The 72,089-nt window shown below is 33.9% G+C and overlaps 4 protein-coding genes and 1 long non-coding RNA gene across 5 annotated transcripts; 4 read left to right on the top strand and 1 right to left on the bottom strand.

The window, feature by feature from the left end:
• The first annotated feature begins 6,221 nt into the window (after nt 1-6,221).
• On the top strand, nt 6,222-6,773 carry LOC105762173 (pectinesterase inhibitor). Its single transcript, XM_012580072.1, has one exon. The coding sequence runs from the start codon at nt 6,222-6,224 to the stop codon at nt 6,771-6,773; it is 552 nt and encodes a 183-aa protein (XP_012435526.1).
• A 1,353-nt stretch (nt 6,774-8,126) lies between these two features.
• Nucleotides 8,127-10,151, bottom strand: LOC105764101 (probable pectinesterase/pectinesterase inhibitor 7). The gene is made up of 2 exons (XM_012582571.2): nt 9,098-10,151; nt 8,127-9,007 (listed from the first exon to the last, which is right to left on the bottom strand). The coding sequence occupies exons 1-2, from the start codon at nt 10,101-10,103 to the stop codon at nt 8,313-8,315; spliced, it is 1,701 nt and encodes a 566-aa protein (XP_012438025.1). The 5' UTR covers nt 10,104-10,151; the 3' UTR covers nt 8,127-8,312.
• A 40,636-nt stretch (nt 10,152-50,787) lies between these two features.
• LOC105762172 (probable pectinesterase/pectinesterase inhibitor 40) lies at nt 50,788-51,967 on the top strand. The gene is made up of 3 exons (XM_052625267.1): nt 50,788-51,608; nt 51,699-51,859; nt 51,954-51,967. The coding sequence occupies exons 1-3, from the start codon at nt 50,788-50,790 to the stop codon at nt 51,965-51,967; spliced, it is 996 nt and encodes a 331-aa protein (XP_052481227.1).
• Nucleotides 51,968-52,080: 113 nt separating this feature from the next.
• LOC128035405 (pectinesterase-like) lies at nt 52,081-52,997 on the top strand. Its single transcript, XM_052625010.1, has one exon. It carries the CDS (start codon nt 52,214-52,216, stop codon nt 52,901-52,903), a length of 690 nt encoding a protein of 229 aa, XP_052480970.1. The 5' UTR covers nt 52,081-52,213; the 3' UTR covers nt 52,904-52,997.
• Nucleotides 52,998-55,567: 2,570 nt separating this feature from the next.
• On the top strand, nt 55,568-59,348 carry LOC105764100 (uncharacterized). Its single transcript, XR_008191836.1, has 5 exons — nt 55,568-57,000; nt 58,290-58,359; nt 58,667-58,768; nt 58,981-59,054; nt 59,299-59,348. It is a non-coding gene; the product is annotated as an uncharacterized LOC105764100 (long non-coding RNA).
• The last annotated feature ends 12,741 nt before the right edge of the window (nt 59,349-72,089 follow it).

The following is a 72,089-nucleotide window of genomic DNA, read 5'->3' as shown; positions in this document are numbered from 1 at the left end:
CGTTCACCCACAACCAGTCCCTTCTGGCCACCGACACTCTTCGCCCATCTCACCTCGTCGCTTCCCCCTGGCCCTTCTCCTTCTCCTTCCCCTTACTCGGCTTTTTCCATCATCATGACCACACCCAGTGTACACCTCCCCCTCATAGCCACCACCCCTACCCCTACACCTTCTCCCTCTTTTCTCCTTTCTTCTTCTCCCTTCCCTCGTCGACCAACATTTGACCAAAACCCCACTCCCCTCGCACGCCTTTCTCACCCCCCTCGTCAAGCCTTCTTCCTTTCTCTTCCCCTATCGACAGCCCACTACAACCACAACCCCAACCCACCTCCGTGCCATGAGCCTCGCCCCAGCTCCTTCCTCGCGCCTCACCTAGCATCAACCGCCAACCCTCAACTCCAACCACCACCCATTGTCGGTCCTCCGTATTTCTTCATTTTTAGTTTATTATTATTATTATTATTATTATTATTTTCTTTAGTTTCTTTCTTAACTTATTTTCTTTTATTATTCTGCTTCTTTTTTTGTAACTTATTTATTCCATTCAGTATTTTTGTTTTTATAGTTTGCTTATGTTTTTCTTAACTGCTCCCTTCAATTTTTGTTTATAATATTGTTTATTGCTTTTATTTCTAATGTGGTCGATCTGTTTAAGTTACTATATATTTTATTATTTTATTACTTTTCATATTATTCTTATTATTATTCTTATTTTAAGTATGTCATTATTTTTCATTTGGTTCTAATTCGATTATTTTTATTTATTATTCCTTCCTGATTGTTTTCATTACTTTGATTCATAATAGCTTAAATTTATGGGTTTTTACATGATTGGGTATTCGAACATATTGTTTTAGGAGTAAATTTCTATTTTGACTACTTGGATCTTGCCTTCTTAGCCTTTGCTTGCATATTTGGTGATGCTTTATTTATTAATGAATTTTTTCTAGGCACACAATGACGAACACTCGCAGCAAGTCTAAGGTCGCCGTCCCTGCTTCGAAAAAGTGGAAGACCCCTGACGCGACCTCCTCCTCGAGCACTTCTGCTGAGGCTCGCCACCCCTATATCTGATTTTCTATGGGTCCCAGTAGGACTTATTCAGCTACTTCAATTGTGACCACTCTGTTTAGGCTGCTGTATTGGTTGGGCAGCTTTGGAGCAGGTCTAGTTAGCTGATCATGTTTGAGTATTTATTGTTACAGCCCCGTGAGACCGATTTTTCTCCATCATCGAGCCCATATACATGAAGATGACTTTAGAGTTCTACTTTACATTTACACTACAGCATGAGATGACGACTCATGACGAGTCGAACACCACCACTTTCAGACTCGGTGGTCTGGCGCGTCATATGAGTGTCCCTGAGTTCGGCATTGCTTTAGGACTGTACACTGAAGAGTTTATGAGTGCTGAGAACTTTCTACGCCTACATCGGCACGTCCACTACTCGCCATCTCTTTGTTGGGTAAATCTTATGACGAGTACAACACTTTATGACGCGAGTGTCTCGAAGGTGATTTCTTTTCCTTCGACCTTACGGTATATTCATGCCCTATTGGCTCACACTTTGACCGGTAGGAAAGAGAGCACCGAAGTCATCAGTACCATCGATGCATATTTTTTATGGAGCATGACCACAGGGCATATTTTTGATTTAGCCTACTTCATCGCCCTCGCTTTCCGCCATCAGACAGATCGCAACAGGAAGGGACCTATCTGTTTAGGCCCTTATGTGACTCGCCTCGCTCGACACTTCGACCTCCTTGACACATCGGAGCAGTCCTCCTTGCTTACACTCACCGGCCAGATGTCCCTACAGAGAATATCGAGCATGACAGGATGATCAAGTGACTTCGTGGAGTGGATCCTCCTCAGTACCGATTATCTCGTTCTGATCCTCAAGATGAGTCCAAGGACTTCACTGATGATGTCCCTTTCCATCACGAGGACCCACCTCATCCTCCACTTTTGAGTCACCGTCCTGTTTCTTCTGCTGCCACTTTAGAGGACCTCTCCGAGCGATTCACTCGCTTCGAGCAGTACTACTTTTAGAGGTTTGATAGTATTGACACGACATTGTAGTAGATCTGTCAGCATCTCCATATCTCCTCGTCAGCACCAACGACTCATGACACTGACGCCTCTGACGATGAAGACCATTAAGTTTATTTGTTTTATTTTTCTTTTTATTTTATGTTTATGCTTATTGTTATGTTTAGTTCTTGTTATTATTTTCTTAGACTTATTTTGTTTCTTATATTTTGAACTATATTTTTATCTTTATGGTTAGTTTTAATCGAGTTAGTAACCTTTTAATCTTCTTCACTATTTGTCTTTATTTTCTTATTAGTTTGCTCGGAATCATGCACTACATCTAGATTTGTCTACAATTCCACTTTTCACCATTCTGGCAATTTCATCCAATATTCAGAGCAGTTTCAGTTTTCTCCCTCTCTTATGATATTATACTTATCATGTGATTATATTTGTTTGTACATTGAGGACAATGTACATCTTAAGTGTGGGAGGTTATTTATATAATTATTAGAAAATCCTGAATTATGTATTGTATTTAAGTAATTTTCTCATAATTCCATTAGAATGAATTTTTGTCGATTTGGAATTTTTGTTGATATGTTTTAGATTAATTTGTCGATAATTATGTATTGGTTGATTTAAACTTGAAGACATATTGATTATTATTTAGTTCTATGATTAAGCTTAAACAGTTAAATTCATATTTTGAGAAGAAGCTCGTTTTCTTATTCTTGAATAGTTCTTGATTTATGCACTTGGTTTTAATTCAACATTTGTTATTTTTCTAGTTTGGTAATTTATCAATTCAATCTTGATTTTAACCATCTTTTTCGGCCTTTCTCCACACCCTTAACCTAAGCCCCATTACAACCTCTTAAAGACTTTTGATTTGTGTATCATCTCATTTTATAGTGGTGGAGATTTGATTTTCATTCAAGCTTATAGTAATAACCTTTCTTGTTTGACTATTGAGTGCTTATTATTGAACCTTAAACACTTTAAGTGCTTGAGTGAATCTTTAGTCAGGATGTCAATTCTTATTAATTTTGAATTAAAGGTAACTACTTAAATAAGGGGAGACACCTATGTTTTCGTGTTTAAAAATGTTAGCTTGGATTGTTTGAGACTTTAGTGCTCTTTTAGTTGAATTGTCAATGCATGATTATTTGTAAATTATTTTGAGACATTATTTATGGGAATTACAAGTCGAGAAAGATTAATTCTTAATAAGAGTTGAGGATTTTACTTGAGGACAAACAAATGCTTAAGTGTGGGGATATTTGATAAGCTATAAAATAACATATTTTAATCCTATTCTTAATGCATTTTTGGATCATTAATTATGCAAATTAGTGAATTTGATGCTCCTAATCCTTTAAATTCATGTTTCTATACTTAGAAGAGCATTTGGGAGTGAAATGAGTGAAAAACGAGCCAAAATCAGACAAAAAGAGTTATTTTCAGGATCCACATGGCCTGAGAATTTCCACACGGTCTGGGCACACGCCTATGTGAGCCACATGGGCTGGCCATACACCCATGTGCCAACCTGTGTTGATATTGTACCCTGCTTCCCAAATATGTAGGAAAACCCAAATTTTAGGCTTTCTGAGCATTCTAAAGTCTATAAATACCAATTAGAAGAAGACATAATGGGGCAATCAGAGAAGATCGAAGAAAACACTCAAAGAACGCCATCAAAATCAACTCAGAAGCAGATCTCCCTCAAGATCAAATATCTCAATTTAATTTCTTTCGAAGTTTTATTGAGTTTCTTTATGTCTTGTAGTTATCCTAACTTTGAAATGTTTGTATTCAGGATTATGAACTAAATTCCCTAGATACCTAGGGAGGATGAAACCTATGATGAATCTTATTATTTGATTTCTGATTTACATGATAAATACTTGATTCTTGTTCTCAATTATGTATGTTTATTTCTTGTTTTAATATTTTCGGGATATTAACTCATGCTTAATGTGCTTATTTCATTGGAGCAAAAGTCCCTGTTTAAGAGCAGATCTAGCATAATTGAGTAGAGTTGCATGCAATCCTAGAAATAGGATGACATAAATCTACTGGATTAGAGTCAAATCTAATAGGGGAATCCATATATTAATTTAATGCGAAAATGGGGGTTTTAAGTAGAAAGAGATTTCAATTAATCGACCTAGAGTCAGTTGTTCTTACTCTCGAAAGAGATACTAACATAATTTAAGGATTTCTATGGATCAAGACACAAGTGAATAAGTCATTTAATTTAGATTCATAATAAAAGGTAAAGTCTAGGTGGATTCTTTCTTGGGTATTATCTATCTCACTGGTTATTATTCGATTATTTCCTTGATTTATTCTTTGTTGCATTCTTAGATAAATTAGTTTAGTAATTTTAGATTAAACACAATCACTCTAATTTGTCAGCTAAATAATATAAAAACGATAATTACTAGTAATTTTAATCCTCGTGGATATGATATTCCTTACTCACCATAGCTATACTATTGTTCGATAGGTGTGCTTGCCTTTGTCGTATTTATAGTTAGTTTAGTGACCATTAAAATCTTACAAAGTAGTATTTATAGTCTTTACAAACTTAACCTATAACACCCATTTACCTAACCTACTCGCCGAGTCTGAGTAACAGGATGTCACATTTGTTGCTGGAGCAACTACCAATGCAAAACATTTAAATCATAGCATAATTCAAGCAAACATAAATATATCAATTCATAAGCATGATATACAACCTTTCCTGAGACTTATACGAGCCTACGTACACTCTAAAATTAACTCGTTGTGACGTGACATACTATTTTGGCTAAAAATGCACCAAATGGCACCTAATGCTAAGCCACGACATATTTCCATCACTTATGCTTAAATTAACTATCTTTTTATGTACCAAACATACCCAAAACATATTCAAAGGATCATATTCATCCTTACTACCAATTTCAACATTCAACCATTCATCAACATATCATTTTCACTTACCAAAATCACCAATCAAGCATAAATTATCTACTACCATGATTCATACTATTCCACATCTCAAATACAATTTCATATGTTTTGTAAGCATTCCACCACTATCAAATCATGCCATTATCAACAAAACACTAACCATTTGTATGACACTTTCATGCAAACTATTATATATACCTGATAAGTATATATACATTTATCAACTTCCAAAATCAACATCCTAAACATAGCTAAATATAAAAATGAGTCTACTAGGTCCATGTCATTTAACTAACAAAAGAAATTCACCAACTTTGTTGAGTTCGGGATTCTGTTTGGATGTTAAAGTTGATACTCGAAATTCACCAATTAAATTCTAAATGCACGAAGTGTATAGAGACTTAGAGTCGTGATTGTTTGAACCGGATCGACTGGATTGAGAACTGAACGGGGTACTAATCCAGAGGGAAGCATCAGAGCCGTTGACCAGAGGCGAATCCGGGGGGTTGGCAGGAATAGAAAATTGTTGTTTTGGCCCTTTAGAAAATTTTAAAATTTTAAATTAGTAAAGGTAAAATTACACTTTGGCTCCCTAAAATTATGAAAATTTAATTTAATCCTTTAAAAATTATAAGGATATATACTATTAAAAATTAAAATTTCATTTTGACCCTCCTAATTTTTTTTTTGGCTTCGCCCCTGCTGTTGACCCAAGAATTAGTACGAACAAATTGAACCAAACTAAAAAATTGATTGAATCATGTTTATTTTTTTAATTTTTAAAAATTTATTTAATTGAATCCTACGCATCAATCCAAATATGAAAACAAAAACTAGTTATTGTTTTTTAAGACCACATACTTCCTAAAAGATCGGAGTGGAATTGGATGGCTCGGGTTTGGAGGGGCCTATGGCATTGGAATTATGATAAACTTCAACCTAACAACAAGCAATGTCACTCAAGAGGGAGCCCAAAAGTAATGGCTGTGAATTAAAAAGGTATGATTGGGGACTGGGTTAGCTCTCAAAATCTTCCACTATTTTTAGCGGTCATTGTGAATGGCTAAGCGCATTTATCTATGGATTCTTCAAAAGCAGTCGTTAAAAAAATTCTTCTTTGAATAACGAGTTTCATGCAAAAGGTATAAGATCACAAATTCCTTTAGCTTTTGAATCCAGAAGGAGAAATTTTTTTCAAGAAACTAAAGGAGAAAACAATGAAGCCTATCGCAAAGAACGTTGCATTGGCTTTATCTTTCTTCATTTCCCTCTCTTTCTTCCCCATTATAAATACTGCTGTTACCAATCCCTTACTCACCGAAACCTGTCAAAAGGTAAAGAACAAGGATCTTTGCACCTCAAGCCTTGGGGCCGAACATGCCACCCAAGACGCAAAAGATGTAGCCGCCCTCGCATTGATAGCTATCAACGTTGCTTCCAACCATGGCGTCAACGCTTCCGTCTACATCAAGAAGCAGCTCCTTGACGGTAAAATTTTGGAACCTACAACGGAGCAGAACTTTGAAGATTGCTCGGAAAATTTCGACGACGCAATGCAGGAGCTTGACGATGCGCTGGCAGTCACACTGTCGAGGGATTTCAAACAAGTGAAAATCGAGTTGGAAAGCGCCATAGACGATGCCGACACCTGCATCTCCGTGCTGAATCAAAAAGCAGGAAAAGACAAGGAACTGTATGAAAAGACTAATCACTTTCGCCAACTAGTCAGCAATGCCTACGACATTGCCAATATTTTGGCTCCAAAATAATCATGTGCCCCGCTTAGCTTCATTACCTACTATAATTTAATTATTCCTAATTATAGAACAAGCTGTTGTGCTATGTAATTGTTGGAAATGAGAGGCGGACTTGTCCAAGAACAAGAACCCGATAGTTTGGATCGATTTGAACCGATCATTTAATTTTTCATATAAAATCACTACTTTTTATTTAAATTTAATTCTAAAACATCAAAATATAAAATTTTATTTTATTCTATTCAATTCGATCCTATTCAAACTCAACTCGAATGATTTTTAAATATGAAATGTGATTTTTTTTTTGAAAATGATGTTTAATATTAATCTATTATTTTTGGATACCAAAAAAGGTTATGATTATGTACAATTTCTTTTTGGGTAAACTGCAATTATGTTCACTTTTGTTTCTCCCAGGTTATTTTTTAATTACTTATATTTGAAATGTTACGTTTTAATCATTTACGTTATCGTGTTGTAACATTTTAGTCATTGAGTTGTTAATTGCAGTTAACGATGTAATGGTAAGCTGACGTGACACGTTAAATCATTATTTCAAACAAAATTTTTAGGTTAAATTATACAATTGGTCCCCATATTCTTTTTTCGTTTTGACCAATTTAATTTTTTCCTTTTATAATATTTTAACTTTCCTTTTTTTTTTCTTTATTTTCCATTCTCTTTTGCTTCTCCTTCTATTTTTCTACCTTCTCAATTTCTTTTAACATATCAAGAAGTCGAATTGGCAGTGAAGAAAGAAGCATGGTATGGGTTTTGGTTATAGGCAATGATAGCTTTCGACTTCCTGCTTTTTTCTTCACTGCCAATTCGACTTCCTGATATGATAAAATAAATAGAGAAGGTAGAAAAACAGAGGGAGAAACAGAAGAGAATGAAAAAAAAAGGGGAAAGTTTAAAGAACATAAAAAAAAATTAAATTGCTCAAAACAAAAAAAATATAGGGACCGATTGTATAATTTAAATTAAAATTATTGTTTGAAATGATGATTTAACGTGCCACGTCAGCTTATCATTACATCGTTAATGACAATTAACGGCTCAGTGGACTAAAACGTTACAACACGATAACGTAAGTAACTAAAATATAATATTTTAAACAAAAATGACTAAAATGTAACCTGAGGTAAACAAAAGTGACCATTAGTGTCCTCTCTTTTTTAATTGACTTCAAATAGAAAAAGTTGTTTCGTAATGATATTTGTCCCTTTCAAAGTAAGATAACCAATTATTTATTGTTACGAAGTTTAGTTCAAGATGTCCTATAAAAAGTTTAGTCCACCAACTGACCAAGATGACAGTTATAACTAACTTATACATGATTGAATTGGATAAAGAACCAATAGGTGATCGAAATAGACTTATAGCAGTCTTGTTCTCTTTTAAAATTTGAAATTATTGGTATCAGTTAACGTAAGCTGTAAACATTACACTTACGAGGATATTGCATGCTTAAGTTTACATTTATTATATAATCTAAAAATCAATTTAAAAAAAAAAAAAGAACGAATTTTTCATTTGCCAATTAGTTGCTCATGCTAGTAAGCTTGCGGTGTAAGGCACTCCCGTATTCGGTAACCAATCGTTTCCCAACAAGAATCCCGACACTGTAAAATTAGCAGCATCAGTAGCATTAATCGTATGATAACCAGACCATGTGACCCGACTCGAAGTGTTCGAACCCGGTCCACTATTGTCGTACTCGGCATAGTACAATGTACTAAGTGCAAAATCCCCGTTCCATTCTCTCCAACCAGCAGGATCTATCAAACTGCCCATGAAATTCTGCATGTATACAGTCCTCGAATACTCCTTCCATGGTCTCCCCAAATACGTTTTGAATGTGGTATTGCTAGAGGCTAGATCATCAGCGGGCATGATATTGCAGTCATGAATCGATATGCCTGTGTTTTGGTTAGGATCAGTACGGCCTTGTGCTGTGATGGCATTGAATTGACCGCTCATTGGTTGTCGAGGGTATATGTTGCAGTTCTGAAGAACTACCGCGGCATTTCCAAATATGAAATCAACGGTGCCGTAGATATCACAATCTCTGTAGAACTGCCTTAAGGAATGAGTGTATAGCGTATCTTGATATCCTTCAAAACTACAGCTATAAAATGCTGATAAATCGGCTCCATTTCTAAGTGCGACTGCTTGGTGCTTGATTGCCCCAGCTGTGTTCTGAAATGTCATGTTTATCGCAACAAAGTTTGGAGCCACCACAGCTGTAATAATGAATAAAATATGTCAGGTTAAGCTCATTTTTATTTATACAGGTTCACATGTAGTTAATCTAATTGAAAATTGAAACTTACCAAAAGTTGCAGAATTAAATGTTGTCCATCCGTCGACAACACTACGGTTTCCAGTGATGATTGTCTGATTGATACCATCACCAATCATCATCAAGTACTTTTTGTTCTTAGCAATTGAAACGTACTCTTGATAGACACCAGCAGTGATGTAAATTACAAAGTAACCATTTGCACCATTGGTGTTATTTGGAGCCGCAGATATAGCATCATTGATGGTAGTGAAATTCCCACTACCATCCTGACTCACCGTCACAATATCACTCACCAAGACCTCTTCATCAGTGTTGTTCGTTTGAAGAAGCTTTCTTCGGCTTACAGTCTCATAAATCGAGCGTGCTCGGCTCGACATTCTCATAAGCAAACGCCCATGTTTAAAGCCTAGTTGCTTGCTGCTACTAGGCTGCCACGTAGCCTTCTTCTTCCTCTTAGGAACCCATCCTCTAGTAAAAAGAGCCAACGAAACACTGTAAAGCTTTGTGTCATTTGTGAGAGGAACCGAGATGCCATTCCTTATGCTCCAAGCTGAAGAAGTTGATTGTAAGCCGTCCAAACAGGTCTGCTGATTAGTTAAAATAGCACTCAAAAAAGTTTGTACGTCGTCAGCTTCGACATTGGACAGAGTTGAACTAGTGGCATTCACGGTCTTAAAAGAGCTCAACAAGAAATCCATGTTGAGGTCAGCTAGAAACCGGCAATCCTCCAAAGCACGAATGGCGGACACGGATACCGATTGGCGGTACTTCCGTAAGTACTTCTCGACCAAGTTAACGAATTTCCTGGATTGCGACAGAGACTTACGAACAGAGAAACGCCCATAGTTGTACACATTGGTGGTTTGATTTGGTAACACGGATCTGCAATAAGAAGGGTCTGGGGTGGACTTGCAAACGGATCCGGGGGAGACCGGATCCGATGGGAGACTATCTGCAAAGGAAGGATATATGAACAAAGGAAGAAGAACAAGGTGACATATCATTAAAATAGAGCATGTCAGCTTCGAAGCCATTGCTTGTAACAAAAGAAGATTATGCTAAGCTGATTTGGAAGATATGTATTGGAGCATTAGGTCTATATATAGAGAGTGAAGAAAAAGTATACAAAGTCGTATTTGTCTTTTACTTTTAGAGAATTGCAGAGGTAGACCATACATTTATTAATAAATTGGAGTCAAGTCAACTGCAAATATTTGATTAAAAACGCGTCATTCATCTCGATGAATTGCAAATTATATAATATCCCACATGAACTGGGAAACCAACTAGCCGAGCTAGCTGTTCAGAAAATTTTTCAACATATATACGGCTTACCTACTACCAAAATAGTTTTAATTATCATGAAATCTCCTAATTTTGCCTAATTTCCCATTGGAATCTTTTATAGGTGGCGCATATACAAGGTCGTGTGAAATGTTTATGGCTTGATAATTATCTTTTATAATTTTATTTATATATTTTCCTTTAAAATAAAAAAAATTAAATATACATAAATTATACAAAATGAAACAACTCCACCTAATTATTAACCTAACGGCACTTTGTAACATTTGTAGATGTAGATTCTTAGGTTTTTCGCTGCCGAACCCTTTTGCTGTGTATCCAAGCAAATTAAACTTACTATTACTACTAAAGTTTTATTTTTTACATAAATTTGTATATAATTTAAATAATAAATATTATTTTTGAAGACTTTTTTATATTTTCATAATTTATATCGTATATACATAAATTAATTAAATCAACCTATGATGAATAATTTTCAAAGTATCGAATTATTTATGAGTTAAAACCAAATATCATGATTTTAAAACTAACAGGCTTTAGATGTCGAGTCACCTATCACATTTTATTACCTAATAAATACTTCTTTGTTAATGAAAGAAAAATTGAAAATTAATTTCAGTTATTTGGTAAACTCATTGATAACTTTTTTTTCGGTATTATCCAAAATTTAAAGGCTTCACGTCCAAGTCCAACATAATTCACAACCAAAGATTCCAACTGGCCTAAGACGCAACCTCCATAGGCGAAAGTGACATTCGCCCAAAAATGATTTTTTTTTTTAGTTTAATCCCGGATTTTTAAGTTAATATATAGTAAATATTATTTAATCCATTTAAAAATAATTAAATCATAAATTAATTAATAATAAAATTATATTTTAATCTTTTAAAAATTTATTATTCAATTTTACCTTATTAAAAAATTTCTGAAAATTTGCCCCATACCCATATTTTGGAAAAACTTTCTTGAACCCAAGAAAATTATATTGAGACTTGGGAATAGATATGGCAAAACCCGAACCATCCAATGGATTCCGAAACGATTCGTTCCAAATGGAGCAGATTTTTTCTTTTAAAAAGTGGATGCGAGACAGGGCGTGGTGGGTTTTTTTTTCTTTTGGATAGTGAGTATGGAACGGTTATAGTAATCGTTTGTTCTACCCCCACCTGCACTACTATATGAAATTACAATTTTATCTTTGTATATATAAACTATTAAAAGGGTAAAAATGTAATAATGTAATATAGAAAAAAATCGATATATTTTATGTTTAAATATAATTTTGAAAAATTATGCTTAAATATTTATTTAACTTTAAAAAGATTGAAAATATTAAAAATAAGTAACAAAATTTAAATTGAAATGGAGTGAAGTGTGGCAGGGATGGATGTATCCAACATCGATGGAGATGATAGTGATTTCTCTAGATTATACATTTATAATGGAACAGGGCGGATTGTAACACCCCTTACCCGAGACCGTTTCCGGAGTCGAGCACGAGGCATTACTTAGCTTATCTTACCAATTCGGAGCATAAAAACTAGGTTTGAAAATTTATTTCACTATTTACAGCAAATCTGTCCAATCGCGCAGCAGTTACTAAATTAATTATAAATTGAGCTACAGAACTCGAAATTTAATTCCGTAAATTTTTCCTGAAACTAGACTCATATATCTACTCACCATAAAATTTTTAGAATTTTTGGTTTAGCCAATTAGTACAGTTTATTAGTTAAAGTCTCCCCTGTTTCACCACCTGACTGCCCTGACCTCTAGTCACTAAAAATAAGTTTTCTCACTGTAGGATTTTCATATGAAGTTCTTACTTGTTTCTACAGAAAATAAACTCAATGAGAAATCTATACATATAAACTATAACTCATAACCATTTTGTACAATTTTAATAATTTTCTAAACTCAAAACAGGGGACACCAAAAACTGTTCTGACCCTGTCTCACGAAAATTCACATATCTTAAAATATAAAATTCCTTTCGCTACACCGTTATTTTTCCATGAAAATAGACTCAACAAGCTTTAATTCCATATATCATTCACCCTCTAATTCATTTTATACTATCTTGGGTGATTTTTCAAAGTCACGTCACTGTTGCTGCCTGAATTCTGTTTCTTTGCAAAATTTCATCCTTTCATGATTTCCATACATAATTTATCACCTAGACTCTTATAACAACAAATACCTTCATACTTAACCATTTTAATAACCATACATCATCAAATACTTACACACCATTCTTTAGCAAAATCATAATCACAAACATACAAAATAACTAAATCCCTATACATGCCATAACTCAAACGTGATTCGATATAAAATACCGAAGCGATTGTGGTTGATAGTGTGGACGATCTCCGACTTCTTTAGGATCCTTGAAGTAGCTTTGCAATACTATAAGAGAAAGAGAAATAAAAGAAGTAAGCATAAAGCTTAGTAAGTTTACTAGCAAATAAATAACAATATTTAACTTAAATAATTAAACTCAAATGTCTATATCTCTAGTTTACTCTTTAGTTAATCTCATACTAGTTCTCTTGCTTGTTTACTTAGAATACTTGTGTACATAACTTCCTCAACTCTTGCTGCATCGTTGAACATCAATTGATAGTATAATAAGTTCTTAACTCTTATAACTTACAGAGCTTGCCATTTATGCTTTAAACTGAACTTTCATGAACATAATTCGTTTACAAGCCCGTTGAGCTACATTGGAATAATAAGGATACTCGGGTCTCTTCTGATAATAACATGCCAAAGCCATGTCCCAGACATGGTCTTGCATGGGATGTTCTCATATCGGTGCCCATGCCATGTCCCAGACATGGTCTTACGGGGGACCTCTCATCTCGGTGCCAACGCCATGTCCCAGACATGGTCTTACATGGGACCTCTCATCTCGGTGCCAATGCCATGTCCCAGACATGGTCTTACATGGGACCTCTTTACCCAAATGTCATGACATTCGTATCCAGTACCATCCTTATGTATCAACGGGACTTTTTAATTTTAATTCTCTATCATTTCATGCTTAGATCATCATCAAATAAATTCATAAAATAAATTCATAGTTGCTGGAAAATAACAGCATTGGCAATAAATATTGAAATATTGCATTTATTTACCGTAAACTTACCTCGGTATCAAATATAGTCCAATTCAACAACTTAGTCTTCAACTTTATTCTTCCCTTTGTCTAACCTCGAGTTTCGTTCTTCTTGATCTAAAATAGCAAATTTAACTTATTTAATACTCACATTCAACAAAACAGCCCTTGACTCTAACTTTTTCAAAATTACAATTTTGCCCTAAACTTTACATAATTACATTTTTGACCCAAGGCTCGGAAATTAAACTTCATCCCTTATTCTTATGTTTTATGACATGATGAACATTTTTCTCTTCTATGCCAACATCAAATTCCCACTCTAACATGTACTTATGAACATTAGGTATTTTTACCGATTATGTCGTTTTACTCGTTTTTGCTTAAAATCGGCTAACAAAAGTTGTTTAACATAATTTATAGCTTCATATTCTATCATAAAACATCAAAATAAACACTTTTCACCTACGGTTATTTTTCCAAATATAAACCCTAGGTTAAATTATTGCTAGAATAAGCTAAATTAAGCTACCGGACTCCAAAAGCGTAAAAACATTAAAAGCGGGACTTGGGATCACTTACTATGGAGCTTGGAAGCTTGAAAACCCTAACTATGGCTTCCCCTTGCTGATTTCGTCCTAATGAAGAAGATGATGATTTTGCCATCTTTTCCCTTTTAATTCATTTTAATTACTAGATTACCAAATTGCCCCTAACTTAAAAATTTTCTATTTCACTTATCTCATGTCCATTTTGTCTACCAAGTTACCAATGGTATAATTACCATATAAGGACCTCCAATTTAAAGTTTCATAACAATTGGACACCTCTAACATGTAGAACTCAACTTTTGCACTTTTTACAATTTAGTCCTTTTGACTAAATTGAGTGCCCAAACGTCGAAATTTTCGAACGAAATTTTCACAAAATCATTCCGTGAAATCATAGACCATAAAAATATAAGAAAAATAAATTTTTCCTCATCGGATTTGTGGTCCCGAAACCACTGTTCCGATAACCTTGAATTTAGGCCATTACACGGATGGTAAAACAATTCGTACCAATTATAGAACGATGATGAATTTAACAATATTAGTTCCTGCCTCACTTTATTACCATCCCTACTTCAAAAACTCTGACTATGGTTACAAGAGAGATATAAAATCATATATAAAGACAGATAAACGAGATAAAAGAGAGAACAAGAATAAAAATGATAAAAGAGATTTCTTAAAATAATATATAATCAAAATGATTATATTTTCTAATCATTGATATTTTATGATTCACTAATCATGTATAAATTAATTATATAATATTAATACATCAAATATAATTCTTTGGTGAAAACTAGTGGCGGTGTCAGTGCGAGCAGGTCTGGCTCCCTCTATAAAATTTTAAATTAATAACGGTAAAATTACAGTTTGACCCCCAAAAATGATAAAAATTTGATTTAATCCTTTAAAAATTATAAAGAGTACATTTTTACTATCATAAAAATATACAATTTAATTCCGTCCCTCCCAAATAATTTTCTTACTCCGTCACTGGTGAAAACTATGGTTGTTTTATTCTTTACTCATGGGATATATACTCTGCAATTTTAATATATTTGAAATTTTTTTATTTTTATATTTTAGAATTTAGTCTCTTTACTTATTAAATTTAAAATTTTAGTTCTAATTTGTTAAAATTTTAATTTTACATCTTGAAATTACAAAAATACTTACTTGATAATATATAAAATTGACATCTTAAAAAATGTGAATTAACAAAAATAATAATTTTAACAATTTAATTTGTATTTTAAATTTAAAAAATAATAACTTCTTAAAATAAAATAATTAAATTTCAAATACACGAAAGGTAGGAAACTTTGAAGCATATTTGAACTTAATTTTTAATTTCGGTGCTTTGGCTTCTTTCTTTTTTTTTTCTATTTCTTTTCTTACGTTATGATAATTCAACACGAATGTGATATCTAGCTACTAGTCACAATGAGGAGCTTGTGTTTCAGCCATAAAACAAGCACCTGCCTTCCTGGTGTGGTCTGGACCATGTTTTATGAATGATTTAAAAGTGTTTCATTGAGTTGTAAAATTAATAAAAATAATTATTCATTTTATAAATAAGTATTATTTTGAGAATATCAATATCATTTTACATGTAAATAAATCTAAAATAATAAACTCAAGATGAAAATAATAAAATTTGAATATATAACTACAATTTCAAGTTATAATTTATAAATTTGCTATACAGGTTTTTGCACGCAAATCATGATTGTGACGTAACCTAATGTAAGCTAAAATGTGTTCACTTTCAGGTGAAGGTAATATCTAGCCAGTAATGCATGAAAAGTCTACAAAGTACGTAGGACGTGAACCCAAAATCCATTTTTTAATTTTTTGTCACTACACTTTTTCCCCCCGAATGGGGTTAGGTTATTGACGGTGGATTTTGGATCGGATTTGCCAGCTATCACTTATTATTTTGACACCAAAAGGAAGGTTATAATAGCCCAGTCAATACGCGCAAACATGCTTCTTCTTTGCATGTATTAAATCAGTGCTGATTGGCTCATTGATTCATGATTTGACCGACAAGTAGAATAAAATCACTATTCGGTTAATAAAATGGTATAATTTCACCTGACATCCTCAAATTATAGTTTAAAATTTAAATTAGTTATGCATCTTAAAATGTTTCAATTTATTAATATCATATAGGTCATTTCGCTAGCCTAATTATTAATTTAGGTGTTAATCACTATCTCAAATTTGACGCATAGTATGTAAATCAAATTTTAAACCCATATTATTTACCTCATAAACTGAAGAAGGTATTGCTTTAGTAATATGGGAAAGTTCGATATTTTGCGTAAATCAAAGCCAGTAAATTTAGAAAATAGTAAGTGTAATGGTAAATATATTCTACTATTTTTATAAAAATATTATATTTAAACTTTAAAACCGAAGTTGTTAACAAAAATAATCACAAATCTTGAAAATTTTACACTCAAATATTTTAGATCCCAACTAACATATAATATTGCAAACCCTCGGAGTTGTGTGCGGAAACCTGTGGTAGCTTGCTGGTGCTGAAACGGTTAATGAAGCTTCCCAATACTATACTTTTGGATTTAATCAATATTTCCACTTATTTTTAAATAAAGTTAATTATAGGCTTGATGTATAATATGATACTTGAATTTAACATATATTTTTCAATTTGGTACATGTGTTAATTTTGATCCAATATGATGTCTTTATTTGACAAAAGTTATACACTTTGGTAGTTGAAGATAATAATGTTAATTTATTAGTATTTAATTCAGGTTTTAAAGTTGATTTGATGAAAATTCATAATTAGCTAATAATATTAAATCAAAAGTAAATTGTATCCATATGATTGTATTTGGCAAATTAAACACAAAATTAAACAAATTTACATTTAACACTAAATTTATTCTATTAACAAAATCATGAAATATTTAAATCTTATAATATTAGCAATTAACATTCATAAAATCAATCTTAAAAATCGAATAAGTTAACACCATTACCTCTAAGTATCAAAATATATATTTTTATCAAATACATATATGATAATAGAGAAAATATCAAACTCAAGTAATTATAAACGTATTAGCAATAGTTAAGGAAACACATTTTCCACATATAAGACCCGAAAATATCTTAAGTTTGGAATAATTAAATAACAAATTAATAATTAATTATAGTTAAGAGGGAACATGGATCAGTATTACTTCAAAAGTCAAAATCTTAATTCTTAAAAAAAAAAAAAGTCAAAATCTTAAACAATAACCTTATTATGCTTGAATTCAAACATTAATATTCTAATAATTGTAGGAAAAGTTCGAAGGTTTGAAAACTCGAATGCTTAAACAGGTTAAGGGCTGGCGATGCCTAAACAGGTTAACGTCCTGCTCAGGATTTCTGCATTCTTATAATTATTACTTCTTTGATTGCTTAATCGTTTAATTAAATAGACACCTTTGTGCAACTTGGGACTTAATCAAATAGCTTTATCAATTGATTGATTCCTTGTTTTTCAAATGTTTTGGATAAAATTCTTAATTACTTCGGCAAATGAACTCAATTTTTATGAAATAAATCTAACTTTTAATATTTATTCACTTTTCACTCTAACCTTTTTTTATTTAAAATCATTTTAGCTTTCAATTTTAACAATTTTTGGATGAAAAACTGATTAAATTATTAAAATTTTAATGTCATTAACATGGATAATTTTTTTTAAAATTGAAATTTTTGAAATTTATCGAATTTTTAAATTTTTATAAATTATCGTAAATTGTCATGCAAGTGATCATACCAATACTATTAAAATTTTAATAGTTCAATAAATATTTTCATCCAAAAGAAATCAATTTAACTAAATTTTGAGATTGAAGACTAAAATATTTAAAAATAAAATAAATATCAAAATCACAAAATAAATAAACTTGGAAATTAAATTTATCATTATAACTGTTTATTATATATATGGTATATGGCTTAATATTCAATATACTTGTAAATATAATTCTAATTTAATGAATTAGATGATAACACAATTTTAAAACTAAATTTTCTTTTAACTTCATTTTTGTTAATAGGTTTCCATTTGCGAATTTCACATTATTAATATAAGATATTACTATTAGATAATTTCAAATAACTCTTTGCGAAGCTTGTATGCTTCATAAATATGATTGGAAAGAATGCCATATTTTTTATTTTAGTATGAAAAGAAATAAGGTAAGCCTTAGTATTTAAATTTGGTAATTTTTAATTTTAGTCTCTATGATGGTGTAGTATTTTGAGGTTGTATCATGTCATTGTTTATATTTTTGTTAAAATAATAATAATTTTTAAGTAATGACGTGACACAATGTTAAAGTACCACGATATCACATAAACCAAAACTAATAAAGTTTTTAAGTTAAAGGACTGATAAGGGCAAAAAAAATTAAGAATCAAATTAAAAAAGTTGCAATTAAAAGAAAAGGAATTTTATTCACCTAAAAATTCGATAAAGATAAGTACACCTATCAATTAATAGTATAGCTATGGTGAGCAAAGATATCGTTCCCACGAAGACTAAAAGTATTAGTAATTATCATCTTTCTATTATTTAACTGGCAAATTGAAGTGATTGATTAAAACTAAAATTAACCAATTTAATTAACTAAAGAACATGACAAATAACAAATCAGTAAAATAATCGATTAACAACCAAAAAGCAAGACAATACCCAGGAAAGAATCCACGTAAATTTCATCTGTCATTATCAATTTAAATTACGCAATTTTTCACATAGTATCTTGATCCGTAGAAATCCCTAAATTATGCTAATATATCTTCCGAGAGTAAGAGCAACTGACTCTAGCTTTATTAATTGAAATTTCTTTCTAATTAAAACTCTTATTATCGCATTAACTCGATATATAGACCCCACTATTAGATTTGACTCTAATCTACTGGATTTATGTCATCCTATTTCTAGGATTGCATGCAACTCCACTCAATTATGCTAAATCTACTCTTAAACAAGGTCTATTCCTCCTCTAATTCAAGCACATCAAACATGAATTAATAGTCTAGAAACATTAAACCAAGAATTAAGCACACATAATTGAGAACAAGATCCAAGTATTTATTGCGTAAAAATAGAAATCAAATAACAGAATTAATCCTACGGTTCATCTTCCTAGGTATTTAGAAAATTAGTTCATAATCGTAAATAAAAACATCTCAAAGACAATATAACCACAAGAAACAAGAAAACTCATAATAAATGTCAAAGAAATCAAAAGGAGATCTTCAATCTTAATGGAAATTTGCTTTAGAGTCAGCTTCAATGGAGTTTTTTTTAGTTTTTTCTTCAATATTCTGTGATGATTTACTCACCTCTTCTTATATTTGGTACATATAGATCTTAAAATACCCGAAAAACCTAAAAATTGTGTTTTTCCTTGTTTTCAGATTGTAGTTCGTGATTTTCATATGGTTTGGCACATGGCCATGTGGCAGCCTGTGTGGGAGGGTCCAGCCCGTGTGGCCCTTGTACTTTGCTCCGATTTTTTGATTTTCGCTCGTTTTTCGCTCCTTTTGCTTCAAAATGCTTTTCCAAGTATAGAAACATGAATTGAAAGTATTAGGAGCACAAAATTCACCATTTTACATCAAATAATCATCCAAAAGCGAATTAAGAATGAGGCTAAAACATGTTACTTTTGGTATTCATCAAATATCCCCACACTTAAGCGTTTTCTTATCCTCAAACAAAATCCTCATCCCATATTCAAGTTAATTTTTCTCAATTTTTCATTTTCATCAATAATTCTTTAAGGTAATTCACAAACAATCATGCATTGGAAATTCAATCAAAAGGACACTAAAGATTCAACCAGTTCAAACCGAATTTTTTAAAGCACCAAAAATGTATGTGTCTCCCCTTTATCTAAATAGTTACCTTCAATTAAAAATCAATAAGAATTGACATCCTCACTAAAGATCACTCAAAGTATTCAAAGTGTTTAAGGTTCAAATATTAGGCACTCAACAGTCGAATGACAAATGCTATTACCATAAGCTTGTTTGAAAATCAAATCTCTACCACTATAAAATGAGATGACACACCAATCAAAGGTTTTTAAAATGTTGTAATGGGGCTTAGGTTAAGGGTGTGGACAAGGCCAGAAAAGTTGGTTATAATCAAGATCGAGTTGATAAGTTACCAAACTAGAAAAAATAATCAATTGCTGAATTAAAAGAAACTTCATCAACAAGAATACTCACAAATAGAAATGAGCTTTTCAACAGAATATGAAACTAACTTTTCAAGCTCAATCAATTTTTTTATATATTTTTTGAATTTTTTTTAAATAAGAATAAAATTCAGCAATACAATTGATGAAACATAGTTAGGCAACTAACAAAATCAAATCTCAACAAAAAGGTAGTCAATAAAAAGGATACATTTACAACATAGTTTTGGGTTAAGGGTTAACATTAACGGGTTAATAAAAAAACATGTTAAGATCAATGGGGTTTACTAGGGGCTAACACAACAATTAAGGTGGTTAAAGGTTAAATAGGGTAAATCCTAAGTACCTCTATCATCTCAGTATATCAAATCAATAATGTGGTCTCGACATATATAATCGAAGCAAATTCTAGAATAACAAATCAAATCGACATACTCTCAATCAAAAATAAGATGAGCACGAATAAATATATGCTTTATAGACTCAAAGCTCACAAAAGTTATGGTTTTTATGTCAAACTTGCAAATTTTAAATTTTAAGATAAAACTTTAATTTAGGGAGACAACCTAAAATATTTATTTTTGAAAAACAACTTATCATGCTTGACTCTCTCGTGTCTTAAATTATAAATCAACCAATACATAAAATTTACAAATTAATCCAAAACAACATCAATAAAAATTCCACATAAAAAAATTCACTCTAATGGACGGTATAAGAAAATTACTTAAACACAACAAATAATTCAATAATTTTACCACAAATATACAAACAATCTTCCCACATAAGATGTACATTATCCTCAATGTACAAACAAATATAATCATAGAAGAAGCATAATATCATAAGAGAGGGAGAGAATTGAAACTGCCTTGAATTTGGATGAAATCTCCAAAATAGTGAAATGATAAAAATAACCATCAAAATTACAAAAATAATAGCAAGGTTCAAAATAAAAATAAAAATTAAGAAGTCTCACAAATCAAAATAAAACAACTAAAAATAAAAGTACAACCGAAAATAGTATAAATAAAGCAAATAAAACAAAACAGATCAGTGATCGTCGTCGTGAAAAGTGTCAGGATCATGAGGCACATGATCAGCATGAAAGATATGGAGATGCTGACAAATCTGATCCAAATACGCCTCAATGCTATCGAATCGATCAAAGCATCGCTGCTCAAAATGGTCAAATCGCTTAGAGAGGTTCTTGAATGTAACAATAAGAGCAGCGGTAGGGTGACTCAAAAGCAGAGGGGAATGAGGTGGGTTCGCATGATGAGGAGGATCATCATTTGGAAACTCCTCGTGCTCATCCTAAGGATTGGAATGAGACAGTATATATCGACAGGGACGCACTCTATGCTACCGCTCAATCATCCTCATGTGACTCATAATCGATAATCCCTGCAGGATCTTCTATCCAACCATCATAAATGAGGATGTCTACTTTGGAGTATTAATGAGGCCAAAATACCTCGCTAGGCAAGTCACGTAAGGGCTCAAACAGATATGACCATTCCTACTACGGTCAGTCTGATGGCAACAAGCGAGGGCGATGAAGTATGCAAGATCGATGAGGCGTGCTACATCATACACCAAAAAAAATAAGCATCAATCGTGCTCACAACCCCAGTATTCTCTCTATGTCTCGTCAATGTGTGTGTAAGAAGAGCGCGGATGTAACAGAAGGTAGGAGGTAGGCATGTGGGCTCGACTGGCTCGGATTATAAGGTGTCGTTATCTTTGCTATATCAGACCAACAAAGACCCACCAAGGTAGATACCAAGGGCCACTCTAAAACCCGAGATGCTCAAATAATACATCGTACCACCTAATCAAAATGAGACAGTACATGGCTCATCAGCTTTCGACATCGCATGCTGCAGAATAATGTCGAGTAGAACTCTAATGTAAGCTCTGGTAGGTAGGCCTAACGATGGAGAAAAGTCTATCCCATGGAGCTGTCTCAATCAGTGCGCGCACTCCATCGACCAAATGTATCTCCTGTAGGGTCGCTTAATCGATACAACAGCCTAATCCTAAGGTTCTCTACCGTAACTGCTGATATAGGTCCTCTTGAGGTCTCGAAGGGAACTAGAGACTTGGGTGTCTCGCGAATGGAGAAGGAATAGGGACGAGGTCACCCCCGGTGTCTTTCGCTTTTTGGAAGTGGGGACAATGACCTTAGATTTACCGCGAGTATTCGTCATGATGTACCTGAAATAAAATATAAACTTAAATATCAGATAACTAAGAAAAAGCAGTATCACCAACAATTAATTGAGCAAATAGATAAATTAGCATAATAAATAACGCCAATCAACAAGCAATTTATCTTAAAATGAACACCAAATCACAAAATTAAAACTAACAACCATGCTTAAAACAAAAACCAAAACTAATACTAAAGTAATAAATAAAATAATAATAAAACTAAATAATAAAAAATGTAACTATTGAATTCTAACATGAGTGCTAAACTAAATAGATAAACTAATAATAGTAATGATAGTATTAGGTATGACAATAATAATACTAAATAATGATAAAACTAAATATAATAAATATAATAAAAAAGAAAAAGGTAATGGGCCAAATGGTGGGGTTTTGAGTAGTCATCGGCGGCAGTTGAGGATGGCAATGGAGGGCTATCAACGGTGGCGTAGGTGCAGTTGATGGAGGCAGAAATAAACGGGGACAGGGAAATCGATAGGTAAGAAGGCTGATGTTGGTGCTGCGTTGGTGAAGAAGGACTAAATCGGGGTTAAAGATGGTTCAGGAAGGACTGTTCGTGCATGAGTGGTGTAAACAAAAAAAGATCAGGAGAAAAGGTGACAGAAGAGAGAGAACTGATGAACGGTGGTGGAAGACTGAAAGAAGGAACGATAAGGAAGAAGGGGAGTTAGGTCGACAGACGTTAAGGAACGGCGTGAAAAACTGGTAAATGGAGGGCTGATCGGCTGCGTTGTGGGCATGTCAGTGGTGTGAGGGCTTGGTAGAGGCAGATCGGTGGGGAAAGGAGACTAAATGATGATTAGGGGGTTGGTTTGGGAAGAACATCATGAATAAGGAAGAAAGGTGAAAATTAGGGTTTTGGGTTAAAAGGGGACACGGTCGTGTAAAGGCCCATGTTGGGCCACACAGTCGTGTCACATGCCGGTGTGTCCCACACAGCTGTATCATCAGGTCATGTGGTTACTTTTAGCCCGTGTGATATTTTGAAAAGTTTTACAAAGAATACGCCCAGTAGCCACACGACTTAAGACACACCCATGTATTTAGGCTGTGAGTGGCACATGGTCGTGTACGACGATCCTTCGTTTCACACACGCTAACATGCGAGACTGTGTGTCGCACACGGTTTCACACAACCATGTCTCCATCTCGTATGGGGAAAATTAAAATTGAAAAAAATTAGCTTCAGTATCCATACACCCTGAGATACGCTTGTTTGTCCAAGTCGTGTGTCTCACATATATAGTCATGTCTTCAAGCCGTGTGGACCATTCCAGGCTCTGTGGCCCACCTTTTTTTTCAATTTTTTTAAAGTAATAAATATAAAAATGAATGTAATTTTTTTCTTTCTTTTTTTTCTCAAATTAAAAAAAAGATAATGAATAAAAGTTTTTTTAAGCAAGTAAAATAAATAAAGAATACTAAAACACTCGGGTTGCCTCCCGATAAGCAGTTATTTAGAGTCTAAGCTCGACTTCCCTTTTTAAGCACACAATTAAGGTGGATCTTAGAGCCTAAGCTCCTCTCTCTCATTATCAGTTTTACCACCAAAAAAAGGTTTGAGACCAGTATTATTTACCTTGAACGTGTCAAATTCAAAATGTGTTACCTCAATTGTACCGTATGGAAAAATAGTTTTTACCACAAATGGGTTGGACCCTCTTGACTTAAATTCCGAATGAAAAATTTGTGGATCTAATTTGCCTAATATACTTTGTCCCCAACTTTGAATTGGTTCATTCTCTTTACATGCTCATCATGGCGTTGCTTTGTTATTTCCTTTTGCTTTCTCGGTTTCTCATTAACCTTCGTTCGCCATTCATCTAGTGCGTCGGGCTGCACCATTCGCTCTTCACTTATCCCTCGAGTTCTATCACTTTTAATAAAATATGGCTCCAACACGTTTTCATGAGGGATTTCCTAAAAAGAATGTTGAGCCACGTGATTACTAATATTGATAGAAAAATCAGTATCATCTCGCTCACTAGGGACTCTCACAACATCACATGCTTGAAGAATAATCTTTTCATCATCTACACGAAGCACAAGTTCACCATTACTCACATCAAGAACAATTCTACTAGTGGCTAAAAAGGGTCAACCTAAAATCATAGGTACCTTAATATCCTTATCCGTGTCCAATATAACAAAATTAACAGGGAATATAAATTTATCGACTGTCACAAGTACACCCTTAGTAATACCCCTAGGATATCTAATTGACCTATCTACTAATTAAATACTCATCCTAGTGGGTTTAGGTTCCCCAAGACCAAGTTGTTTAAACATCTTATAAAGCATAACATTTATACTAGCTCCTAAATCAGCCAAAGAGCTTTCAACATTTAAACTACCAATGAGAAGAGGAATAGTAAAACTCCCTAGATCTTTAAGTTTGTTTGGTAGTTTGTTTTGGAGAATGGCTAAGCAAACTGCATTGAGCTCTATGTTGACAAGTAGTCTAAGTTCCTTTTATTTGTTAACAACTTCTTTAAAATTTTTTACATACTTTGGCATTAGCGAAAGGGCTTCAACAAAAGGTAAGTTAATATGTAGTTTTTTTTAAAAAGCACAAGAAATTTACCATATTATTCGTTTATGCGGTCTCTCTTTAATGCTACTGGATATAGAATTCGTGGTTTGTATTCTCTAACCAAGAAGGCCAAGAAGAATGAGAAGAAGCCAATGAAGTGCTTCTTGTGTTGTGGTTCACATAGGACGCGAAAATGTCTAATACAATCCAAGGTATTCACGATCAATAAAGAGAATAAAGTAGAACCTTAGGAGGAAAGGCTATATGATCTTGGATCAATGATACTCAATTCTGCTAAAGAGACAATGGAGCACAAGTAAAAAGGGTTGATGTTAGTGGACATCAACATCACAGGCCGAAGAAGGAGTGTTTTTGTTAATATGGGGGAATCTGACCTATTCATATTGGAAAAAGTTGTGGGTAAACGTGATCTCTCAATTAGCAAATCGATCAAGACAGTGAATTCTAAAAAGGTCCTAACTGTGGGAGTAACACAATGAGTTGAGCTACAAATTAGTGAGTGGAAGGGCAAGGAAGATTTCGGGGTAATTTATCTAGATGATTACGACTTTATGCTTGGCTTGAACTTCCTTGAACGAATCCATGCTATCTTGGTTCCTTTTATCGACTGCATTTATATATTGGATAATCGACAACAATATTGTATTGCGAGGGTGACCCAAGATATGAAAGTTGGAACCAAGGTATTGTCGGTAATCCAGCTAATCGAGGATGTTTCGTACGAAGGGAAAACTGACTCGGTAGATCAGAGTGCTACGGAGACCCTACTGAAAATACAAGGGGCAAGGAAAACTAATATAAAGCCTGTTGAGTCATCAGTGGGGCTACCACCTTTAAGAGAGATGGGTTATGCATCAAAATTTAGGGGTAAAGTAGTGATGCAAACTAGACAGGTGGAGTAAGTAAATGCAACGAGTGAGGTACATCTCAAACATTTATCTAGTGTTTTTCATTTTAACTTACCGCTGGCTTTGCAAAGACATAAGGACTCTTTTAGAGTTCTGAAGTGGGTAAGCCGAGGAACTTACAAACCATAGTTAGTAGGGAGTACTCAAGGTTAAACTAGTGTTCAATATAGGCATGCCGAAACCTATGTGTGTGGATCAAGGGGATCTCAGTCGAGGCAAGCCACAATGTGAACGAGTAAGAGAAGCGAGCTCTTGCGAACGAGATGTACCAAAGACAAGTGAAACGGTTCTAGCTAGGCAATTGTGACATCCCTCACCCGGTCTGATCGTCAGACCTGATTTATAAGATGTTACAATAGTTAACAGAACAAATACATGTAAATCTTAATTCAAAAATTTCTAATGAACATGTAATTATTACACATATCATGCATCACAAACAAAAACGAGTTTAAATCGAGCTTATGAAAGCTCTAAAAATTGACTCGGGAAAGAACATGGATCAAATTGCAACATTTTCAAAAGATGAAGGTATTCATGCAAAATAGAGGTCACACGCCCGTGTGTCCAGATCGTGTAACTCACTGAGGCCATATGGATTAGATACCAAAATTTCATCCTTTTCATTTCCCGTTTCACTTTCTATTTTCTCTCAGAGAATTAAAGAATATTGAACTTGGATATACGGAACTGATTTAATTCCACAAACTGTAGAGTTGATTTGCTTATACAAGCTTTATTCGATGCTACTCACTCAAATTGTCAAGAATCCGTAATATGTGCTGGATCTCAGGCATCGGTAATGAATAATTCGATTTTCTCACACAAGTTATGATATTGAATTTGCTGATACAAGCTGTGATATTTAGGCTACTCACACAAGCTGTAAGTCAGGTTTACTTTGCAACTTTATTTAATGCTGTTCACTTGAGCTGTTAAGAATCCGCAACACATGCCGGATCTCAGCCGCCGATAAAGAAATCTCTGACCAATGCATGATTACTTTTTGAACCTTAATGATATTCCATTCAAATTCTAATCATTTAATAAATTAATTTAGGCACCATTACAGTTTTTGTGTCATTTCAATCTTGTAACCGTATGCACACTTTTCATATATCAAATTACAATCCATATACATTTTAAACCTTATAACATCACCACATGCATACTATTCAATCACATAGCTGATCACATCCATTCAATAGCGTATACCTATTCATATTTATCATTTAATTTGTATTTTACAATTGAGTCCATTTGATGCCAAAACATTGTAATCATGATAATACAATTAGCAAATTACACAATATAACACAAGCATATTATGAATTAATAGAATAAGTCTCATTTGAACTTACTTGGAAAATGACAAGCAAATAAGGTGTCAAGGACTAATCATAATTTTTCCTTTTCTCGATTATCTTCCAATTGACTCAAATCTCGATATATAATTATTCATTTTAATTTATCATTTCGAACATATTTTAATAGCCTATAATAAAATATATCAATTCAATATCATTTTACAAATGTTCCTAAAGTTTCACATTTTATTCAATTTAGTCCTTAAAATCGAAACAAGCACATCTTTCACATGTGAGCTCCATTTCATGATACTTTTCAAACACATCCTTCTACATCCCTTTATTAGAAAAAATACAAGATTTGAACATTAATTTTGAAATATTCACACTTTAGTCCCTATGCTTAAAATTAACAAATTTCACTTTACAAACTAGTCATTTTCATATCTAAGTTTTAAATCTAACCAAATAACATCAAAAACTTCTAAAAATAATAAATGAAAACTTTTAAAAACTTTAACAGTTTCGAAAATTGACACATGGGTTAGCTAGATAAAGCTCTCAAGACCTCAAAAACATAAATTTACAAGAAAGGGACTTGAATTACCTAACCAATTGAAGAGGCTTGAAACGCTTAGGCTAGAGCTTTGGTGTAACAGCACGTTTTCAGTGAAATTGAAATAGTGCTCTCGGGACCACAAATTTGAGGTCAAAAAATTTATTTTAATATTATTTTAATATCTAAAGCATGATAGTATTATAGTATAAAAATTTCATTAAGAAATTTTACCGTTTGTATGCTCAATTTGTGAAAAAGACTAAATCCCGTAAAGTGCAAAAGTTGTGTTCTATTAGCTAAAGGTGTTAAATAGCTATAGAACATTGAAGTGGAGGTCCTTACATGGTAATTAGACCATTAATTGAGTTATTGGATGTGCATGGCTTGACAATTATGAAAATTTTAAAGATAGGTAAGGGTAATTTGGTAATTAGGTTATTAAAGATAAAAATAAACAAAATTAAAGCTATCATCTTGTTGGCTTCGTCTTCAACCGAAAATTACAGCATAAGGGAGACTTTTTGGAGCTTCAAACATTCGGCCACTTCTTCCTTTGCATGTAGGTGTGTTTTTATCCCGTTTTTAGTGATTTTTATGTTTTCGGGATTGTTGTAGCTTAACCTAGCTAACTAGGGGACTAATTTGCAAAACTATTGAATAGTTTGAGATTTTAAATTAATTAATATGTTAGAGTTTTGAAGTTTAATGTCATAAAATGAATCCTTGTTGTTAATTAAACAACTTTTGTTAAGTGATTTTTAATGAAATTGTCAAATAGGGATTAAATTGAGAAATATGAAAATTATGTGTTAAATATGTGAAATTATGAAATGTATGGGCTGCTATAAGCATATTTAGGATTCAACTAGGCTTATATAGGGATAAAATTGCATGAATTTCATTTTACGAGCCTAGGGACTAAATCGTAAAAAAGTTAAAAGTATAGGGGCAAAATAGTAATTTTTCCAAAACATGAATTTTGGATTGAATTGAATAGAGTGGGGTTTAAATTTGTTAAACTTGATTATTTAGATCAAGAAAAGTAACGTACGGAATTAGATCGGGGGAAGATAAAGTTATCGATTAAATAATCATTTTTCTCCGTACGAGTTTGAGGTAAGTTCGTGTAATTAAATTACGTATTTATATACTTTAATTGAAATGTATGTATGTGGATTTTATAATTATTATGTATAATTATCGAGTACATAACCGACGACATACGAAGAATACCAAGCCCCGTTTGAACCTTAGGAAGTCGTAGGATACAAATGACATGTCATTAGGGTTACCGATTCCAGCTCTTATGAGCTTACCGATACTCAGCTCGTATGACCTTACCGTTATTCAGCTAAGAGGAGCTTACCGTTTATCGTTCGTATGAGCATACATGTACAAGAATTGACGGATTATAGTTCAGTACACCTCGTGTGTACTACCAGCATATCTCACGATATTGTAACTGGTTCACCGGGCTTAGTGTTATTAGGAGATTAGTCGAGTTCGATACAAACTAATACAAGTATTTACATAGAAATGATTTGTATATGATATACGACTACACGGTACTGATGTTATATGTACATGGAATTTAATAATTGATGAATTCGTACATGATTCTCGGTTTTATATGAATACATGGCTAACTTGGTTATTGGTTATGTAATAGGCTTTGGCCATATTAAATTGTGTTATGTTTTAATTTACTTACCTAACTTGTGGTAAAATGGCAAGTTTAATTATGTTATATACGAACTTACTAAGCTTAATTGCTTACTCTGTTTATTTTTCTATATTTTATAGTGATTCGAAAGCTCGCCCGGATTGGAAGTCGTCAGGGATCTCATCACACTATCAAACATTATTTTGGTACTTTGGACTTTATAGTTTGGGTTAAATGGCATGTATAGGTCATTTTGGCTAATAGTAGCCTATATGTTTTGTGGTGTTTTAGCCATTTGTGTTGGCTTGTTTTGTGAACATATTTTTGTTATGTAAATATGTAAATAGCCTTTGTATATGTGGTGTATGATTGCCATGTGAATGCTTTGTTTGTGAATTGGTATTTTGGGTACCAAATGATTGAAATGGATAAGTGGCATGCATGACAAGTTAGGCACATTGATACATATTTGTGTTTGACCATTTAGGTAGATTTTGGAGGCATAAGTAACAAGTTCTAAAATGGTTAATTGAATGTCTATTTATGCCATGGTTGTATGCAAATTATTGTGTTTAGGTTGGTACCAATTTGGGTGAGAAATATGACTTGGAAAATGACCTATTTTTGTCCACACGGGCATGTATCTCAGCCGTGTGTGACACACAGCCAGGTGACACGGCCGTGTGCCTCCTATAACTTCTTTAAAAAACAAGTCAATAGCTTCACACGGCCTAGCACACGAGCATGTGGCTTGGCCGTGTAGCGCAAGGCAGTATACCCTCCAGTTTTCACACGGTGTAGCACACGGCCTGGCACACAGGTGTGTGAGGCCATTTTGATAGGTATACGGCCTGGCACACGAGACTATGGTCTGGCCGTGTGACCCAAGTTAGTATGCTCACTAGTTGGGACACGGGCTAGGACATGGGAAAGGACACGGGCGTGTGGCCCCATTTCGAATGTCCACACGGCCTGGCTATACGGGCGTGTGTCCCCTGTACCTTTGAAAATTTTACAGGTTTTCTGAATAATTTTTTGTGTACTCGATTTAGTGTCGAACTATTTCTAATGTCTATTTGGGGCCTCGAGGACTTGTATTAGGGACTTTATGAATAAATTTGAATGGTTTTTGATTTGATTGAGAAATGAACATGAAATGTATGATTGTTTGATTTATTGGTCTGGTAATGCTCTGTAAGCTTGTTCCGGCGTCGAATACAGGCTGGAGGTGTTACATTTATTAGTATTAGAGCCAGGTTTAGTCGATTCTCGGACTAACATAGCATATTTGATTCTAGCTGTACATGCCATTTTATAACTTATGATAGCGTGATGCCTCCTGATAGTTTAAATCATATTTTCATATAGTAATGGATTCCAATCGAGCAGACTCCAATAATGTTGAAAGTAACGCGCTGGCCTCCATTTACAGAGCGGCTTCTTCTGGATCGGGACCCGTATCTGAGGGTCGTGGAGGAGAAGCTAAGGAAATCTTCTTCCATATGATGAACGAATGGTTCACTGAGTTTGTCCGAACTAATCTAGTTGTTTAGCAACCTCCACCCCCGCCTTTTCCCTAATCGGTCTACGTAGCTCCTCAAGTTTTGGATCCTATACACATGAGCAAACTGCTTGTTGATAAAAATCCACAAATATGAGGCCGAAGAGTTTAGGGCTACTGTTGATGACGATCCAGAGAGAGTTGAATTTTGGATAGAGAATACTATTATGGTTTTTGATGAATTGCCTTGTACGCCAATAGAATGTGTTAAATACGCTGTATCTCTTTTAAAAGATTCGACATATCAGTGGTGGAACATGTTAATTTTTGTAGTACCGAGAGAACGGATCATATGGGAATTCTTTGAGACAGAGGTCAGAAAGAAGTATATAAGTCAACGGTTCCTTAATCAATAGCGTAAAGAATTTCTAGAGCTGAAACAAGGTCGTATGACCATATTTGAATATGAAAGAGAGTTTGTTAGACTGAGCAAGTATGCCCGTGAGTGCATTCCAATCGAGGTGGTTATGTGTAAAAGGTTTGAAGATGGGTTGAATGAAGACATTAAGCTTTTAGTTGGAATACTTGAACTGAAAAAATTTGTTATGTTAGTCGACAGAGAACACAAAGCCAAGGAGCTTAGTAAAGAAAAGAGAAAAGCTAAATTTGAAGCTAGAGATTCGAGAAAGAGATTTACAGGAAAGTTGCAATCAACATCGAAGAAATCTAAAGAATATCTCTATCATCCTACTATTTCTGCAGGGCATTCTAATAGAGATAGAGATGCAAGACACTCCAGTCCTAAACTCTAGGCTACATCTGTAGTGAGTGTGGGTACTGTTAGAAATGCTAGACCGAGTGCAAACACTGCAACAGGCCACATTATGGTGAGTGTCGAGTGAAAAGCGGAGCATGTTTCAGATATAGGTCCTTTGACCACTACCTTAGAGGTTGTGATGCTTATCTTGCATATGTATTGGATACAAAAGTAGCTTAATCGAAGATTGAATCAGTGCCAGTGGTTTGTGAATATCCAGATGTATTTCCAAAAGAGTTACCCGGGTTGCCACCAATTAGAGAGGTTGATTTTGCTATTGAGTCAGTATCGGGAACATCACTGATATCGATAGCTCCGTATAGAATGGCTCCTACAGAGCTGAAAGAGTTGAAAGCTCAGTTGCAAGAGTTAATAGATAGAGGTTTTGCACGACTGAGTTTCTCACCCTAGGGTGCACCAGTTTTGTTTGTAAAGAAGAAAGATGGATCCATGAGATTGTGTATCGATTATCGACATCTTAATAAGGTTACGATTAAGAATAAGTATCCATTACCGCGAATCGATGATTTGTTTGATCAGCTGAAAGGTGCAACGGTGTTTTCAAAGATTGATTTTAGTTCAGGTTATTATCAGTTGTGGGTTAAAGATTCGGATGTGCTAAAAACTGCGTTCAGGACCAGGTACAGGCACTATGAATTTCTTGTCCATTTGGATTAACTAATGCCCCTACAGTATTTATAGATTTGATGAATAGAATTTTTAGACCGTATTTGGACAGATTTGTTATTGTTTTCATTGATGATATCTTGATTTATTCCTGAGACGAGTCTGAGTATGCCGAACATTTGAGAATTGTGTTACAAACTTTAAGAGATCAACAAATATTTGCTAAATTTAGCAAATGCAAGTTTTGGCTCCGAGAAGTTGGATTTTTGGGACACATTGTTTTTGCTGAAGGCATCAGAGTTGATCCAAGCAAGATTTCAGCAGTTGTTGATTAGAAACCTCCAGGAAACATATCTGAGGTCAGAAGCTTTCTGGGGTTAGCTAGCTATTATCGGTGATTTGTAAAAAGGTTCTCGATGATAGCTACACCAATGACTTGGTTATTGTAGAAAGATGTAAAGTTTGAGTGGTTTGAGAAATGCCAACAGAGTGTTAATCGGTTGAAAGCACTGTTAACCGAAACACCAGTTCTGGTTCAGCCTGAGTCCAAAAAAGAATTTGTGATTTTTAGTGAGGCATCGTTGAACGGTTTGGGATGTATTTTAATACAAGAAGGTAAAGTGATAGCTTATTATTCCAGATAGTTAAAGCTGCATGAAAATAATTATTCGACACATGACTTAGAGTTGGCCGCAATCGTGTTTGCATTGAAAATTTGGCGACACCATTTGTTCTGTGAAAAATGCCACATATGTACCGATCACAAGAGTCTAAAGTATCTGATGTTACAGAAAGATCTAAATTTGAGACAGCGTGGATGGCTCGAACTGTTGAAAGATTATGAGTTAGTGATTGATTATCATCCGGGAAAAACGAATGAATTCATAGATGCTTTGAGTAGAAAATCCTTGTTTGCCTTGCAAGTGATGACGCGATTGACTTTGTCTTATGATGGCTCGATTTAGTTGAGTTAAAAGCTAAAACGTTATTTCTTTAGCAAATCTGCGAAGCTCAGAAATGTGATAATGTTTTGCAAGCTAAAAGAGTACAGTGTGAGTCGACTTCTGATTCAAAGTTTCAGGTCGGACCCGATGGTTGTTTATTGTTCCGAGGTAGAGTTTGTGTGTCGAAGAATGCAGAAATTATATAGAAAATTTTACACGAAGCTCACAGTGGTAGCTTGTCTGTTTATCTGGGGAGTAATAAGATGTACAGTGATTTAAGATAGATTTACTAGTGGTCGGGTATGAAACGCGACATTTCTGACTTTGTGTCCAGATTTTTGATTTGTCAACAGGTCAAAGCCAAACATCAAGTGCCTTTAGGACTGTTACAGCCAGTGATGATACCGGAGTGGAAATGGGATAGAGTTACGATAAATTTCGTATTGGGGTTACCCTTATATCCGAAAAAGAAAGATACTATCTGGGTTGTTATTGATCGGTTGACAAAGTCTGCACATTTTATTTCGATACGTACAGTCTTCTCACTTGACAGATTAGTTGAGTTGTATATTTTCGAGATCGTTAGATTACACGGAGTGCCAGTCTCTATTATTTCGGATAGAGATCCGTGATTTACATCACGATTTTAGAAGAAGTTACAAGAAGCTTTGGGTACGCGGTTGCATTTTAGCACTGCATTTCACCCTGAAACCGTGGTCAATCTGAGAGAGTGATTCAGATTCTCAAAGATATGCTTCGTTGTTGTATTTTAGAGTTCGAAGGTAATTGGGAAAAATATTTACTGTTGGTTGAATTCGCGTATAATAGTAGTTTTCAATCGAGCATAAAAGATGGCACCGTATGAAGCTTTATATGGTTGTAAATACCGAACTCTATTATACTGGACTGAGCTTAGTGAGAAAAAGATACACGGGGTTGATTTGATCAGAGAGACTGAAAAGAAAGTGACAATTTGAAAGCAGCTTTAGATCGACAGAAATCGTATGTGGATTTGAAACGTAAGGATCTTGAATTTTAGGTCAGTAACAGAGTGTTTTTGAAAGTATAGCCTTGGAAAAGAATTCTTTGTTTTGGTCGCAAAGGAAATTTGAGTCCACGATTTATCAGACTGTATGAGATTATCGAGAGAATAGGGCTAATGACATATTGATTTGAATTACCGTTATAATTAGAAAAGATTCATACTGTGTTTCATGTATCTATGTTACGACGGTACCAATCGGACCCTTCGCATATAATTTCTCGGACAGAGATTGAGATTTAGCCCGACATGTCGTATAACGAAGAACCGATCAAAATCTTGGCTCGAGAGATTAAAGAGTTAAGAAATAAAAGTATAGTCTTAGTAAAGGTTCTTTGGAAATTTCACGGGGTTGAAGGGGCTACTTGGGAACCCGAGGAAGCTATGAGAAAACAATACCCTAACCTATTTTCTGGTAAGATTTTCGGGATGAAAAATTCCTAAGGGGGGAGAGTTGTAACAACCCATTTTCAGTTAAATTAGAATAGTGGTCTTGGGACCACAAATTTGAGGTCAAAAAATTTATTTTAATATTATTTTAATATCTATAGCATGATAGTATTATAGTATAAAAATTTTGTTAAGAAATTTTATCGTTTGTATGCTCAATTTGTAAAAAAGGATTAAATCGCATAAAATGCGAAAGTTGTGTTCTATTAGCTAAATGTGCTAAATAAATATAGAACATTAAAGTGGTGGTCCTTATATGGTAATTAGACCATTAATTGAGTTAGTGGATGTGCATGGCTTGACAATTATGAAAATTTTAAAGATAGGTAAGGGTAATTTGGTAATTACGCTATTAAAGATAAAAATAAACAAAATTAAAGCTGTCATCTTGTTGGCTTCTTCTTCAACCGATAATTATAGCATAAGAGAGACTTTTTGGAGCTTCAAACATTCGGCCACTTCTTCCTTTGCATGTAGGTGTGTTTTTGTCCCGTTTTTAGTGATTTTTATGTTTTCGAGATTATTGTAGCTTAACCTAGCTAACTAGGGGACTAATTTGCAAAACTATTGAATAGTTTGAGATTTTTCATTGGTGAATATGTTAGGGTTTTGAAGTTTAATGGAAGAAAATAAATCCTTGTTGTTAATTAAACAACTTTTGTTAAGTAATTTTTAATGAAATTGTCAAATAAGGATTAAATTGAGAAATATGAAATTTATGTCTTAAATATGTGAAATTGTGAAATGTATGGGATGCTATAAGCATAGTTAGAATTCAGCTAGGCTTATATAAGGATGAAATTGCATGAATTTCATTTTACGAGCCTAGGAACTAAATTGTAAAGAAGTCAAAAGTAGAGGGGAAAATGATAATTTTTCCATAACATGAATTTTGGATTGAATTGAATAGAGTGAGGTTTAAATTGGTTAAATTTGATTATATAGATCAAGAAAAGTAACGTACGGAATTAGATCGAGGAAAGACAAAGTTATAGATTAAACGATCATTTTTCTCCGTACGAGTTTGAGGTAAGTTCGTGTAATTAAATTGTGTATTTATATGCTTTAATTAAAATTTATGTATATGGATTTTATAATTATTATGTACAATTATCAAGTGCATAATCGACGACATACGAAGAATACCGAGCCTCGTTTGAACCTTAGAAAGTTGTAGGATACAAATGACATGTCATTAGGGTTACCGATTTCAGCTCTTATGAGCATACCGATACTCAGCTCGTATGAGCTTACCATTATTCAGCTCAGAGGAGCTTATCGTTTATTGCTCGTATGAGCATACATGTACAAGAATTAACGGATTATAGTTCAGTACACCTCATGTGCACTACCCGCGTATCTCACGATATTCTAAGTGGTTCAACGGGAATAGTTTTATTACAAGATTATACGAGTTCGATACGAACTAATGCAGGTATTTACATGGAAATGATTTGTATATGATATACGGATACACGGTACTGATGTTAAATGTACATGTAATTTAGTAATTGATGAATTCATACATGATTCTTGGTTTTATATGAATACATGGCTAACTTGGTTATTGATTATGTGATAGGCTTTGGCCATATTAAATTGTGTTATGCTTTAAATTACTTACCTAACTTGTGGTAAAATGGTAAGTTTAATTCTGTTATATACGATCTTACTGAGCTTAATTACTTACTCTGTTTATTTTTCCATGTTTTATAGTGATTCGAAAGCTCACTCGGATTGGAAGTCGTCAGAGATCTCATCACACTATCAAACATTATTTTGGTACTTTGAACTTTATATTTTAGGTTAAGTGGCATGTACAGGTCATTTTGGCTAATAGTAGCCTATATGTTTTTTAGTGTTTTAGTCATTTGTGTTGGCTTGTTTTGTGAACATATTTTTGTTATGTAAATATGTAAATAGCCTTTGTATATATGGTGTATGGTAGCCATGTGAATGCCTTGTTTGTGAATTAGTATTTTGGGTACCAAATGGTTGAAATGGATAAGTGGCATGCATGACAAGGTAGGCACATTGATGCATATTTGTGTTTGACCATTTAGGTAGATTTTGGAGGCATAAGTAACAAGTTCTAAAATGGTTAATTGAGGTGTCTATTAGTATCATACTTGTATGTGATGTTTTAACAAATTATAAGCTTGATATTGGTTGGTTTTGAATGTCTATTTATGTCATGGTTGTATGCAAATTGTTATGTTTAGGTTGGTACCAATTTGGGTGAGAAATATGGCTTAGAAAATGATTTATTTTTGTCCACACGGGCAGAGACACAGACGTGTGTCTCAGCCGTGTGTAACACACGGTTAGGTGACACGACCGTGTGTCCCTTATAACTTCTTTAGAAAACAAGTCAGTAGCTTCACACGGCCTACCACACGGACGTGTGGCTTGGCCGTGTGGCGCAAGTCAGTATACCCTCTAGTTTTCACACAGCCTAGCACACGGCCTGGCACACGGGCGTGTGCCAGGCCATGTGACCCAAGTCATTGTGCTCACTAGTTGGGACACAGGCTAGGACACAGTCATGTGGCCCCATTTTGAATGTCCACACAGCCTGAGACATGGGCTTGTCTCTTTGCCGTGTGAGACACACGGTCTGGCCATATGGGCTTATGTCCCCTGTACCTTTGAAAATTTTATATGTTTTCTGAAAAATTTCTTGAGTACTTGGTTTAGTCCCGAACTATTTCTAATGTCTATTTGGGTTCTCGAGGGCTCGTATTAGGGACTTTATGAATGAATTGAATTATTTTATTGAGAAATGAACATGAAATGTATGAATTTTTGTTTTATTAGTCCGGTAATGCTTCGTAAACCTGTTCCGGCGTCGGATACGGGTTAGGGGTGTTACATTTGGTTTCCTTAGCTATGGTGTTCAATGCTTGACGAAGAAGATGAGAATTCTTTTTCTCTTTCTTCTTCTCTTTCTTTCCATGTTTCTTATTATTTAGTTAATTCCTTTACTTTAATTAAAGAAATTTTGTAATATTAATAAAATAAACATATACTACCCGATAGTGCGACTAGTCAGGAAAGACCTAAGGTGTCAAGAAAGTTCTGAGGCGAATCAAACTAGTGTCATTCCAAGGACGCAACGAGGGTGTTGCAAAAATAGGTGGGGGATAATGTCACTGGTCGCGGTTCAAATCCCGATGAACATTAATAAGGTGAGTTTAACATATAATCAAATCATATGGTATCTCAAACATATATCAATCTAATTCATTTTAAAAACAACTTTTTAATACCATGCTCATGCTAAATTCAAAATTTATCCATTTGAACATTAATTTCATATCATTCATTTCAATTTTTCTTTTTACATTAACCATTTAGCCCGATGAACTCTACTAAACGGACTCAGATACTCAGGTAACTACACCACACAATGTTGGTCATCTGAGCTGAAACTACACCACATCAGGGCACCGAAGTGCAAAGCCTATGGTCATCATTTCCATATTCACATGCTAATACATCCCTCTACCACAACAAAGTCTCCGTGGAGACATATAATACCAGATGATCCGTAAAAAATGTTGGATCTCGATTTAACCTGTGACAATCTCCTACAAACCCATATCCTGTACAAGCACGCATAAGACCCTATTGTCATATCAATCATATTCTAACCTTTACTAAGTTCGCTCGGGCATATTTAACACATATACATTTCTTTATAATTTAGTCTAACTCTCACATTTATACCAATTTACGAAAAATCAACCCACAATCAAACATACATACACAATTCAATTAAATAATAACTTAAATACATTTACACCATATAAACTTACCTGGCAAAAAAGAACCTCTAGGGACTAATCGATAATTTTGGCTTTTCCTCGATTATCTCTGGTTTGATTCAATTATTGATCTAAATAATTATTTCAGACAATTCATCAATACCAAATATTTTTATATCATTCCAGGATATGTATGAACCAATTTAATTCTATTTTTCAAATGCCCTTTAATTTTACATTTTATTCAATTTAGTCCTTAAAATTGAAATAATAATATCTTTCAAATTTGAGCTTCAGTTTCAAAATGATCTCAATCAAATCCATTATAGACCCTCTACTATCTATTATTATCAAATTTTCATGTCAATTTCATATTTTATTCACTTTAGTGCTTTTGTACAAAACTAACAATTTAAACATTACAATCTAGTCTCTTTTCACATCTAAGCTTAAAATCTATCAACTTAACACCAATTTCTTCAAGAAACCAACAATGGAAACTTTCAAAAACTTTAAAAGTTTACAAATTGGTATATGAGCTAGCTAAATTAAGTTTATAATAGCCATTTTTCAGTAGGGTTAGAAACAGTGGTTTCAGGACCACAACTCCGGTCAGTTCATAAATATTAATTATCTAATATTTACGAGGTCATTAGTGTCGTATTAAATTCTGGTTAAGAAATTTTATCGTTTAGATAGTTAATTAATTAAAAATGATTAAATTGTAAAATAGGTAAAAGTTAATCGCTATAGATTTAAAATAGTAAGGGGACCAAAATGGTGATTAAACCATGGTAAAAAAGTCCAAGCGGTGATGGACATGATTACTTCAATAGCTTTTGGGATATTTTCTTATTAAGTCCTAATTAGTTTAGGGTTAAATTGAAATTAAGAGTTTTGCTAAAAAATTAAAATAATTGAAGGAGAAATTGTGCAATTAAACCCTCCTTAAATGGTAATTATACCATTAGTTAAAATAGTGGACAATTTAGGTAAGTTGAAGTTGAAATTTCATTAGAAATTAAAAGGTTAATTTAGTAAATTGATAAATCAATTAAGTAAAATTAAAGAATAACAAGGGGAGGTAAACTTCGGTCACTTAGGGTTCCTTGATTAGGTAGTTAAATCTTGTCTATTTTTAGTAATTTTTATGTTTTTAAGCTTGTACTATCTTAATCTTGCTAACCCCAGGACTAATTTGTAAAACTATCAAATGTTAGGGATTATGCCATTGATGATTTTGGTATATTCTTGACATTTTATGGTAGATTATTGAGCTTGGTTGTTAGATAGGATTATTTTGTAAAGGAGTTTTTGATGATTTTAATGTTTAAGGACTAAAATGTGAAAATAATAAAATTACTTGTACTTGATATGAAATAACAACAAATATAGGCTGTAAGAAGTGCTAGATTACTCTGCTAAGCTTGGGTTTGATTGAAAATGGTTTAATTGCATGTTTTGGCTTAGGGACTAAATTGCATAAAAGTGAAATGTTGGGGTAATTTTGTAAAAATTTCTAAAAGGAATTCATTGCATAAAATAGGTTAACTTTGCCGTTGGAATTAGTTAATTTAATGAAATTATTATTTTAGATCAAGAACGAGTTGAGAATTGAGGAAAAAAGAAAGTTACAGAATAGTCCCTGTACTTTCGTTATTACTGCAATTTAGTTTGGTAAGTTCGTTCATTTTAATTTTAATACAATTTAAATGCGTGTCATATGAATTTAATTGTTGAGTGTTGAACAATGTATTAATGTTCGCAATTGAATACTAATGAAATATCCTGAGTCGGATAAACGTAGGATAGATTACAATTGACATGCCAATAGGTTATTCTGCGCACAGTACAAGATTGGAATGAGATGTGATGATGATTTTTGTATTTCTTCTGTTCACTAAATATACCAAGGTCCTGCATCTGTTGTGGACTATCGTGTTATATTATAGTATTTTTCTGGTGTGTTACAGGGGAGGATGTTAGCTACGGGCTAAACACTTAGTGCCGAGGTGTATTATCGATTGGATTTGCTCGTATGTGCGTTTGGTGTGTTCCAGATGGTTAACCGTGTACTCATATCCATATACCATTCATTGGGCAATGCTTTATTAATCATTGAATGCTATTGAAATGTGGAAATTGATTTTCATAGTTGTTCGAGTATTACTCACCTATTGTGAACTATGATTGACAAGAACTCTGTTTACTAATCTTGTTAATTGAATTATTAGGTTTAATTCGGTAAGTTGTACCGTTTAAACGACGAATTTACTAAGCTTCATGAAAGCTTACTCGTATTATTTGTTTATTCTTTGTAGATTATGTTTGTGGAAATCAGGAGATCGAATCAAGTTGAAGAATCACAGTATCCGAGGATCTTTTGGTAGATTTTGAATTACTTTTGGCTTATGTGGCATCTAATAGGAGCATTTGGTTATGTTTGTAAGGTTCCTAAATACATGTAACGTGTATTTGTGTGCATTTGATGTTATGATATGAGTAACTAAATGTGGTATGCATTGTTTAATTCTAAGTTTAAGCATAAGTGGACAAGCATGAAATTGTAAGTTTGACATGATTTAGGTATGGTATGTTTGGATTGAAGTAATCTGTTTTATGTGTGTGATGTGATCCTTGTTTCAAAAATTTTCATTTTTGTCCCAAATCTGCTGATTTGTTTCGAATTGGTCCCTGATTGTTCCTAATCTATTTTAAGGCCTCGTACGCTCGATTTAAGGTCCGTAAATGAATGTCCTACTTCAATGTGAATTATTTATAAATTTGTTAATTAATTTGGTAAACTTGATGCTATTTGTTACTGGTTGTTCTGAATTGTAATACTCCGTAAATCTAATCCGGCGATGGATATGGGTTTAGGCATTACAAAGCTCTCATGACCTCAAAAACATAAAAATTAAAATAAAATGATTAAATTAAACTTACAAATTAGGGGCTGAATGTTTGAAGCTTCCTTAAGATTTTTCTTTGTTCTTTGTTCAGTGGAGAAGAAGATGAATAAAAAAATGGCTTTTTCTCTCTTTAATTTTAACTTATATACTTTTGATTAAATTTAATTAATCAAAATTAATTTATTAAACTTTAATTAAGCAAAACTTAATCTTAATTAGCCAAAGTTAGTGAATTATAACATCATCCATCACCATTTGATGAAACAAAATGGTTTATTTACCAATTTGAACCTTTAACTATTTAATAATCTATAGTGATTGAACTTTTACAATTTAGTCTCTGTACCTTATTAAAAATTAATAGACAAAATTAAAGGACTAAACTTTAATATTCTTTTATACCAACTCCGTAAATATTAAATATTTTCGGACCCAATTTATGAAAATAAAATATTAAAACTACCTTTTTCAGCACTATTGAAAATCGGGTTGTTACAACTAATTTTTAGCCATATTAATAATGTCAAATATTTTAAGAGGAGAAACTATGGTATTTTAAAAAGACATTAAGAAGAAGTGAAAAAAAAAAGCCATGAGTTCTCTCTGTGAAAACACTGACTTTGAAAAATCCATTACTGAGGAGTTGATCCTTAAGAAAGTTCGTTTCAGAGGCGGAGATGTTGATACTAATAATAATATGTTGATCGACTCATCCCCAAAAAAACCTATCTCGTGGAAGGAAATGCTTGTAGGCCAATCGTCAAAGGATACTCTCATTGATTTGGAAGGAAAAGATGATCTGGATATTTTGGATGGGGACATTCAAAAAAACATTTGTGAATGGCGTACCCTCCACGAGATAGATTTATACAATCATAAAATCATCACTGAGATAGGGGAAATGGTTGGAAAAGTGGTTAAATTGGATATGAACACAGATAACAGGACTAGGGGACGATTTGTTAGATTGGCTATTTATGTTGACTTGGAAAAGCCGTTGGTGTCCCATATTCTGATCAACGGTCGTAAGAAGAATGTTGAATATGAATCTTTATCTACAATCTATTTTCACTGTGGGAGATATGGGCATGTGGAAAACTCTTGTTCTTTTAAGAATTCTGAAATCCCTAGTGAAAAGGAGAATGCCCCGTCGAAAATGTCACCAGAGATTCAAAACACGATCAAGGTTGGCGTGGAGAAGGAATACGGGAATTTCGGACCATGGATAATCGTTGAAAAGAAATCAAGGCAAAAAATTAGAGAAAATATGCAAAATTCCTTAAATAACCAATAGATTGGAAAAGAAGGATCCCGATTTAGAGCCCTTAATAATAAAGATATATACAAAGAGGATTTTGAGGGATTTTTGCCGGATACTAGGCGTTATAAAGGAAAAGAAATTTTGCATGGCAATTCTATGGGGAAAGATTCTGCTACTCCTTATAATGGTCGAATAGATGGGGAAAAAACAGTGATAATAAAAGTAACTTAAAGGAGGTGGGTTTGATGGAGAATTGTGGCCCTATTTTTAAAGAGAACGGTAGGCTAATTTCGGAGCCCAGTAAGCCCAGCACAAGCCTGAAGGAAAAATTACATAACATAAAGAAGCCTGCTAGTAGTTTGGGCACTGAGGTCATACCTGTTGGTCAGGCCCGTGGAGTTATTTTTTTATCCGGATTTGGCAGCCCATCACCCCTCTGTTGCTACTGGAAAGGGTAATCGGTCTTTTACAGCAGATGAATTGCAAACAATCTCAGGTGACGGTTTGGGTCTCGGATTCGAAGGAGAAGGTTCAAAAAATCAGTCAGTTTTGGAGGATACAAGGCGAGATAGAACTGCAGTCTCACTGGATGTTGGAAACCTTGACTCTGGTAGACATTCGGCGGTTGTCTTTCATGGAAGCACCCAAAACAAGGATAATAACAATGCTTATCCCTCTAATAATTTTGATTCTTCTCTGGTGCTTCCCTCTGGTTCGGGTAAAGCTTTTAAAAACAGAGGAAGAGGATTTGTTAAAAAACAGACTAAACTCCTTCATTGCAGCAATGCTCGCTTCAAAATTTCGGGAGTCCAGCGAACACCCTTGAAGGAATCGATGGAGTTTCTTGCCGAGAGCATTTTGACTTTTGCAAATTCTAATCTTGGGTTTGAATCTAGTATCGAATCTGGTGTGCAGAAAGAGGAAGTTAATATCCCTAGGCAGTAAGGATTTTCTTATAGTCCTTATTTGTTTTGTTTTTTTTTGATAATTTTCTATTAGGGGTTTGGTGTTTTTATTTTATTTTAGTTTTATATATTTTATTATGGTTTTAAATATAAAATTTTTTTCATGGAATTGTCAAGGGTGCGCTAGTAGGAAGTTTTTACGAGTATTTCAGGAATACAATGCTGAGCACATGCCTGATATTGCTTGTTTGGTGGAACCGAGGGTGAGTGGTAAAAAGGCTAATCTTATTATTGAAAAATTGGGGTTTAATTATTCACATCGGGTTGAACTATTAGTTTTTCAAGCGGCATATAGGTTGGATAGAAGGAGTTTATCCAAATTCGTATTGTTCGAAATCATCCGCAATTTATTCTCTTACATGTTAATAGTTTTAATCCTAATAATTCTTTCTTTATTTCCTTTGTTTATAGCAGTCCTGATAGGTCTAAACGAAAGCTTCTTTGGGATGACTTAAAATCAACTAATCCTAATCTTTCTTTTCCTTGGTTAATTATGGGAGATTTTAATGCAATCTTATCTTCTTCAGATAAAAAGAGTCATGTTTCTGTTGGTAAGCGTTGTGATTTTTCTGGCAATTTTGTTGACTTTTGTGAGTTGCAGGATTTGGGGTTTAATGGACCTACTTTCACTTGGCTAAGAGGCGGTACTTTTGTCAGACTTGATCATGCCTTAGCTAATAATGCTTGTGTGTCTGCTTTTTCACATTACTCTGTTCATCATCTCTCTCGTATTAAGTCTGATCATAGGCCCCTCTTGTTATCTACTAGACCTGATCTTAGTTTACTTCAAGGCAGACCTTTCAGGTTTTTAGCGGGATGGACGAAGCATAGTGATTTCTCTAACCTTGTTAAAGAAAGGTGGAATTTTGTAGGTAATATGATTGAATCTTTAAATAATTTTACTTTTTTTTGCTAAAGAATGGAACAGGAATATTTATGGTTTTTTAGGTACTCGTAAGAGAAATCTTATGAGATCGCTTAACAATATTCAAAAACCCTTGGAGCATTATTCCTCTACGTATTTAGCAGAAAAAGAATTGGAAATTTGGGATGAGCTGGAAAATGTGCTAGACCATGAAGATTTACTTTGGAGACAAAAGGCTCGTTGTGAATGGCTTTAATTGGGGGACCGTAATACAAAGTTTTTTCATAGTCGTACGTTGAGGAGAAGGAAATTCAACCGTATCATTACCTTACGCATAGATAATGGGGAATGGTGTTTAGATCAAGACATCCTGCAGGCTAAGGCGGTGGAATTCTTTGAATGACTTTATGGAAAGGCTCCTTCTACCTTGAGGGATATTCTAAATGTTGGTTTTCCTAGCTTTAATTCTTCAGAGGTTACTTTTCTGGAGGCTTCTATCACTAATGAGGAGATTAAAAGGGCATTGTTTGACATGGCTCCTTTGAAAGCTCTTGGAAGTGATGGTTTCCATGCTCACTTTTTTCAAAGTCAATGGGATATTCTTGGGAATGATGTGTGTCAGTGGGTTAAAGATATTTTTGATGGACGTCTGATTGATCCAGAATTGAATAATACGTTGATTGTGCTGATTCCTAAAAAAGAGAGCCCTGAGGATTTTAGCCACTTTAGGCCCATTAGTTTATGTTCTGTTCTCTACAAGTTAGTAATGAAAGTAATTGCAAATCGGTTCAAGGTGATCTTTCCTAAGCTTATATCCCAAGAACAAGTTGGGTTCATAGCTGGGCGTAACATTTCTGATAACATTATTTTAGCTCAAGAGATCATCCATTCTATGCGACGCAATAGGAAAGGAAGGAAATGGATGGCTATTAAGTTAGATTTGGAGAAAGCCTATGACAGAGTTAGTTGGGACTTTATAAGTGCTTCTTTGATAGTTGCTGGAATCCCTGTCTCCTTAAGGAAAGTAATCATGTCAGCTATTTTTTTCCTCTTCTATGCAAATTCTATGGAATGGGACGCCTACTCAGAAGTTCAAACCTAAGAGAGGAATTCGTCAGGGTTGTCCTTTATCACCTTATTTATTTTTGCTTTGTATGGAATGGTTAGGGCATTTTATTCGGGTAGAAATTGAATCTGGAAAATGGGTCCCAATTCATCTTTCTCGCACAGGCCCTTCAGTGTCTCATTTGTTCTTTACGGATGATTTAATGATATTCTGTAAAGCTCAACTTGACCAAGCTCGATTACTGGATAGCATTCTAACTCAATTCTGTGAAATTTCAAGACACCAAATCAATGTTAGGAAAAGTAATATATTTTTTTCTAAAGATACAGAAGCTGATGTTCGTAATCAAATTAACCAACTTTTTGGTTATTAGGAAGTCTGAAATCTTGGCACCTATTTAGGTGTCCCTCTTTTACATGGCAGGATTGCCAAAAGTACTCTGAGCTTTATTGTGGATAAAGTGAGAAAGAAATTACAAAGTTGGGATGCTAGGAAATTATCTATTGCAGGAAGAATCACGTTTGCCCAATCGATACTTCTTTCCATTCCTAACTATTTCATGTAGTCCTTGACGATTCCGAAAGGTGTCAGTGCTGACATTGAAAGATTGGTTAGACAATTTATTTGGGGTAGTTCTGATGGGCATCCCAAAATGTCTTTAGTGGGTTGGAATTCTATTTGCCAACCGAGGACTCGAGGAGGTCTTGGGTTCAGACATTTAGAAGATCAAAATTTATCTTTCTTTATGAAGATTGGCTTTAATCTAGTGACTAAAAGTAATGCGCTTTGGGTTAGTGTTCTTCGTGCCAAATATGGTTGGAAAGATCATTTCCCAGATTCTATCAATAAAAGCCAATGTTCTCATTTATGGAAGGCACTCTCTAAGATATGGCCGCTTCTTCAAGAAAATCTTGCATGGTCTATTGGAGATGGTGCTAGTGCTCGATGTTGGAAAGATCATTGGATTCCAGGTATGGGCCCTTTAATCTCAATAATTCCTTCTTATGCTAACCTTGATTTGGATTGTTGTGTTAGGGAGATGGTTAATTTTGATGGTAGCTGGAATTTGGATTTGTTTCGTGTCTAGGTGACTGAAGATATTATAAATAGAATCATTAGCTTTCCTCCTCACCCTGACTCTAGTTCGGATAGGATTATATAGACCCAGTCAGCGTCTGGAGTCTTCTCAGTTCGTAGTGCCTATTGGTATTTGAAAGAGAATTCTTGGAACTCCCAGGAGGAATATTGGAAGATGGTTTGGAAATATCCAGGTCCTCAGAGAGTAAGAGTCTTCTTTTGGCTTGGTTTCAAACAAAAACTTCTTACAAATTCAGAACGAGCTAAAGGGGAATCAGTCATTGCAGCTCCTACACAATATGCGGTCATGATCTTGAGGATTTGGTGCATGTTCTCAGAGATTGTCCTTCTGCGAAAGATGTGTGGCGGCTTGTGATTCCAGATCAGTTAAAACAAAGGTTTTTCTCTGTTTCTTTTTAGGATTGGCTTACTCTTAACCTTTGTTTTCATGAAAGATTGTAGGATTATGGCCTCATCCTGCCTGTTTGGACTAGTTGCTTGGCGTATATGGAAGAATATAAATCTATTTATCTTCCAACACATATCTTGGACAACATCAAAAGTGGTGAAAGTCTCTAGTTGTTGGGGTCGTCATTATAACTCTCAGGTTGGAGATCACATTAATAACAAGCAGGGTTCTTCTTTGATGGTCAATTCAGATGATACTTGGGTGTTTTTATCCACTGATGGAGCTGTGGCCAGAGATTTTGGTTATGCTGCAACAGGAGGCGTGGCTCGTGACTGGGATAGAAATTAGATAGTGGGATTTAACCGATTCCTAGGCGTGTGCTCTCTGTTCGAAGCTGAAGTTTAGGCCATTCTAGATGGGATCCTTATTTTACTTAATAAGGGCCATTAACGAATTATTATTATGACTGATAATCTTGAAGTTGCCCAGATCTTGACTGATATGAATTTGGAAGACTCAGGGATCACCGTGCTCTGAAGAACTCTTCGCATCTTGCATTCAGAAGGGGAGTGGAGGATTAAGCATATACCAAGAAATCAAAACTTGGTAGTGGATCGTCTTGCTAAACTCAGGTTGTGGCTCCGGGGAAGAGAATAGTCTCCATGTCTTCCAGTAATGCCCTATAAGTAATGAAGTTTGGCAAAATATTAATATGTCTTGGGTTACATCATATCAAGATCAAAATACGAGGACATGACTTACTTGGGTCTTCAAAAAATGAACCAAGGAATAGTGTCAGGTGTTTTGCTGTGCCTTATGGGTGATATGGAACTCGCGAAATCAAATGGTGCATGAAAGAAAGTTTGTATCAGGAAGGGATCTAGTACAGAAAATACAGACTTATTTAGTTGAACTTAAAGAAGTGGGAAAGGAAAAACATACCTGGAAGACTGCCAAAATACAGAGACAAATGAAGGAGAGAACGCAGGACATAATACTTTTTGGTGCAGCTTTTAATGCAAACAGGTACAGATCGGTGTCAGGAATTATTGTACGTGACCGGAGGGGAGAGATAAGAGCCTTAAAAACAACCCTTCATTCCAACATATCATTTTTGTTTCTTGCAGAAGCTTCAGCATGCCTACAGGCAATCAAGTTAGGCATAGCTATGGGTCTCCGATCAGTTACAATCATGGGAGATTCGAAGACAGTCATCAAAAAATGTCAAGCGACAGATATGGATAAGTCGATTATTGGAGCGGTTATCAGAGATATTCAGAGTCATAGTTCTCGATTTCAAGAAATTATTTTCCAGTTTATTCAAAAATCAGAAAATTATCAATCCTATAAACTAGCGAAAGAAGCATTAACAAAAGGGGAAGAGAGGAACCTGGTTGGAAATGAGCTGATTTGCAATGAAGGATGTCTGTAGGAGGAATGGGCAAGGAACCCGGACTAAAGGGTTTTCTAAAAGAAAGGGATTTGAAAATGATAATAGACTGAAGAAAAATCTTTTTGATAATTGTTATCCTCTGAACAGCTGTGACAATTCAGCATGAAAAGATGGGGTTTTAATTGCGTCCAGCTGTTAGATTTGACTGGGTATTAATTACTGTTCTTGATTTTTCATCTTCTGATTTGCTTTTTAGGGTCAGTTTCCATGGGACAAACTTTGTAGCCCATTTTTTGTTTTATTTTTGTTTTATGTTTGTTGACAGTAGGAACTAAGCCCAAGGCATTTTATTGGTTTGACTCTTTATTTATAATAGCCCAGTCATATTATTCAAAAAAAAAAACGAGCTTACAAGTTATTGATGAGGCTCTTAAGGCTATTTTAGATTTACTACAAGTGGATAACATGAATGGTTGTTTTATGTAATTGATGTTTTCTTTTCACCAAAAAAGACATTAAGAATAATATTTTTAAAAATTAAGAAAAGAAAATTTTATATTAGGTGTTTGCTTTATTATTTTTAATGTAAACTTATCTAATTTTTAAACTTTATTAATTAATTATACATATGCATATATTTTTTTTGTTGTGTTCATGTTATTTTTGAAGTTTTACACATTACTAATTAATTTTATGTATATTTTGATGCAATCATAAATCCGGTATTATATTCATGTTATTTGTTTTAATTATTTTCAATTGTTCATCCATATTTAGAATAACTTTGTCATGTCTATGTTTTCTTAATATATATATATATATATATATATATATTCTTTTTTGATGAAATATATATATATAATTTTCACATCTTAGAAATAGGGTGAATTTGAAGTGGCAGAGCCTTGCCTCCCCTCAAATGGAAAATTGATATTTAAGTTTTCTATAAAATGATAAAGTTAAAAATTAATTTATGATAAAATTATATTTTGGTCTCCAAAATAAAAAAATATATTTAATTCTTTAAAATGATGAATAATAAATTAATATATTATGTTTAATCCTTTAAAAAAATTATTCAATTTTAACTCCTAAAAGAATTTATGGATTCGCTCCTGCTTAGAAATTAATTGTATGTATATTTTGCCACATTGTGCATCTGAGTCACGCTTATATTACTTTCATTTTGTAAAATATTTTATACAATTTGTCATAATTATTCAATTTTGAGAAATTATTATTTTTATTCGTATTATATATCAATTTTATCATATTTTACCTAATTTATCGTACATATTCTTTTGAAGAAAAAAACATAGGTTGTTGTTATATTCACATTATATAGATTTTAACACATGATGTTTGTCATGTACAACACCATCAACATATGTTTTGATTATTTTACATTCTTTTATTAAGTATTAAGTTATGTCACATTTCCTATAATATTTCAAGATAATTTAATTTTAATTTTAAATCCATATACTTAAAAATCACATAATAACACTTTTGTATGTATACATATATTATTCAATGCCCAAATAAAGTCTAATCCTTGATCCGTAAAATAATAGAGATAATACATACTTAAGTGTGTTGAAACTCACATCCTCCAAATTATTGTAATATTAATAATATAAATTGCTCAATTCACGGAATTTGTTATATATTAATATAAAACTTTATTTTCCGGGAACGGGAAGAAAGGCAGGGATGTATTCTAGAATAATTGAAAGAGGAACCTTAATTACTTGACAAAAGTTTCCATATTCATTATCGTACGTGTGGACAGTTTAAGGGATTCTCTTGACATTAAAAAAAGGAAAAGAAAAGAAAAGGCTTTTAGTTCGCAATCTACTCGTGTATTGTTGAGGAAAGATTTTATGAAACGGTTTTACTAAATCAAAATTCCCTTTTTACCGTAAAATTGTTTATATTGTGATCTTATTTGTAAAGATTTATTGTAAGATATTGAAATGGTCCGCACTGACTATGAGTGTTAAACTCAATTAAACCCGTTATGACACATTACCAAATATATATATGATTAAGGTCTGTAAAAATGTAAGATATACAAACACCTGTATTTGTATGTATATATGTGTGTATAAACTCAGTCCTCCACTCTCTGTTCTCTACTTCTCTTCCATTTTTCAACATTGAAAACTAGCATGTACGATCTAAGTGGAAGATCTAATAAGATCATACTTGTTCTTTTACTTGTGTTGGTCCTCATTTCTTTGATAGTTCCTTTGGAAAAGAGCCCTGAAACTAGTGAAACCCACCATTTTCATGTCAATAATAATCTCCAAATTGCATACACAGCATGTGAAGGCACTTTATATCCCGACCTTTGCGTCGCCACTGTCTCCATTCTCCAAAATCTTGCTTCTAGATCACTCCCCGACCTTATCTCAGCAATTTTAATCCAAACCATGGACGAGGTGAGACTCTCTTGTGCCAACTGCACCGAGATTGAAAAGGGTCTCAAGAGTAACACCACCTTAGAATGGGCCGCCATAAATGATTGCATCGAGCTTTTTAACCATACCCTAGCCGAGCTGAGGGTAGCCCTCGCCGAGCTTAAACCGAAGAGGGTACGGCTCTCTAGGAACTACCATAAGATAAAGACGTTTCTAAGCGCGGCAATGACGAACCAGTACACATGTCTCGATGGATTCCATGGTAGCAAAGGAAAAACTAAATACGTAATCAAAGAAGCTCTACATAACATATCTCATCATATCAGCAACTCTTTAGCGATGCTCAACAAAGTCCCTGGTGTCAACGAATCGAAACCCGTTGAAGTTTTTCCGGAATACGGTCGCCGGAGAAGATATTTCCCGGCGTGGTTATCGCATAAAGATCGGAAACTTCTACAAGCTCCAGTTGACGCAGCTGAGTTCGACCTTATAGTTGCCCAAGACGGTAGTGGAAACTTCACTACCATCGGCGACGCTGTTGCGGCAGCTCCGATACACAGCTACGAAAGGTTAATTAAATTTCTTAACAAATTCATAATTGATTGAGGGAGTAATCATGAGCTTAAATTGTTGAATGTTTTTGTTGAAATTGATTATAGGTTTGTGATATATATAAAAGCTGGTGCTTATCTAGAAAATATAGAGGTGGAAATGGAGAAAACAATGGTGATGTTTGTGGGAGACGGCATAGGGAAGACAGTGGTGAAGGCAAACAGAAATGTGGCCGATGGCCATACCACTTTCCGCTCTGCAACAGTCGGTGAGTTTCTAACTTTGAAAACTTCAAATTCAGTACTACAATTTTGTGTTTTTGTTAGGGTTAATATACTATAGGGCTTTACTGTTTATTTTAGTACTGGAGTTGTAAATTTACTCTAAAAACCTTGAAATCCCACAATGGAGTTGTAAATTGAGTTAATTTGTTAGGTCAATTTCATAATTGGCTAATTAGTTGAATCAATATTTTTTATTATTGCAGTTCAAAACAAATATTATTACAAAAATATCTCCTTTTGTTTTTTCATTTGAAAGTATGGAATCAAAATGTACTTTGGGACCATAATAATAATACCGGGTTTTCACATCATTGTTTGTATGGGGTCCTTCAGCGGTGATGGGCGACGGATTCATAGCCAAGGGGATAACCTTCGAGAACTCAGCAGGGCCAAGCAAGAACCAAGCCGTGGCATTAAGGAGTGGATCAGACCTCTCCGCCTTCTACAAATGCAGCTTCGTAGCCTACCAAGACACTCTCTACGTCCACTCCCTCAGGCAATTCTACCGAGAATGCGACATATACGGCACCGTCGACTGCATCTTCGGCAACGCAGCTGCCGTTTTCCAAGCCTGCAGTTTATACGCTCGTAAACCAAACCCAGACCAAGAGAACGTTTTCACAGCTCAAGGAAGAGCAGACCCGAACCAGAACACTGGGATTTCAATTTTGAACTGTAAAATCCGTGCCGATTCTGATTTAATCCCCGTAATATCATCGTTCAAGACGTATTTGGGGCGTCCCTGGAAAGAGTATTCGAGGACGGTTATTATGCGGTCGTATATAGATGATTTGGTGGATCCTGCAGGATGGTTGGAATGGAATGGGAATTTTGCTTTGAATACACTTTATTATGGGGAGTTTTTGAATAGAGGACCAGGGTCGGATACGAGTCGTAGAGTTACATGGCCTGGGTATAGAGTCATTACGAGCTTCGCAGATGCAAATCAGTTCACTGTTGGGGCATTTATACAAGGAAACCAGTGGTTGAATTCTACTGATATTCCATTCAATCTCGGCTTGAGGTGAAACCTGAAATTTAAATGGCGTAATTACGGTTTAGCCCTTTTTTCTTTTTTGTAAATATTTTGATCAATTGCCATCACATGCATGTCAAATTGCTTATTTTCTACCATAACTAATAATAGAAAAACTCTATTTTAAAGTATTTGTTTATTAATTGTTTAGGGTTTTTTATTTTTTATATTATTAATTTTAATATTATTTATTAATATGGGTGGTGAAAGTTTTCATAATATATTTTTTAAGGATACCTTGAAATTCATGGTCGTCGAATTTAGGAGGTTTGTAAATACCTTCAAATTTTGTGTCCTTTTCAAATTAGGGTAATAATTGTTAGGCATAATTGTAAAAAAATTACCCTAAATGTTTAGGGGGTTTTGGGTTTGAGCCATTAGCATTTTTTTTATTGACATCCTTAACGTTATGATTTTTTTAGAAATCAACCTAATTTTAATGGTAAACATAAGTTGACCATCAGTCAAGCACCGGTCAATGAAGTAAACCTATGTGACGTGCCACATAATCACAATGTCATAATTAATGTCATCAATAAAAAAATTTATTATTTTGTTTCCATCTTCTTTCTTCTTCTCTATTTCTCTCTTCCCTTTCCCCTGAAGTTGCTGTTACAAAAAAAAAAAAACCCATCATCATTTTCATCAAAGCCCACACCTGCATTTCATTCTCTCAAATACCACTACACCAAAACAGGCTTTTAGCGGCGCTTTTAGTGGCGTTTGGATAAAAAATGCCGCTAAAAATCTAGCATTAGCGGCGCTTTACAAAAAACGCGCTAAAGATCGAGCATTAGTGGCGCTTTAAGGAAAGCGCCGCTAAACGCCGCAAAAAACCGAAGCCCAACGACAACGTTTTTTGACCTTTTGGGGCTTTAGTGACGTTTTTTGAGAAAATGCCGCTAAGGCTAACGACATCGTTTTTTTAACCTTTCGGGGCTTTAGCGGTGTTTTTAGAGAAGCGCCGCTAATGCTCCGGGCTTTAGCGGTGTTTTTTGAGAAGCGCCGCTAATGCTCCGGGCTTTAGCGGCGTTTTTGAAAAAGCGCCGCTAATGCTTTTGGAAAAGCTTTTTAGGCGGCGTTTTTAAAAAGCGCCGCAAAAAACATTTTCTCTGTCTAATTACTATTTAAATTGTTTATTTATATTAATTAAAATTCAATTTATTTTAATTGAATATTTGTTAAAAATGGATAAATTTGAAATAATGACACGTATAAATAAATTGAAATAAAAACATAGAAAAATATTTGTTAAAATGGAAAAATTAAAATATTATTATTTAAAATAATTTTAAAATTTTTGGGTACATGACTGATTGATTTTTAATTTATATATTAAATAATTTCATATATAATTGTAAAAGATACGATAGTATTAATTTTAAAATATTTAATTAATTATCATTATAGTTTAGGGTTTAATATATATGGTTTAGGGTATATGGTTAATTTAGGATTTAAGGCCGGTTTCGGAGTTACAATTTTAAGGTTTATATATTATGGAATTAGGGATTATGGATTAGGGGTTTTGGTTTAAGGGTTGTGATTTAGGGGTTAGGGTTAGAGATTAAGAGTTAGAGATTTAGGGTTTATGGATTCGGTGTTAGGTTAGGATTTAGGGTTTAGATTAATTAGTGTGTTTTAATTTATATTAAATAAGGTTTAGGGTTAGGGGTAGGGATTCGAGTTAGGGTTTATGGTTTAGATTAATTAGTGTTTTTTAATTTATATATTAAATAAGGTTTAGGGGTTAGTAGTTAGGGGTTAGGGGTTAAGAGTTAGTGATTTAGGGTTTAGAGATTTGAGGCTAGGTTAAGGTTTTGTTTAGATTAATTAGTATTTTTTTAATTTATATATTAATTAAGTTCTTATATAATTGTAAAAGAGGGGTTAGTGGTTTTAGGGTTTATGTTTTATGATTTAGGGCTTAAGAGATAAGGGTTAAAGGTTTAGGATTTAGGGTTTAGATTAATCGATGTTTTTAATTTATATATTAAATAATTTCTTATATAATTATAAAAGATAATATTAATTTTAATATATTAAAATTATGATTATAGTTTAAATTATTTAAGAGATAATAGATCAATTTTATATATATTAAATGGTTTAGGATTTAAGGTTTACTTTAGATTTGTTAAATGATGAAATTTTATACAATTAATTAATGTTTTTATATTTAAAATATTTAATCTAAATTTAGATTAAATGGTTTAAACCATTTGATATATTTAAATATTAGATTTAAAAAATTGATAAATAAATAAATTCATGTAATGATTGATCATATGGGTAGGTAAGTATCTATTTTGGATATGACCAATTTATAACAAATAAAAATGAAATACAAAAACTAAAATCATTCCACATTGAACATGTAGCAAAATAGCTATATTTTAGTTAGCAAAATAAAATATTTTTAGTAGAGCAAAACAAAGTCGTTTTGTTCAAAATAAAATATTTTTTTGTGGCGTTTTATAATAAACGCCGTAAAAATCATTTTATAAGAAATCGCGTTTTTATAAAAATTTCCCATACAAAAATCATTTTACTTTGAGAAATCGCGCCACTTTACAAAAAATTTCCCCCGTGAAATCCCTAATCTTCCCATGGCCGACAATGTTTTGAACTTCTTTTGATACCCTTTCCCCTCTCCCCTCTCCCTTTTTCTCTTTCCTCTTCACCTGACCCTATCAAAGGAACCCAGCTTTCCATCTCGCTACCAGACGACGATGTTTTAAACTCCTTTTTCATCGTTTTCTCTACTTTCCCTTCTTCTTCTGCTCTCCAATGGCTAACCAACAAATACGAGTCCCCACCCATTCTACCAAACATGTTTATCTTGTCTTTCAGAACAAAAGAAACAACACCACCAGTCTAAGCCTAAACAGATCCGAGCTTTCTATTTTGGCTAAACCAAGACTATAGCTTGTTCTATACTGTTGGTGGGTCTGTTTGTTTCCAAAGATAACTTCACTGCATTTTCTTTGCTTTTTCCCAATGGATGTTTTCTAGCTTCTTTCTTTTGGAGGTTAGTTAGCTTCTTTTCTAGGTTTTAATTTCTATTTGGGGTTCTTTTCTGGGTTTAAATTTGAAACTTAGATTGCTTTTCTGGATCTGCTACTTCTTTTATTTCTTATTCCATTCTTCAGGCATATATGTTTGATTATGTGTTAAGGCATGATACATTGAGACCTGATATATGTATATGTATGTATTATTCACCTCATTACCTTTGCAAGGATTAAAGATTGTTGAAATTGATATTGGAAATATAAATTCTCTAAGTGGGAATTTGCAGTCAAATAGGTAGAACGAACACCTGACCAAGGTATTAAAGAATGATTTCTTACAAGTTATTAATAACCTGGAAAGACATGTGATAAACTGTGTGGTTTAGGACAACTTGCTATCTGAAACTTGAAAGTTTTCGCCTTTTTTGTTGTTTAAAATATACTTTTGATTTCAATCATTTCATACAGAATTCCACCATAGATGTTTAGTTTCTGATACTATCTTATATCGTTAATTCGTAGTTAACATAATAGTTAATACAGTACAGTGGAAGTGAGTGAGGCCCTTATAATCGATTTACAGAATGGAACTGTGCTTCGGTTGGTTCTTATTTGTGTCTTCGATTCCTGTGATTTTTGCTCAAGATATTAGTCATGGATCGATTGTAGTTGATGGAACTATGACTATTGCTCAAGATGTTAGGCACATACATAATTTTTCATTCACTATATGTCATATTCATGTTAGGCACATACATACAATCATCATTTTTGATGCAGTCAGTTGGTTCAAGGAAATCAAGGAAGTGTAACTGCAGCATTGCAACAAATTCAGGCATTGATTCTACTAACTTTTTTTTGCTAGTTGGAAAAAGTTATTTCTGTATTTGCTGCAACATTTTGCAATCAATCTCTTTTTGTTTCTTGAACTAATATATATATATATATATATATATATCCTTGCAAGACATTAAAGGTGACGTGAATTTGGGCGGTCCACAGAAAGCCATGCCCATGGATCCCTCAATTTATGGACAGGGAATCATGCAGTCAAAACCTGGAATAGGAAATACAGGTACTCTTTGTAACTACTGGTTTTATATTCACTTTGCACCATTCACCTTGCTACATACTAATGAGTTTCATTTCCATAACCTAACTTCTAATTATCTTGTCATGGATTTATTGATTTACTATAACATTATGTCATTTCCATTCAGCCTCTACAAAAAATTTTATATTTGGTTTCATCACAGTCCATCTTATCTTTCCTACCTTATTCAACTCACATGCTTCTAAATTTGGCCAATATGATCCCAAATATTTCAAAAGGAAAGCTAGGAGATTAGGTGTTTGCTTGTGGGCTACTGTAAAATATGCTTAGTACGCTGTAACTTAAGATAATTGGGTGATTCTCTAGTTTGGCACTGTCATTTGCTAAATCTAGCTACTCTAAAAAAATACTGCATGAAGTTGCTGTTTCTATTTTGTCTGGTTCATTTCTCTTTTAAAATAAAGGCACCATATATAATAACCTTTGGTTCTGTAGTTTATTAAATCGAGGTATTCTTGTATATATTCTTATACTTACATGCTTACTTTTCTTCTGAACCTTGGAGTTGGTAGCCTTCCGTTGAAGGGTTGGCCATTAACCGTAAGATTTAAACTAGACTTGTGTCCTTAATTTTTATTTTCCATATCTAGGTTATTGTCCTTAACCGACTCTAGGTGATAAAAAATAAAACAATGGAAGAGGAGGAAATGTTTAACGTGTATGCCCATTTATGATTTTCTTAGTTTGGTTTGAAAATAAGGAATTTGGTTGGAAAATCATAAAGTTGATTTATTTCTTTATAAGCATTTATATATATTAATAGGAATTCATTATATCCATATAAAATTGTTAGGTTTGTCTACATTATTCATCTTTTAAACTTTTTTATTTTATATGTTAATATTTTTTTGAGTTGTACTATTTTAATCAAATAAATATAATTTTGAATGTAAAAAACATTAAAGAAAATAAAATCACCATCGTTATTATGCTAATATTTTTAAAATCAAATCATGGTACAAAAGAGAAAAGATCAGTTGTTCTCGGGTTAATAATTTATATTATGTCTATTACTTTTGGTTCTTCGATTGTCGGTTATCTATAGACCGTAGAGGAAATGTAATTTATTTTCTTGATTACAGGTTGCTTTTTACCTCTGCTATGTCATAATGTTTTATAAATTGGATATAAGTGACTATTTAATCTTTGCATTTTAAGGATGAACTTATCTGTTATTTATTTTAGAATTGTTTTTCTTCAGCTGAAATAAACCTTGACAAATGTGACATTGAATTCCTCACTTGTATTAGATTTGATGAACTGGAGACAGCATTGATGGAGATGGTTAAGCAGGACAATCGTCGCCAATTATGTGCTAGGGTAAACTGGAATATGTTATTCAATTTGCCAAAATTTACAGTCAATTGCCGACTTGTTTTTAAAGATAATTATAAAACTATGTAATTCCTGTCATGCAAATCATTTTGCTTGCTTTTACCTGTTACCTTAGGCTTCTTCATGAAATTTAATGTCAATATGCATTACCAGAACTTGCTAAAAAACCCGTGTTTCTGGTTTTCATGAATCGTGAATTGGAAGTTGCTAGTTTTCTTAGCAGTTTGAAGATTATTTTCTTCTATCGATATGTATGTCTTTATGATAATGATGTTTGTTAAATATTTCATAGATCTTAATGCGATTTGAGCAAGATCAAAAGGAAACAGAAGATGCTTGTAGATTTGCCGAACAAAATGCAACTGCACAGAGATATTCTGTTGAAGTGCTTCAGGTACTCATCGTGTTCAAGTTTCTTGTTTTTTTTATTATAAAATTTCCCCTCAAACATACCTTATTGAGGCACTTGAAATCTCGAATCTTTTATTTATGCATACTTTTATGTCTGCAAGTAGAAGTATAGACATTTTGATAATACAGTGGTGTCATATGCCTTTTGTGTTAGAATTTGAATTGTTCCCCCTAAACAATTTTCTCTATGTACAGGTTTGATTGTGGCATGTTTATGTATTCTATATATCAACTTCTATAGCAAAGGCTTAAGTATTTGTTTTGAGCAGGTAAGTCCATGGAACAATTTTTTACCCTTGTAGTTCATGTTTTATTTTGATTTTTCTGTGATTAAACTCTAGTAGTCAGGGCAGTAGTTGTTGGGATGTAAAATCTATTGTCTATCTGCCTAAATATATGACAAAAGGCAGAAGTACATATTGGAGATACTCTCACATGCACATTCATTCGTTTGAAACACGATATCTAGTTATTTGTCTTTGAACTGAGTTGGATTTTTCCATGCTTATGTAGGAACACATGCCCTATGCCCTATTTTCGTTTAAGGACCGCCAAGGAAATTCAAACGAAAGTGATTAATCGGATGTGTATGCGGCTTTCATCAACTACTTTGAAGGCCTTACTAGGAATTGAAATGGTGTGCAAAGAGATTGCTTCTTCGATCGATTTTTCGATATAAATCTTGGACAAAGTATGGATATTTTACTCTTGTTAGTAAAATAGGATTCTCTTCTTAGGATCTTAGTTTGTTCACTTGTATTAGACTCAACAATGACTTGCATTGCATTGGTGTTGATTTTACTTAAATTTTGAGGTTTACAATTTTAATTTTTCTTAATTATTTACGTTTTCTCACTTTTATTAATTTTTATTATTATTTAAGCTTCCTTTGTTTGCCTTCTTTTATCATTTTCATAGAAAATTTAATTTAAATAATATTTTTATTTATCCTTAAAAGTATATTTAAAGTTCAAATTTAAAAAATATAACATAATATAATATTTATCATAAAAATAAATATTATTTGATTAAAATAAATTTTTTGCATGATATGTTTTTAGCGGCATTTTTGCGAGAAGCGTCGCTAAAGGTTTGTTCTATAGCGGCGTTTGTGATAAAAAACGCCGCTAAAGGTCATGTTCATTAACGGCGTTTGTGACAAAAGCGCCGCTAAAGTTCATGGTATTTAGCGGCGTTTGTGGAAAAAGCGCCGCTAAAGGTCGTGGTATATAACGGCGTTTGTGGGAAAGCGCCGCTAAAGGTCATGACTTTTAGCGGTGTTTATTTCTAAAAGCACCGCAAAAGTTAGCGACGCATTCAATAGTGGCGTTTTTTGCGACGCTTGTCAAAGCGCCTAAAAAAGCGCCGCTAAAAGCCTGTTTTGGTGTAGTGTACCCATTTCAATTACCGTAAAATATCTATATCTAAATATCTATTGTGAAAGAAAAAATGAAAGGAAGAGAACGACTCGGGACTCGGGACTATTAGATTCAAATTCATTGGCGATTTTAAGCAGCAAAGGCAATGAGGAAGCCAAACAAGACCTAAGCTTGAAGATTGTTGAGAAGGCACTGTTAGTGAAAGCGACGATGTTAAATTAAGGAATCAATTTTGTTTTAGTAGGTCGAGACATCGTCTCTGCTGTAGATTTGGCGCCTTCATCTTCTCATGGGGGATCCATTGTAGCCAGACCCGTTCTTGACATTTTTTGGCCCTAGGCGAAATAATAAATTGAGACCCCTTTTAAAAATTTATAAAATGTAATACAATAAAATAAAAAATGGAGGCCCTTTTCTTTTTTTTTCTTGCCTGCAATAAAGCTTCCATCAGAAAATTTAAAAGGCTGATTTTTTTTTTCACGTTAAAAGTTAAAACTTTTATTTTTGGGCCTTTTCCAGCCCTAGGCCTTGGGCAGCCACACTCTCAAATTACCCCCAGGGCCAGGCATGGTTGTAGCTGGTACCAGTGGCAGTGAAGAGACGGTTTTGGATTTGGAAAGTAAGACGATTGTTAAAAGGAAACGGAAGAAATCAAAATTTGATAAGGTTAAAATTTTGTTATTCTTATTTCTAATTTTTAATCGAGTGTCCTGCTTGTAAAATTAGTAGCTGAAATTAATTTGAAAGAAAAATTCTTACTAGAAATAGTTAATAAGATGATGGAGGTAAAGAATCATAATTTTGTTGAACTTATCATATACTTCGAAATTATGTGAATTAGATTAGTAATTAAGATGGCTTATGATAACAGTTTCCTCTGGTTCATAGTTCAGGGCATTCTTTCACGATAAGACTTGACCTTTTTCTTTCTTTAGATGTAGATATTTTGATATAGATATTTTACTGTAATTGAAATGGGTATTTGAGAGAGTGAAATCCAGGTGTGGGTTCTGATGAAAATGGTGGTGGGTGTTGTCGAAACCTTTTTGTGAGATCAACTTTTTATTTTTAAAAGAGCTAAAATGAGAGTCGCCACCAATAATTTTTATTAGGTGTGATCGGGTCGCCTCATAATTTGATTATTTTAATAAAGTTTAGATTTACTAAAACAATGATTTTCGGTTTACAAAATCTAAGAAACGGGTTCAGGAGTCGGTTACGCACGAGGAAGGGTTAGCACCCTCGTAAAGCTCAAAATTGGTTCCTAGTTTATTAATTGATGTCTTTGATTCGAGAATAGAAAGTTTGAAGAGAATTTAAATACGATCCTACCTTGTATGATGATTTTTGGTTAAGATATTGCTCAACTAAATTTTATGGAAAAAAAGCTTTATTTTGAGTTAATCGAGAAGGAAAAATTGTGCCCCGTAAGTAAGAACACGATCCCTCAAATTCTCCAAAAAAAAATCAGAATAATCGTTGCTTTTTATTGTTACTTAAATCTTTCTTTTTATTATTTAAAATAAGATATTCGATTACTTCGGTTCTAGGAAGATACTATACTCCGTAAGTTAGGAGCACGACTTCTTTGAATCCCAAAAATAATGAACATTGCCCCGGTTTTGAATATTTTATATGCATTAGATAAAACAAGTGTAACCTTTAAAACGAAGTATATTTGTTTGGGCAAAGTAAAAAATGATAAATATATTGTAATATGACCCATGGAATAGTGATAGCGAAATAAAATGAAATAGTCATGTAGGTAAAAATGATATGACGATATTAGGATAATAAGCAAAAAAATGAAATAAAATAAATTAGAAAATTAAAAATTAAAATACAAAATAAAATAAAAGAAACATGTTGATAAATAATAATAATGCAACTATAATAGTAATAAGAATATCGGTTTATAATAATCATAGTGATAATCATATCGGAATTTCAAGAATTTCTTAACCTTGTTCTTAGTTACCGGTTCATTAACCGGTGATACCAATCTAGTCGTATTTTCTTTCTTATGTTCAACTACCAGGGTTTTTCCTTTAACAAGCTCGGTTCTTACACTTGCAGGGTATAGTGCCTCCCATTGCGCTTGTAGAAACCAATATACTGTCCCTCTTCTGAAGTGCCAACCGAATTCTCCTCTCATGGGATCATCACGTTGCAGTTATAATTTCATGGAACCCTTTTGCTATCCTTATAGGGAAAATCCACGGGTTTCTAAATTATGACTCTCGGTGTAGCTTGTGTTATTGCTTCATTATTTCTCGGCCGTGAAATAATCACCACCAGGTGATTGACCTTGTAAACCTTCTCCGTCGATCCTTCCTTTGAGGCGCAAACATCTCCTCCTTCCAAGCCCTTGACATCTTCAAAGAATTTCAACTCTTTGTTATCCATCAGATTTTACACTAGAGCTCTGAACTCAGTGCACTCCTGGATTTTATGACCTATTTTGGCATGGAACTCACAGTAGCTCCTCATTCTTTTGGGCATCTCCTTTGAATTTTGTAGGATTAATCCTACGTCTGTCATCTTTTGCCAAACCTATTTTAGTGGGGTTTTTACTTCTGCCACATCGGTTTTGGTCCTCTTTCCTCCATTCTCAATTATCGCGTTTACCCCTTGATCTGAATGACTGAGTAATGGATTTCCTACCACATTAGGTCCCGATGGATCATCGAACCTTACAATCCCCATCTTGACGAACCTTTCAATTAACTTTTTAAATGTAGTGCAGTTCTCAATTGAGTGTCCTGTTATTCCTGTGTGGTACTCGCATTGAGCATTCGCATCATACCCTTTTGAGAATGGTGGTTGCATGGGTTTTAAGTAAAACGAGGATACCACATGTGCGTCAAAAAAAATCTGATATAACTCTTTGTATGTCATTGGTATGGGTGTGAATTGGAGTTTTTCCGTGTTTGGCCTTAAGTTAGATTCTTTCCTCGATGGGCCTTGATGGCTGGTTAATACGGTTCTTGGTTGGCCTACAGTGATCGGTTTCAAATAACTTTTACTATACATACTCGTGATGTTCACTTCATTTTCCTTCTTTCTCGAGGCTAATCTTTTAGTGTTTTTCCCGCATCTATTTTCTCAATCCTTACTGCATTTTTAATTATTTCTTCAGACATAACATATGGTTAATGAATGGGGCTTTCAGAGTGTTTATGAAAAGCATTATTGTCTCATTCTCCAGAAGAGGTGGCTGAACTTGCATTGCTACCTCTCTCCATCTCTGAGCGTATTGTCTAAAGCTTTGACTTTACTTTTTCTCCATGTTTTGCAACGTAATTTTATCGGGTGTCATGTCAGCCACATGGCTGTATTGTTTCATGAAGTTCTGTGCCAAGTCTTTCCATGAGTTGATTTTGGCACGGCTTAGCTGGTTGTACCACCTAGCAGCCGACCCGCTGAAGATATCTTGGAAGTAGTGGATTAACAATTGGTCGTTATTAACATATCCCGTCATTCTTTTGCAAAATATTATGATATGGGCCTCAGGACTACTAATCCTATTGTATTTTTTGAATTCTGGAGTTTTGAATTTTGGTGGGGGCACTAGATCTATGACTAAGCTCAACTCCTTAGCATCACCCCCGCAAAGGTAGTCAGCACTCTCCACAACTCTGGACTTCTCCTCTAACCACTTGCACTGATCTTCTAGCTATTTTGGAAATTCTACTCTTGCTCTATCCAGTTCTACCATGTCATCTAAATCAGGAACAACTGGGTTAGTCAGGTTATCCCCAGGATTGGAACCTAAACCTGTTGGGTAGCTTACCAGTGCTGAGGTGCCATCTTGATATTTTTAAGGTATTATGGTAAGGGTACCCTTCGTGGATATGTATTTGGTTGGGCTTGGACATTCACTATGGTAAAGCTTGGGGATATGTAGGGTCTTCATTATCATCCCCAGAGTTAAGCACAATACTTTTCCCTTTTTCAATCCCTCTGGCCAGCAACTAGGTCAACAAGCTTATTATACTTCGTTGGAATTCTTGTATTTGATCCCTCATGCCCTGCTGTACCTTAGCTAATTGTTCCTACAGCTGCGCTTGCAGCTGATCTTACATGTCTTTCTGAATTTGTTCTAGTCTCTCTAATCTTTGATCCATAACTTTGGTTTTGCCGTAGGTACCGTAACGATATTCAGTTGGCAAATTCTTGTTGCTTTCCAGGTTAACTGTCATAATTTCAATTAATTAGGGTCTTTTTATGAAATTTAATGCATGTGATGAAATGTAATGCTGATGCATGAAATGAATGCAAAAAAGGCATTTATTCTGATTCAATTCTATTAGAACAACTTTACTAGAAAATAAATCTCTTTACACAAAATGGATATATTTTACATATACAGCCTTGCCCTAATACTTAAAGCCTTGACTTTCCTGAGAAGCCAAGCTAATTCTAGGCCCCGATTTGATTTTGATTCGTATTTTAAGCTCAACATGTCAGCTCGAACTGCTATGGTTTGTAAATGGCCGGCTACTTCCCGTACTTGAGTCACAGCTTTGCCCATGATGTGATCTCTATGCCTAATCTAACTTTGAGAGTATTGGAGTTTCACTTTCCAGTGTTCATTGTTCGTTTCAAGAAGCTCAACTCGATGTTCACAATTTTGCAGTGCGGTCTCGAGCTCTTCTATCTTTCCCTTCAACTCTTCAATCTTATTTAGCCTTGCTTTCAACTTAATTGTGGAGTTGCGACTACGATATTGGTGCAGTGACCTTTCTAATTCTGCTACCCGAGCTCTCAATCTTACTTTTTTCATTTCGGCTTTCTAACAAATCCCTTTCTAGAGTATCTTTTCGAACTTGAGCATCTTGGAATTTTTTTCCCACTGATCAGCTCTAATCTTTTCTTCTTTGATTTCTTGCCACCATTGTTCTGATGTTTTACTAGACCCGACAGTCCTCATCGACAAACGCAACTTCTTATAATATGTTTTTAAACTGTCCAAGTCTTCCTCAGCCTTGTTCTTTCCTTTTTTCATTTTCTTGGCCTCCAACTTCTGGACGTCGACATCTAATCCTAACTGCATCTTTTTCTCTTCCAAATGTTCTATCTTTTTCCCCAGCTCCGAACTCCTCTTTTCAAAATCTTGCTTTACGATCTCTAACTCAGACGGGATCACTTGTAGGTGTTCTTCTATTGGCCGAGTGTTTCTTAACTTGACACAGGGACATTGTCACTGACTCTTTTACCCTGCCACCAATCATATTCGGGGGTCGTCATGGGATTTGCAGCAAATCGTTTCATTTTGTGAGTTCGGTTCCAAGCGTTCGATATTTCACGAACCTTCTTCTTGTAATTATCACCTTTGTATGCAAACTCACACTGAGCCAACCCTTGCGTTGTCGATATAAACTGCCTCAACCTATACTGTCCCAATACAAATAGAGGGGCATATCCAATAGCTCTCTATATCCCGAGTAGAGAGACCCAATCAAAGTCTCTACATCGGTACAAAATTTCATCAGGGATCATCCAAGAGGCCCTCTATTCAACGTCTTCGTCTTGGAGACTCTGGAGAATTTCCATCCATTTTTCTTTAGAAATGTTATCACACCTTGGGGTAGCCACGAATTCTTTCAACGGAGAGTAGTTCTCAGAGAATACTCGATAAGAGACCTTTTCTACCTTCCAAAAGTGGCTATGAAACAATGGTAACAAGAGTTGCACACACCCGATAAATCTTTCTTCACCCCCTCTTCGGCATGCACTTAAAGATTTGAAAGTTTTAGCTAAAATTGTTGAGATGGGCGTGACCCTTTTGTCAAGCCGATCAAATAGATCTGAAACTGCCTTATCTATGTGCCATAATGCTTTGGGGAATATAACCAACCCGTAAATACTCAAAGCGAAGACGTCGACCCTTTTCTTCGTATCTGGATGTTCCAGATCGAATCCCGTAAACTTTTCCAATGGACGCATTTTCTATCTCCCTTCTGTTTAATTTGAGCCGCGACCCATTGCTCGCTCATCCCAGTTATACTCATTAGCTTATTTAAGATAATCAGGATGCTGGCGGCTCTAGAATAATCTTTATCGGCTTGGATCCTCGGGCAACGGAGTAGATTTGTGCACTCTTCTACAGTGGGCACCAAATCTACCTTCCCAAAAGTAAAGCAACTATAGGTGGGATTCCAATATTAGGCCAGAGCGCGGAACAAGTACTTATCCACTTTTACATTGAGTAAATAAGGTAAATCACCATTGTCACGATAGAATAACTGCTTGGTTTCGTCATCCCATTGGTCCCATATTTCTTTCAACTCTTGGAGATTATTCTGAGTTTCACTGATACTACCTCTGTCAGGCTGTCACCCTTATTTTGTTGTATCTTTTTAGACCATATTCGTACGGCCGCATTGTCTTCTACTTTATCAAGAAACCCCTTTTTCCATGACAAGCTCTCTATGTAACAACTAAACATGAATCAAGGCCCTTTTCTATGATGAAAATGCAATACAATCACAGCTAAAACAAAAGGAAACAAGTCAGTACATTTCATACAAAGCTAGATTTCAAAGCAAGAAATAATAAATAAAACACCTATTCTGGTGACCACTAGAGGTTTGGTATTGTTCTACCTAGGGTAGGTTCTTAAAGATTATTATATACTGTTCGGTTCTAAAGTAAGGGTACCTGAACCAGTAAATTCCTCAATCTTTACCCATTATAGGCTCATACAGATCGAGTTCAGTTCAGGGGAATACATTTCCCTATGGCTATATGGAGATGAAGATCTCACGAAGACATAGGTACAGATGTATCTCGAAAGCGATCCAATATCCTATACGAAGAAGAAGACCTCACGAAGGAATAGCTCCTCACTCCTACTTAAGAAGGGCAAAATTGAACGATTATGCAATGCAATATGCGAAAATGTACCAAGAGAAACTTGAACCAATAAAGCAGACATATCATGATAAAGACGTGATTTACCACCGAAATAAATTATGAAGGATGAAATGCAAGGGTGGGATCATCAATTTAAACCAAATTATCAATTTTTGAAAAAAAGACCAAAAAGTAATCAACTTGCAGCTTGACTTTCTTATTTTGTCCCCAGTGGAGTCGCCAAGCTGTCGAAACTTTTTTGTGAGATTGACTTTGTATTTTTAAAAGAGCTAAAATGGGAGTCGCCATCAATCGTTTTTATTAGGTGTGATCGGGTCACCTCATAATTTTATTATTTTAATAAAGTTTAGATTTCTTAAACCGATTATTTTCAGTTTACAAAATCTAGGAAATGGGTTCGGGAGTCGGTTACGCATGAGGAAGGGTCAGCACCCTCGTAACGCCCAAAATTGATACCTAGTTGATTAATTGATATCTTAGTGTCGAGAATAGAAAGTTTGAAGAGAATTTAAACACGATCCTACCTTGCATGATGATATTTGGTTAAGATATCGCTCAACTAAATTTTATGGAAAAGGGCTTTATTTTAAGTTAATCGAGAAGGAAAAATCGTGTCCCGTAAGTTAGAACACGATCCCTCAAATTCTTGAAAAAAATCAGAATAATCGCCGTTTTTGAACGTTACTTAAATATTTTTTTTGTTATTTTAAATAGGATATTCGATTACTTCAGTTTTAGGAAGATGCTATACTCCGTAAGTTAGGAGCATGACTTCTTCGAATCCCAAAACTAATGAACATTGCCTCGGTTTTGAATATTTTATATGCATTATATAAAATGAGTGTAACCTTTAAAACGAAGTATATTGATTTGGGAAAAGTAAAAAATGATATATATATATATATATATTGTAATATGACCCATGGAATAGTGATAGCGAAATAAAATTAAATAGTCATGTAGGTAAAAAATGATATGACGATATTAGGATAATAAGCAAAAAAATGGAATAAAATAAATGAGAAAATTAAAATTTAAAATAAAAATAAAAATAAAATAAAAGAAACATGTTGATAAATAATAATAATGCAACTATAATAGTAATAAGAATATCAATTTATAATAATAGTGATAATCATATCGTAACAATTATCATAATAATAATATGAGTAATCATAAAAATAAAATGTATAAATAAAAGAAAATATAAGTAACATAAATTTTAAATACTAAAGTAAATAATATAGTAAATAAAGAGGCAAAATTAACCAAATAAGGGATTCAATTGAAATTTAAGAGAAACTTGAAGCATAAATTGCAAAATAAATAAAAAAAAGGGAATAAAGGACTAAATTTAAAATATAACAAAACTAACAGTCTAAATTATAAAGAAAAAGAACTTAAAGGATTAAATTAAAATAAGATGAAAACTTTAGGGGGTCAAATGAGAATTATCCGCCTCATATTGACACTTGTCACTCCCCAAGGGGTTCACAGTGGGTCAGGGGACTAAATTGCACATGGATTTAAATTATTAGGGGAAAATTAAAACAAATAAAAATAAACAGGACTAAATTAAAAAGATGAAAAAAAGCGAAACGACCAAAGATGAAAATATCCCCTCCCCTCAAACACAAGCAGATCCTAGGGGGAACGGGTCGATTTTCGTGTTGAGTTCCAAAACGACGTCGTTTTGGGGTTTCTGAAGCCAAGCAAAACGACTTCGTTTTGATATGCCCATATAAGTCAATTTTTTTAAAAAAATCATTTTAGCTTGTTTTCAAAAAAAAAAACTTTCCTCCCTTTTTCTCTGGGCTCTCCCTAAATCCAGCCACGGGGTTGATGAGTTTCCGCCGTGGCTGCCTATCATCGGCGACGGTCGGTGGCCGAAAATCGCCAAAATTTTTCAAGGAGTCCTTTTTTCGCGTAGAACTCCAATCTGAAGTCGGAATTGCCAAAAATCTTGCCGAAAACTTCTACCCCTCCAATGACGACGCAACATGTAAAAAAAACTTCCTTTTTTTTATTTTCTATTTATTTCGAAAAGTAAAAACATAAATAAATTAAAAAATCACATTTTTGTATTTTTGATTGTTTTTCTCTGTATTCGATTTCTATTTCAAAAAATCCCCCTTTTTACAATCTGTTGATTTAGGCTTTTTATAGCCAATTGATTACAATATTTTTTCCTTTTTTTGCTATTTCTGCTACTATTTTCATTACTGGTTTTTGCGTGTTTTTGCTTTTGTCCTTGTGTTGTCTTTTCGCAGGTGGCGGTGGAGGGAGAGCCGCTCCCTTGCTGTTTTGGTGAATGAGGCAGACCTTGAGCAGTGTTCGTGTTGACATGGCAAAGTGAAGGCGGCGGTGCTCAGAGGCTAGGGTCTTTTTTTGAAAAAGTTTAGATTTTTGGGCCATTAGGGTTTTTTCATTTGGGCCATTTGGGCCTCTCTCTTTTTTTGTAACTGGACTTTGGACTGTTATTAATGGATTATGTTATCCTTTTTTTTTTGTATTGTGTTTCTGTTTGGGCCCGGGCAAAATTGGGCTCCTATAGGTGTTTTTTTTTACTGTAACAACAGCTATAGAGGGAGGGGAAGAGAGAAAGAGAGAAGAAGAAAGAAGAAAGAAGATAGAAACAAAATGAAAAAAAACATGTTAAACAATTTTTTCTGATGATGTCATCTATGACACCGTGCTTATGTGGCATGCCACATAGGCTTACTTCGTTGAGCGGTGCTTGACTAACGATCAACTCACGTTTATCATTAAAATTGGGTTGATTTCTAAAAAAAATCATAACGTTGAGGGTGCCAATAAAAAAAGGTTAAGGGCTTAAACATAAAAATCCTTAAACGTTGAGGATATTTTTTACAATTATGTCTTATTATTATATGACTATAGTACTTTGGCACCCAATAGTGTCAAGTTTATTTAAATTACTGTTAAATTTTAATTAGCTTATGTTATCCATTTATTTAAAAAAAGTTACTATAATGTTTAATTTAGGGTTAAATGTTATCTTTAATAGTTTCATGGTCTCCAGTTTCACTAAAAAGCCTAGTAAAACCCTGCTTTTATAGCCTACAAATATGCTATTAAAGTTGTTAGTTTTTCACAGTAAACCAAAACAAATCATCTTCTAGTTCTACTATAAATCTTAAATAACTAAGTTGTTTCTAGACTTGTCTAGCATTAATAACATTCCTCCCACTATCTAAAAAATTCAAGCTCTAGCGTATTTGTAACCCCCCTACCCGGGATGAATCGGTACATCACGAGCAAAGAATGTTACATTTGGATATCAATTTTCCTTAAAATTAACATTGATTTCAAGACTTTGTTTCAATATAAATAGACTCCTTTGATATTATTTAAGTCATTTTTAGGCTTTCTTTCAAGTTTGGTTTTAAACGGGGCCTATTCAAGGCTTATTCAAGTCAAAACGGGATAAACAAGGTCAATGTTGTAACACTGGAAAGTGGGTGTCACGACACTAATGAATGTCACAACACTGGGAAGTGGGTGTTGTGACGCTAAGAACAATATGCTTAAAATCGTAACATTAGACTCTAATGTCACAACACTAGCTTTTGGATGTCACGACATTAAAGGTTGGATGTCGTGACACCAAGGACAAATTACTCTACTTCATGTTCAATATAGCGACACTAATTTCTGATGTCGCGACATTGAGGTTAGACTACTTGGAACATGTCTAAAAACATTTAAAATTAAGTTTAAACTCTCAGTAATTATCCAATATCATTTCTAAATAATTTTAGTACTCAAAATATGTCAAACTAACATTCTAAAACTTTATGTAACTCATAAGTATATCCTAAAGATTTTTAGAACCACTAAGTTACTTACAACCAAATTTCAAATTATTCAAATCTTATATACATGTCACTTTATTTCCAAAATTTAAGTTCCATACTTTTCAAATATTTACTTGATGATGAGATGAGGATGAGGTTGGCCACTTCAAAAGTTATCTTCACCTGATCTTTACCTACGCATTTAAAACAATGCATTAAGCTCGTGAAAGCTTAGTAAGTACCCATGAACTTAAATCTTACAATTTCTTAAAATTTATTTAATAGTAACAATACTATTAATATAATTTCATAACATATCACTATTTTCAAGAGGTTATTTACAATTATATAACACTTCATTTAAGTCCACTAACCTATTATTTTATAACCATTCCTCTAACTTCACTTAACACTTATCACTTTCATATTCATTTTCAAGTTCATTTAATCACTAAAGTTTCATTTATTATGTACTTATGATATTCACTTGTCATCACTTATGTTTACACTTATCCATACTTTAAATTCACTTACCATACCTCATTTCTCCAATACTATATTATAACTTCATAATTTATCAAAATTTGCTTACCTTGGTTACTTAGCCCATGATAGACACATTTGAACCAGATAGATACACAGAGTAATTCACGAAACACAAGCACAAAAGTGTTAAATTCAAGAGCATTGAAATGCTAAATACAAGGGCACTAGAGTGTTCAACACATGAGCATTGAAGTGCTAAATACAGAAATGCGCTATAGAATTTCTATGGCATGCCAATTATATCCATGAAGTTCAATGATGATCTATATGGACACTCAAATATCAATGAATTTACAATAGCTAATCACGAATATTGTATTCCACAATTTTCACGATTTTATTACGCTTTCACATTTCTTTCATTTAGATTTACTATTTAAGATTACCTGAACATATGATTGTTGGAAAAACGGGTTTGAAAAACACAATAGAAAATAAGTTTAAGGAAAAAACTAGAGTTTTAATTTTTTTTTCCAAAAACAAGAACTTGATTGTGATATCTAAAGTAATAAACACTTAATAAAAGTTGTACCTTTTTTATTTGTCTAGGATGAACACTTTGACCGAGTAATCTTCTCCATTATCCTCAAGCTCACGTCTGCTGAGTGTGAGCTCGCTTTAAATCAGAAAACTTTTCACAAAATTACCAGTGGGGTAATTTTGTAATTTATCTAAACTTTGA

Source organism: Gossypium raimondii, chromosome 12 (assembly GCF_025698545.1).
Source record: "Gossypium raimondii isolate GPD5lz chromosome 12, ASM2569854v1, whole genome shotgun sequence".
Lineage (NCBI taxonomy): Eukaryota > Viridiplantae > Streptophyta > Magnoliopsida > Malvales > Malvaceae > Gossypium > Gossypium raimondii.
The sequence above is the reverse complement of the archived record's forward strand: the minus strand, read 5'-3'. Positions and strand labels throughout refer to the sequence as shown.

Coding starts and splice junctions, on each gene's coding strand:
- LOC105762173 (XM_012580072.1), top strand. CDS start 6,222: ATGAAGCCTATCGCAAAGAACGTTGCATTGGCTTTATCTTTCTTCATT.
- LOC105764101 (XM_012582571.2), bottom strand. CDS start 10,103: ATGGCTTCGAAGCTGACATGCTCTATTTTAATGATATGTCACCTTGTT. Junction 9,008..9,097: donor ATTTAATTCTGCAACTTTTG/GTAAGTTTCAAT, acceptor TCATTATTACAG/CTGTGGTGGCTCCAAACTTT.
- LOC105762172 (XM_052625267.1), top strand. CDS start 50,788: ATGTACGATCTAAGTGGAAGATCTAATAAGATCATACTTGTTCTTTTA. Junction 51,609..51,698: donor CCGATACACAGCTACGAAAG/GTTAATTAAATT, acceptor AATTGATTATAG/GTTTGTGATATATATAAAAG.
- LOC128035405 (XM_052625010.1), top strand. CDS start 52,214: ATGGGCGACGGATTCATAGCCAAGGGGATAACCTTCGAGAACTCAGCA.